Source organism: Aegilops tauschii, chromosome 6, assembly GCF_002575655.3.
Source record: "Aegilops tauschii subsp. strangulata cultivar AL8/78 chromosome 6, Aet v6.0, whole genome shotgun sequence".
Classification (NCBI taxonomy): Eukaryota; Viridiplantae; Streptophyta; class Magnoliopsida; order Poales; family Poaceae; genus Aegilops; species Aegilops tauschii.
In genome coordinates this window covers 195,319,485-195,391,573 of record NC_053040.3, presented here as the reverse complement: position 1 = coordinate 195,391,573, position 72,089 = coordinate 195,319,485, and positions in this window count along the sequence as shown.

Here is a 72,089-nt window from a genome sequence, read left to right as displayed (position 1 = left end):
GCGGGATGACTGGTTCTTCGGGAAGCTTAGCCGAACATTGAATCCGCCCCACTTTCTCTGTCCATACCTGAAAAATATAGTAAAGTTTGGACATCCTCCTTGAACAAGCAGGTAGAGGATGCGTCCCGAGACGTGAAGGACTTATCGCATTAGCGGGATGGGCAAGATCGTGCCCGCGGTCTGAATCTATGACCGGCGGCTTCTCATTGCCCTTAAAGAGCAACTTCCAGGCATCTTCGTGAGTAGTTCCGAAGAGCCTTTCCAAGGTTTGGTGCTTCTCCGGATCAAATTACCATAGAGGGAAGATTCGCTTTGGCAGGGGAGGATCCGGCGAACTAGCATCACCTAGATCACGTCGACGAGCTTGATGTTTTTTCTACCATGATTTGGATGCGCGTTTGCAGCACTATAAGCTCGTCTGATGAAGTCCAATTTGGGCCCTTCTCCATCCAGGAGGTAAGCCGCATTGGAGCTCCGGACTTGAATTCGGGAGCTGCGGCCCAGGTGGCGTCGTGGGCTCTGCTATATAGAACCACAGTTTCTGCCACTCCTTGACAGTCTCCACAAGAGTACCTTTGGGCCATGTGACGTTGGGCATCTTGCTCACCATGGCTCCTCCGCACTCCGCGTGTAGGCCGTCCACCACCTTCGGCTTCATGTTGAAGATCTTGAGCCACAGTCTGAAGTGGGGTTGGATGCGAAGGAAAGCCTCACACACGACAATGAATGCCGAGATGTTGAGGAAAGAGTTCGGAGCTAGATCATGGAAATCTAACCCGTAATAAAACACCAGGCCGTGGACGAAAGGGTGGAGTGGAAACCCTAAACCGCAGACGAAATGAGGGAGGAACACCACCCTCTCATTGGGCTTCGGTGTAGGGACGACTTGCCCCTTGGCCGGAAGTCGGTGGGCGATCTCTTTCGCCAGATACCCGGCCTCCCGAAGCTCGGCGATGTCCTTCTCCTTAACAGAGGAGGCCATCCACTTGCCTTGCCCTCTAGATCCGGACATGGTTGAGTGCTTGCTCGAGGTGGAAAATATGAGAACTTGGGCGCTGGAGCTCGAGAATGGAAGGGCAGAGGAAGAAAGAAGGCGTGTGTGAAGAAAGGGAATCCTTATCCCCTTATAAAGGCACTGAATATCGAATGCCTCCCCACTCGCCTTAAAACTCGCCTATTCCCAAGGGTTATGCAAACGACACGGTTGGATTACCCTTGCCCGTATTGATGAGAACCCCGCAATTAAGGAACACGATCTCTGCTTTGACAAGACGTGCCAATGGAAACCGCATCTCGAAACGTGGAACAACAAACAAAAATAGTTCGAAATAATGACCGGGCAGACATGATATCATCTAGCAAAAAGTTGTCAGCGGATGGGACTCGTGAAATATTATACTCTCTATGGCTGTGTGTGTGGTACTTTTGTTGCAGATCCGAACACGATCGTTGCGTCCGAAGACTATCTTGGAGTATTCGGAAAGGGGAACCCGCCTTGCAATGCCGAACACAATCTGCGCGCCGGACACCTCGTCACTGAAGCCTGGTTCAGGGCTACTGAGGAAATCCTGGACTAAGGGGTCCTCCGGCGTCCGGCCTGTTGGACATAGGCCGGACTAATGGGTTGTGAAGATACAAGCCCAAAGACTCTCTCCCGTGTCCAGATGGGACTCTCCTTGGCAAGGAAGGCAAGCTTGGCGACCAAATATGAAGATTCCTTTCTCTGTAACCGACTTTGTACAACCCTAGTCCCCTCTGGTGTATATATAAACTGGAGGGCTTAGTCCGGAAATATATACAGTCATACAGGCTAGGCTTCTAGGGTTTTAGCCATTACGATCTCGTGGTAGATCAACTCTTGTAATACTGATATTCATCAAGATCAATCAAGCAGGAAGTAGGATATTACCTCCATAGAGAGGGCCCGAACCTAGGTAAACATTGTGTCCCCTGTCTCCTGTTACCACTGACCTTAGACGCACAGTACGGGACCCCCTACCCGAGATCCGCCGGTTTTGACGCCGACAATGACCTCCGTCCTGCCGTCCTGCTGGTCTTGGTCTCGTTGCACCGACATGGAAACCTTTGCCTGATGCCTCGGGACTCCTCGCCTGCGCCTGCCTTCTTAGCACCAAAGAGGAAACTGGTACACTGCGCCCCCTGGCATCCCCCTGGCCTTGGTTGTCATGGCTCACGTCACGTGAACCTCGCGAGGTGCCCCTTGCATAGATATCTCCGCTCCTCGGGAGCGAGCCTAGTGAGGCTGCCCCTGAGGAGGTCTTGGTGTCGTCCGCCTCGCGAGGGTCTTGATTGGTTGCTGCTGAAGATGGGCCGTACCAGACCGTTGGTGGAGCCACGTCATGGGCCGCAGGCAGGCAAGTTTGGGTAATTCCATTCCCAGAACACCGACAGTAGCCCCCGAGCCCAAGGCACGCTCGGACTTGGCTTCGAGGCGAAGCCAAAGGGCAAGTGCAGACCGCCGCGGGCCCCAATCGCATGCGGCCTTGATTGACGTGTGGCGATTGACGGGACGTGGGCATCTCCGCTTCCCCACGCTGCCTCGGCAACTGTTTGACTTGGCGAGACCCTGTTGCATGCAGAAGAAAACCATCATTACCTGCGATCGTGGAGGCCGGCGGTTGGCCTCCGCCTGTCTATAAATGAGGAGAGGGGAGGAGCCCCCGTCGCTCATCTCTTTCTCCGCTCTGCCTGCTTCTTGGCGTTCTTCCCTTGCACCGTCAGCCCGACGCTGGCGGCGAAGAAGAAGAGGGAGGGAGCGGTCGCACCCCCTCTGGCATGAAAGGGGAACGACGGCGCCCGTGCCTCTCCGGCCCGGTCATCCTCGCGAGGTCTGGAGGACCGAACCCAGGAGAAAACGACCTCCGCAGCCAAGTCGGTTCCCAAGGCATCCGCCCCCAGCTCACCTGTTGAGGTTGCGAAGGCTTAGGAGCCCCCGGCTCCTCTTGCTGCCGTAGATCTGCAGAACCTAGTGCCGATGTCGTCTCTCCCCACTTCCGTCGCATCGTCGGGTCGCGATTCCTATGCTTCGCCTGACACCCTGAGGACGCCCTTCTTGTGCTGACCCAGCTTCGTAGTTACCTTCAAGGCGCCGACCGTCGCCTGGTGGTGGGGCGCCTGGAGCTGATCTCAGGGTGGCTGAGCTCCGACGCGTTGGTCAGGGCGGCACTGGGCCAGGCCGTGGCGGCTTCTGAGGAGGGTAAGCAGGCCGCCGATCTGGCCGCAGCCGCCCGTGAGGTGGCGTTGAGGGATGCTGAGGCTACCAATGAGCGCTGCCGGGCGGCGGAAGCCGAGCTAGAGACCATGCGTAAGGAGCGCACCGTCGAGGCTCGCCAGTACGAGGCCTTGGAGGAGAAGATGAAGGCTCGAGAAGACGCGGTCGCCGGTCGCGACGCCGAGCTGGAGCAGTCGGCGCGGGCGCAGGCCACGGAGCGCGGCCGCTTGGAGGAGCTGGAGAAGGCCCGGCTGGAAACCAAGGCAAAGGTTCTTGCCGAGGACTGCGTGGCCTTCAAGTCTCTTGAGGAGAGGTCCCGCGAGGCGCTGCAGGAACTTTACGAGAAGGGCTTGGAGAAGCCGTTTGTGACTGATGATTAGGGCCCCGCCCAGCTACTCCTCAGGTCATCACGGCGCTCGAGGACGTCGTCAACGGGATTGGCCCCATGGTGGAGGGGGAAGCGCGCGCGCTCTCCTCATCGGCCCTGACGCGCGTCCTCAGCCACCTTCATCTTCGCGATCCCAATGCCGACCTTGGTGTCCTGCTCGAGCCAGTGGATGAAGAGCGTTGTGCAGCTGCTGCCGAAGCCGTGAAGGGCCATGTGGAGGCCTTGTCGAAGATGTTCATTGCCATCGACCCTGCGCCTCCAGCCGATGGAGCCGCCGAACCCGCGACCAAGGCCGACAACAAGGGCGATGGGCGGCGCTGCCGACGGGAGGGCGCTCCCTGAAGACGGCGCCCAAGGCTGAAGAGGACGCTCGCTGGTGAACAATGGTGCTCCTTCCCGTTTTTACTTTCCTACGAACTTACTTGCGATATGCAACGTGCCTCGTGGAGGCATCAAAACTTCTGTTTGGTGTTTGAGGAACAATATGTCTTGTAATAATTAGGATTCTATGATTTCCTTTCCGTTGCTTGATGTCCTACGTCAATAGGGCCAGGTCCCGCGCGTGCCTCCGCCGCCGTTGGGTCGTCCGGATCGCCAAGACAAGACCAAGGGGTGTGGAGCTACGTGACCAATTAGGCTCCTGAGTCGTGATGCTCTAGAGTCCCCTTTGACGTCCAAACAGCCTTTGGAAAGGAAGCGTGGGAGTGGGCCTTGGTGTTCTACGTTGGCAGGGCCCAGCCCCGTGCGTACCTTAGCCGCCACCGGATCGTCCGGATCGCCAGGACGTGACCAAGGGATGAGGGGCTACGTGGCGAGTTAGGCTCCTGAGTCGTGATGCTCAGGAGTCCGCCTTGACGCGCAAACATACCTCCATACCTTTCCTTGCAGAGGTCCCGCTCAGGAGGGACGCGCGATGACCAGGTCCGAGGGACCTGGTAGGGTGGTGTGCGCTAGGCGTGACCTGAGCTCAGCCCCCGTGCCCAGCCCCCTCGCTCGAATCTCTCGAGGGGGGAGCCTTGCGATGAGGCCGGACACTGAGCCTAGAGGCCCCCTGAGGTTGGTACGGCCATGGGGCCGCCCTCAGTTGTTTATATCCAGTGTGGAGCATAACGCTTCCGCACTTGCACGGGCATAGCCGCTCCTCGACCGTGTCGACTGCCAGCACGGAGCATGGTGCTTCCACTAGTGCATGGGTGAGGGCTCCCTCTGAGTGGAGCCCCCAGGGCATGTACAGCCCCGCCCTGACACGTGGCTTGCACGACAAGGCTAGACGAGGTGTGTCTTGGGACTCGTGAGCCAGCACGGGACTCACAAGGCCCTACCTCAAGGCGGGTTGCGCCTGGTCTTGGTTCCTGATAGCTGTGGTGGCCCTGCGAGATGGTTAGGTAACCTGCATCTGGGGCGCCGGCAGTTGCCGCGCACTTGTGTTGTTCGGAGGAGCTGAAGGTGATGGCGCACTTGGACCAACTAAGCGGGCGCGTGGCCTCGAGCCTAGGAAAGGCCGCGTTCACCTCGCGAGCAAACTGCTTGAAGATGCACTGAGAGGCTGGGGCCTGAGCGCCACACAAGATGCAAGCAATGGCGTGAGGCTCCTGGAAGCCCCCAGCCCCCTAATCCTGATGATGGTCATCGTTCCTTCTTGGTGGTTGTCGGGTGGTAGGTGCGACATATGCCAACAGATGGCTTATCATAGTGGGAGCCAGTAAAACATCGCCGGTGCCTGGAAATGGGATGAGGTGAAGACATGCACGCCGGCGAATCTTACCCAGGTTCGGGGCTCTCCGTGGAGATAACACCCCTAGTCTTGCTCTGCGGGGTCTCCGCATGTTCACTAGATCAATACAAGTAGCTACAAGCGCTCTTGAGCTGTTTGGCTAGAGGAAGAAGAAGGGCAAGCCTAGCTCTCCTTTTCCCTCTATGTGGTGTGTGGAATTCTCTTAGATCAACCCTTTGCATGGGTGTCCCGGGGGGTTTATATAGGCCTACCCCCAGGGGTACAATGGTAATCCGGCTGGGTGCGGGTCCCAGCCGTCAGCGTCTATGCACGCCGGCTTCTCCGCCGGTCATTGGGGCCCGCCGACTGGTGGGTCCAGCCGGCCGCCGGCCACTTGGCCGATAGGCCGGCCCCACCGCTTGGGGGCTTTGTCGGCGGCTGGTTACTGTTGCCTCGCCTCTGATGACGAGAGCTTTGTTGAGGTAAGCGTGGGTACAGTGCCGCCTCCTTGCGGGCTCTCACTGTAGCCTTACCTCGTCGTGTCTCCTTAATGAGGCACATGTTTCGAGGGAGGGAGGTAGCCAGCTGTTAGGAGCCGGCCACACCCCTGGCCGAATAGAGGAGGCCAGTCCGCCTTCGGATGTCTCTCTGGCAAAAGGGGCCCGCCGCCTACGGGCCGTACTAGCGCCTGTCGTGGGTGACATCGAGGTCAATGCGGCTACAGTGCCACGTCGGACGGGGGATGGCTGGCCCGTACGGCGCCTTGTAGCCATGCCTGTTCCGGGATTCAGGGGAAGTGGGCTGTACTGCAGCCACGCCCCATCCTATCGCCGTTATGTGGGTACAGTCTTTAGTGGGTGCAGTCTTGGCCGCCTTCTGGGAGTCGGCTTCCCTCATGGCCGGCTTCTGGAAGTCGGCCCTGGGGATAGCCGGCCGGGGGAAGGCGGCCATATGCTTTGTATGCTTGAAGGCTTGAATGGCCCGATAATTTTTCAAAGAGCCAGGGGGAGTAGGTTAGGCTACCCGTGGCCATTTACTCCGAAAGTAGTCCCCGAAGCTGGTTGGGCTTCGAGGCTGAGAGGAGGTCGAGAAGGTCGGTCAGCTTCTTATCTTGACGAGCCATCAGCTGGGAGCCATCTTCGGTTGGGCGCGAAGTCGGAAGGCGGGAGTCTGTTGGCGCGTGCACCGGGCCATGGGCCGGTCACTCGCTGCCAGCGAACCACGTGGCGTCCCTTGGCTAAAAAGAGCCTGCTAACCCACGCACGTGACAAGACGTTGCCGCAGGCCGAGGGCCCACCACTCCAATGCCTGGGCCCAGGCGCGGATTCTTTGTGGCCCAAAGCTGTCCGCACGTCTTCCGGCGGCAGTTTCCGCACGCCGTTAGGGTGCAGTAATCGCGGGGCGTGGGGGAGTGGGCGCAGTTAATCCCACGTTCCTCCCCATGCCTCGCCTCCTCGGCTTCGCCGCATGAGGCCATAAGTAGGGGGAGGAGGGGAAGCGGCAGACGCTCGCACGCTCCTCTCCTCTCCGCCATCTTCTTCCTCCTGCTTTCTCTCGCAGCAGCGCCTCGCCGCCACGCCGTCCCATCAATCTTCACTCCACCCTGGAGCTTTGCTGCCGTAGGGCCGTGCTTTCTCCGCCGCCGCACTCTTCCTTGTTAGCTTCTCGCCACCATGCAGTACGGCGGGGACTGGGACGGCTCCAACGTCCATATGGACCACATCGAGTTCCTCCGCAAGACGAGGCGGTTGCCCGGCACGGACCAGGTGCGGGTCCGTCTCGCACCTGCGAAGGAGATCACACCGGCGCCGGAGGAAGGTGAGCGGGTAGTCTTCCGCTCGCACTTCCTTCGCGGCATCGGCTTGCCGGCGAGCGCTTCCTTCCACTCCTTCCTCGAATTCTATCAACTCCAGCCGCACCACCTCACTCTGAACACGGTGGTGCTGCTGTCCGCCTTCGTCACCTTGTGCGAAGGCTTTCTTGGCGTTCTCCCCACCCTCGAGCTCTGGGGGGAGTTCTTCCAATCGAAGCTGGGCACCCGCATGCAGGGCGTGCCGGCCCAGAGCGGCGCCTTCATACCGATGCGGAGGCCGGCGGCCGACAACCCCTTCCCCGTCATCACGTTAATCTAGTCGGTGAAGCTCTGGCAGAAGTCATATTTCTACGTGAAGAACGTCGCCCCACAAGGCGACTACGTCAACTTGCCGGCTTACATAGCTGGCCCGCCGGCTGGGAGACGGCCCCAGTGGTCCTATCGGGCCGTGACGCTGGAGCCGCGGCCATCGCCCGACTGCGGGTGATGATCCAGTCGGAGGGCCTGGTTGGATCCGACTTGCTGGCCGCCTTCGTCGCACGCCGGGTGCTTCCGCTTCAGAGCCGCCCTCACCTGATCTGTCAGATGAGCTGCCAACTCGATCCGAGTCGGATGTGCACCAAGGACATGCCGCATGAAGAGGTGGCCCATATGGTGAATTATGTTGCGAACTGCAAGCTCTCCGTAGAGTGGCGGTTTGGCAAGGAGCCATATTCCCGTGCACATCTGCCGCCCACGGTATGTTCTCTTTTTCCCTTTCTTCTCTTAGTTTTGTCGCCGAGTTCCTCTTCGCCGACTCTGACCAGTCGGCACGCCTTGGCAGAGCCCTCTCCTTCGACCGGCAACCGGATCGGAGACGGGGCGCCGATTCCTCCCCGACCGGGCGGAGCATGACCTGGAAGACCACGACTTGGGGGCGGCCGCCATGGATGAAAACACCGAGGTGGGTGGCGGCGAAGCTGGCGGCGAGGCAGGCGGCTCTGGGCTCGGAGCCAGCTTCGACAACTGGCCGGATGATGATGAGGCGGAAATCATCCCACGCCGCCAGCCGGCGCCCGGCCATGGCGCGGGATCCTCCGCCATGCCGCCTGCCCGGGGCGGCGGGCAAAAGCGCCGGGCCACATCGGGCTAGTTCGGTAGTCAGCCAAAGAAGCCCAAGGGTGGGGCGGCGGCGACCAGGCGGGATGAGGCGGCCGCGAAGGCGCCCCACTTCCGCGAGGTGGTGAAGCAGCCGCAGACGGTGTCGGCGTAAGTGTATGTTCCTTTGTACATTCTTTCTTCTTTTCTTGGTGATTTCTGAATCCTTGTCATTTCTCGAAAATCAGGGCTCCACTTTCGCTCGAGCGGGTTGCTGCCGCCTCCGTCGTTGGATCGCTGGGAGGATCCGGGAGCACCCGACGCGTGGACCCCCGCGCCGAGCTTCAGGCGGCGACGGAGCGAAACGCGCGGGAGGCGCGGGAGGCGGAGGAGTTGAGGGCGGCTGCCGCCAAGGCAGCACAGTAGGAGGAGGAGGCGGCGAAGGCGCGCGCCGACGCAGCGGCCAAGGCCCAAACAGAGGCTGCCGCCGCGGCAACAGCGGAGGGGGCCTTGCTCGTCACCCCTCTGCGTGTTGCGGCGCCCGAGGCCCCGGAGCCCCCGCCGGAGGAAGCCGGCCGCGACCAGCCGGGGTTGGAGAGGGAGGACGACGTCATCGTCCCAGAGAGGGAGGCGGCATCGGCCCCACCGACTGGGGCGGCTCAAGGCACCCAGCCTAACGTGCCGCCCGCGCAATCGGCCGGGGGCGAGCCGGCTGCAAGGACGGACCTGGTGGTCCAGTCGCCATCGCGCCAGCGCGCGGGGAAGGCCGCATCGAACCTGCAGAAAGCCGCGGGCTCCGGCTCGTCGGCCCGGGACGTGGAGGCAGCCAGCGCCAGCTCGGGCTGGACGCCGGGTGGAGGGATGGCCGTGGTGAACGTGGCGGCGCAGGACGTCCGGAACCGGCTTCAGTCCCAGGCTGCGGCGCTGAGGAAATACAACGATGAGTTCCTTGCGACGCAAGCGGCCATTCGGGTTAGTCTTCCTATTTTTGCTTTTTTGATCTTGGTTTCTTCCGTGGGGGCGCGTCAGCGCACCCACTGGGTGTAGTCCCCGAGCTCTGATACGGCTGCTGAGTAGGCGGCTTGGAACTTCTTAGCGGGCTTTGTTTTGCTATCTTGTTCTCATTCGCTCCTGTGCCTGACTTGCAGGACTACCACAAGCTCCGCGCGGCTGCCTTCAACTCCCAGGCTCGGGAGCTGACCCAGAAGAATGCTGACCTATCTGAGAGTCGGGGTAAGTGCTTCGTCCTTTATCTCATGTGGGGGCGCGTCAGCGCACCCACTTGGTGTAGTCCCCGAGATTCGGGCCGACTGCTGAGCAGTCGGGTCGGATCTTCCTTGACGACTTCTTCCTTATTGCTTCTTTCTTTTCTGCCATGCCTGCAGCGGCCAACACCAGACTGAGGGAGCAGCTGGGTGGGACCTGGCTCCTTGTCTTTCCTTGCGCGGGCGCCGCTCGCGGTCGGCGACCGGGATGTCGCGGCGTGCTCTCGGCGTGGGGGAGGACTCTCAGTGCGGGCGCCGGCTTCATGCCGTTCTGCGGCCGCGTCGATCAGCTGCTAGACGTGCCTTGTCATGTAGGGGAGCTCATCGGCCCCCAGCCCATTCAGCTCTTCCGCGGCCGCCTGAGCGGCTCGCAGATTCTCGAGAGGTGTGGCGTAGACGGGGCGGTATGCCCCCAGCATGCTGGCGATGGCCGCGCCGCGCTTCTTGACGAGACCGGCTCGGCTCGCCCCGCCATGCAGCGGCGTACCAAAGGCGTCACGGTCGACTTCGCGCTGGTGAGCCTCAGTGAGGCATCTCATGGAGGCTATCTTCTGGCCCTCCGCGATGAGGGCGAGGCGGCGTGCCTCCAGGGTCTCGGCATCGGCGTCAGCCGGGATGGGGACGGATAAGTCGTGCATCGCCGCTTGTAGGGCGTCGTGGGCGTTCTCGCCCGAGTCAGCGATGTGGCTGATGACCAGCACCTCAGTGACAGCGCTGCTGCCGCTGTCAGCTCGAGGGAGAGGGTCGTCGAAGAGTACCACATCGGAGGGGTAGGCATCGAGCGATGCCGTGTCGGAGTCGACAAGCATCGGGTCGGTGGAGCCGACCGACTCCAAGTCCACAGCAAGCTCGCTGGAGACATGAAGCTGGTCGAGGAGGTTGACAAGGCGGCTCTCGGGGCAGTCCGTGCCCACGTCGGACGCGGGCTCGTCGGAGATGCGAGTCTCGCCAAGAAGATCGGCGAGGCAGCTTGCTGCGCAAGCGTCGTCGACGCCTAGCAGCGCGTCGGGGCAAGCGCCATCGGGCGCAGCAGGCTGGCTGCGCTGGCGCGGGAGGAAAAGGGTTCCCGTCCAGAACAGGTCTCCGGACGACGGCGCACCTGGCCCCACGGTGGGCGCCAAATGTCGGGTGGTAGGTGCGACATATGCCAACGGATGGCTTATCATAGTGGGAGCCAGTAAAATGTCGCTGGTGCCTGGAAACGGGATGAGGCGAAGACATGCACGCCGGCGAATCTTACCTGGGTTCGGGGCTCTCTGTGGAGATAACACCCCTAGTCCTGCTCTGCGGGGTCTCCGCATGATCACTAGATCAATACAAGTAGCTACAAGCGCTCCTTGAGCTGTTTGGCTAGAGGAAGAAGAACGGCAAGGCTAGCTCTCCTTTTCCCTCTATGTGGTGTGTGGAATTCTCTTAGATCAACCCTTTGCATGGGTGTCCCGGGGGGGTTTATATAGGCCTACCCCCCAGGGGTACAATGGTAATCCGGCTGGGCGCGGGTCCCAACCATCAGCGTCTATCCACGCCGGCTTCTCCGCCGGTCATTGGGGCCCGCCGACTGGTGGGTCCCGCCGGCTACCGGCCTCATGGCCGACAGGCTGGCCCCACCGCTTGGGGGCTTTGTCGGTGGCTGGTTACTATTGCCTCGCCTCTGATGACGAGAGCTTTGTTGAGGTAAGCGTGGCTACAGTGCCGCCGCCTTGCGGGCCCTCACTGTAGCCTTACCTCGTCTTGTCTCCTTAATGAGGCACATGTTTCGAGGGAGGGAGGTAGCCGGCTGTTAGGAGCCGGCCACACCCCTGGCCGACTAGAGGAGGCCAGGCCGCCTTCGGATGTCTCTCTGGCAAAAGGGGCCCGCCGCCTACGGGCCGTACTAGCGCCTGTCATGGGTGACATCGAGGTCAACACGGCTACAGTGCCACGCCGGACGGGGGATGGCTGGCCCGTACGGCGCCCTGTAGCCATGCCTGTTCCGGGATTCAGGGGTAGTGGGCTGTACTGCGGCCACGCCCCATCTTATCGCCGTTATGTGGGTACAGTCTTTAGTGGGTGCAGTCTTGGGTGGCTTCTGGGAGTCGGCTTCCCTCATGGCCGCTTCTGGAAGTCGGCCCTGGGGATAGCCGGCCGGGGGAAGGCGGCCATATGCTTTGTATGCTTGAAGGCTTGAATGGCCCGATAATTTTTCAAAGAGTCAGGGGGAGTAGGTTAGGCTACCCGTGGCCATTTACTCCGACAGTGGTGGCGGTAGTGGAGGCAGGCCAGCGTTTCCCTGGGGGCGTCCCTCACGAGGCTGGTCTCTCCAGGCATCCTCGCGAGGCTGGTCCTGCCAGCAGTCCTCGCGAGGTTGGTCACGCCACGCCTGAGGGGCCGCGGTCGTCCGAGCGTCCTCAACTGCGGCCTCCCCCATGGCCGTAGCTTCGGTCGTTGCGCTTGGGGCGTCGACTGAAGCACCCATCACGGATAGCCCTGAGCTCCTGATAGTCGTTGGTGTTGTGGCTGTGAACGTTGTGGAAGGCGCAGAACAAGTGGTTGGCCTTGTTCGACTCAGGGTGGTCACGGCCGCGCTTCATCTCCGGCTCTACCGCGAGCATGGCAGCCCCCTTGTGCTTCACATCCTTGGCCTTGGCCTTCTTGTCTTCCTGGTCAGCAACTGGGAGCTCAAGGAGGGAAAGGCGTCCCTCCTCAGCCCTTGCGCACTTGGTCGCCACGTTGAACATCTCCAGAGCCGTGCACATGTCCTCATGTATAGTGAGCTCCTCCATCATGTTGACGTCGCGGACACCATCGGAGAATGCTGAGATGATGGCCTCGTCAGTCACCTTGGGGATCTTGAGGCAAACACTGTTGAAAGGTTGGATGTACTTCTACAGGGTCTCCCTGGTTGCTTCTTGATGTGCCGCAGGTCACCAGCGGCAGGCGGGCGGTCGCGAGTGCCTTGGAAGTTGGCGACGAAGCGCTCGCCCATCTCACCCCAGGAGGATATTGATCCCATGGGCAGGTTCAGGAGCCACGAGCGCGTGCCGTCCTTGAGGGCCATGGGAAACCAGTTTGCCATGACCTTCTCGTTGCCCTTGGCCGCCTCAATGCTCAGCTCGTAGAGCTGCAGGAACTCAGCAGGGTCGGGGGTGCCGTCGTAGCGTGCAGGCAGGTCCGGCTTGAACTTGCCGGGCCAGACGAAGTTGCGCATCTCGGGGGTGAAGGCGTGGCAGCCCGTCGTGGTCACTGGAGCCCGTTGTGGAGGCGGCACCCGGTCCTGGTACCCTCGCGCTGCCGCCGCAGGCGGCTCACGGTCTTGACGTGGTGGTGCTGCGAGCGCGGGAGCGTTTTCTTGCGGCCGAGGGATTTCTTGCCAGCTTCCTTCTTCGTGTGTGGGTGGCCTGCACAGTGGGTCGCGCAGCGGGGCCGCGCGTCTTGGGGCAAGGGCGGCGTCTTGATGCGGAGGTGGTGGAGGCGCTCTGTGGGCTACGTCGCCCGTAGCTGGAGGTGGTCGAGGCACCGAGACAGACGGTGCAGGAGAGCCCCCAGCGGCGCTGACGAGCTCGGCGATGCGGTCCAGCCAGTCTTCGTAGAGGTCGTCGACCGGGCGGTAACGCAGGAGCTCGCGTGCCAGGAGCAGCGGGGCCTACGCGTCCGTGGGTGCACGACGAGCGTGGGACGACGAGCCGGCCGGAGTCAGCGACCGGGTGGCAGTGCATCCACCCCGCCACACGGAGGGGTGCAACGATGAAGCTTGCTGCTCGTTTCCAGCCGGGCCGGTGGCGGCGTTGGCAGCGGGTGATTGAGAACGGCGCGGAGGTCCGCCAACGGGCACCGTTTGAGCGACGCTTGCGGCAAGGGCAGCTCGGCGCTCAGCATGGGCTTGGCGAGCGTCAGCCATGCATGCGGCAAAGTAGTGGTGCGTCGATCGTTGGAAGAAAGGCTCCAGCGCACCCCTACCTGGCGCGCCAAATGTCAGATTTCGGGTTCCGGCAAACCCTTGAGGTTCGAACTCTGGGTTGCGCACAAAGAACACTCTCTTCCTAGCTCGCCCGCACATCGATCTCACAGCCTAGCTCGACAAACCCAAAGAACACGAGACACAGAGGTTTATACTAGTTCGGGCCACTGTGGTGGTTTAATACCCTACTCCAGTGTGATGGTGGTGGATTGCCTCGTGGGCTGAGGATGAACAAGTACAATGGATGAACAACCTCCTGAGGAGAGGTGTTCTTGAGCTTGGTGAGTTGTGCGTGTGAGGGTGGTCTGAATGATCCGTCCTCCTTCCCCTCCAATGGCGGTGGCTAGTCCTATTTATAGAGGCCTGGGTCCTCTTCCCAAATGTAGGCGGGAAGGGATCCCACAACGGCCAATTTTGAAGAGGGACAACTAGTACAAGCTATCCTAACAAAAGGTGGTCTTCGCATGCCAAAGGCTTTGGTGGTGATGAAGCTGTGGGGTCCGCGATGACCTCCATCCTATTAGTCTTGGTCGCGTTGCACCGATATGGAAACCTTTGCCTGATGCCTCGGGACTCCTCGCCTGCACCTGCCTTTTTATCACCAAAGAGTAAAACTGGTACACTACGCCCCATGGCGTCCGTCTGGCCTTGGTCATCATGGCTCACGTCACATGAAACTCGCGAGGTGCCCCTTGCATAGATATCTCCGCTCCTTGGTAGCCAGCCTAGTGAGACTGCCCCTGAGGAGGTCTTGGTGTCGTCCACCGCGCGAGGGTCTTGAGTGGTTGCTGCTGAAGATGGTCCGTACCAGGCCATTGGTGGAGCCACGCCATGGGCCGCTGGCTGGCAGGTCTGGGTACCCCCATTCCTAGAATGCCGACAAAGGCGATCCCAAGCTGTAATGGTGGCGCCTACCGCACGTTGAAGCAGAGGAAATACGTTGCCAAAGACGAGTAAGTACCTCATCTGCGTGATTTTATGAGTGATCTATCCTTTTCTGACAACTGATCTTCAGGGTTCCCTCGGCTGGAATGGCGAAATCTCCCGAGGTGCGGCCCTTACCGGCCACCGGCTCGTCATTGTTCTTGAGCTCTGCTTGCCGGACCACCATGCAGGGCCCGGGGCCCGCTTCGGAGGCGGACGTGTCAACCCGGGGCCTTGATACGTCTTTCCTAGCATCACTTCTTCGTGCTCCGGCCTGGGGCGCAGCCAGCGTGCCAAGGACTCCTTCGTTGGTCATCGCCGGTAGCTGGGCGTCCCAAGCATCGGCCTCTTCTTTAGGTGGGAGGTAGCGTCACCTAGCACCTTTGCTGGGGCCTGTGAGGCGGCGGAGAAAGCGCCGGCCTCGAGCTCCCTGCCGGGGTCAAGCAGGCCAGCTCGAACTTCCCCAACAACCCTTGACGCGGAGGACGGACTCGGCCGTGCCCTGGAGCTTGCGCATGGACGCGGTGTCATACGCCACGAGCTCTTGCAGGAGGCGATGGTTTCTCTGAGTAGCCTTGGAGGGGAGCTCGCAGCGGTTGACGCTCGCCTCGAGACGGAGGACCTCCGCCTGGCTTGTGAGTGGCACCAGTTGAAGGTCGCCATCAAACTTGGGCAGCTTCAGCATGAGCATGAAAAGGCAAAGGCCGCAATGGAACTTGCGGCCTCCCGCGAAGCTAGCGCTCGGGGCCCAGAGGAGGAGAAGGAGGCCGACCTCCGTCGTGAGGGTGCTGAGAAGCGGGAACACGCGCTCCTAGCCTTGAACATTGCCCTGGAGCAGCAGATCGAGGCACGCCGAACCATCTTGGCGTCGATGAGGGGAGTGCCCTCTGAAGAGAAGGAGATCCTAAAGCGTGAGGAGGCACTGGCGCTGGAGGCCTTGGTGCGTGGCCTGGAGCACGAGCGGCTGGAGATGAGGGAGCGCCATGTGGCCATGGCCGAAAATGTCGTATCCGCCCGTGAAGCCAGAATCCAGGAGAAGGTCGACTGTAGGGTGGCGAAGGCTCGCGCGGATCTCGCCAGGGAGCACGGCCTGGAGCTGAAGCTCTCGGAGGCCGAAGCTGAGGGCAGGGTTTCCGCCCTCAGGTCCAGGCTAGATAAGGCGGAGCAGCACGAGAGAATCGCTGTGGCAGCCCAGACTTCCGCCCAGGCCGACCTGGCCAAGGGTCGTGCTGATCTGCTTCCACTCCAGCAGCGGATTGATGGCGCCGCATCCCTTGCGCAGCAGAACAGGCAGGAGGCGTGCCGTCGGTAGATGTTGTAGTGCGAGCACGCCCCCATGCTCCAGTCCCTCAGGGTGAGGGCCAACCAGGCGTTGGGGAGCCATCTATGAAGAGCACGCCCCCCATCCCCACACAGAAGACTATGCCAGACATCTCCGCTTCTTTACCGACGTCGTGACGCGCCTGGAGGACCAGGCTGCGAGGGCTCGCGATCTTGTTGAACAAAAGAGCCGAGGCCTCCTCGGGCGCGCGGTCTCCCGCGTCTTCAGTCATCTCGATAACATCGATCCCCACTGCGACTTCGATGCCGCCATCGCCCAAGTGCCCGGGGCCATTCGGGACAACCTAGCACGCTGGGTGGACAATAACGTGGACACTTTGGTCAGGGCCTTCGCCACCGAGGACAATGCGGTGGTGGTCGTGGCGGACGAAGGCGGCACGGTTGATGACGGTGAAGACGACGCCAGCGACAGCGCCAGCAGCGTGTACGAGAGCGATTCGGACGATGCTGCGGGCGATATGTCCGATTGAGCCCACACTCCTTCGCTTTGAACCTGCACGCAAAGGCTTGGGCATGGCCCCTCAAGGTGTAAGAGCATTTTTGGGAGGGGGGGCCCCTCGTGTAAGCAGACTGATGTTCTATTTTTTAGGCCAGACTTGAAACGTGCTTCTGCGAGCTCACGAGCTCCTCCGTAGACTTGCTATTGTAACTTACCTTGGTACAAGCGGGCCTTGAGCTGGTTTTGTAGTTGCCGATGTGCTTTTCTCTTGAGGGGAGTCCTCTGTGGGCTCGCGTGGTTCTGGGCTTCCGAGGAGCATGCTAGTCCGCCCGAGAGGGCCTCGCGAGGAGTGAGTGCCAGACCATGGCAGGGTGTGCTTGCAGTGGTCCTGCGGGATTTGCCACCGCCCGGTCTGCCCGAGTGTGGTCGACGCACGCATACCACGCCCAGCCCCCGCTCGCGAGGTGCTCGCAAGGGGAGGGGTAGCAGGCGCGAGCCTCGAAACAAGGCACGGAACCAAAAAACACAAGAAATCAACACGAACGAGAAAAGACTCCCCCCACACTTGTCAACAAAAGTATGACTTCAAGTTTAGCTCAAAAAGGGCGGTGAATCTAGTTATAGGAAGCAGGGATAAAAGCAAATGGCTGTGTCCAGCACCTAGAGAGTCTTCGTGTCTTCCCACCAGCGCGGAGCTAAGTGCTTTCACTGGATGTGAGCATAGTCATTGGGGGACAGTGTCGACGGCCAGCGCGGAGCATGGTGCTTCCACTAGGACATGGGCGGGAGCCCCCGAGGCCTAAGGGCGGCACTCGGGAGACTCCGGGGTGTGTACAACCCCACTCATTATTACGTGAGAGTGTCATGAGCGGAGACCGTCACAGGCGCGAGCCTTGCTTCATATCGCCAGACGAGGGCCCCGCCCTACGCCTCCCCCGACCACCATTGGGGCGTCTGGAAACCAGGACGAGACCAAGGGGCAAGGATGCTAGCGGCGCCCTCGGCAACCACGGGCCCTCTTCCGGGGGGAAAGGCTCGTCAGCACCTTCCATGACAAAGGACATACCTCCGTGTAGCGCCTTGCTCCGTGCGGCGCGGAGGGGGCACTGGCTCCGGGCCTCTCCTGCGCAGCCCCCAGTTCACCGCTCTGGTCGGGGGTGGGGCCACCGCCATGGGGTCTCAGGCCGCTGCTGCGGTTTAGTTCACCTGCAGCCCATGGTTAGCGTAAACTTGCTCCTGAGACATAGGTCATACCCCGCCGTCATCGTCGCTGAAGGGGTCGGCGAGGCTCCCTGGTGACTAGTGGAAGGCCCCGGTCTCGAGTGCTCCGCCTTCCCATCCTGGCTCATGGAACGAATTGGAGCCTTCCCCCGGCGTGTACCCCAAATTCACCATGCGGAGACATAGGCGTCCTCAGCCACCTCGCCGGAGCCGTCGCATGGGTGCTCCATGCCTTGAGCCAGGACCCGGGGTGCCTGTGTCACAACCCTAGTTTAGCCTTTGCTTGTCCTTGGATCATCATCATGTCTAAATTAGGAAATTTGAATTGAGGGAATTTTCAAAGCCTCAGAATCCATTTAAAAATGGTCAACATTAAAATTTTCTCAAATAAGTCCAAACAAATGTTCCTGTTATTCTGTGAAAATATTGGAAAGAGGTAAAATTCAAACCAGTATTTTGGGAATCTCGGAAATATTTATTTTTGGAGTTTGAGTTAATCCAATAATTATTTGCATTGGACCTATATTTATTATATACTAAATATTGGTCCAATAATTGTGAAAGTTGGTATTTGGCTCTGGACTAGTTCCCTAAGTCCACATATTGAATTTCAGAAGTTTATAAAGTGATTTGGTAGTTAAACCAAATCAAACAAACTGAATAAATAAAAGACGGAAAGCACAGAGAGAGAGAGAGAGAGAGAGAGAGAGAGAACCTACCTGGCCCAGCTTACTGCACCTGTTGCAGCCCACCTGGTGGCCCAGCTGGACAGCCCAGTCCACCAGTGCCTCCCTGTCGCCTCCCTCCTCGTGCCAGTAGGCGAGGGCGTGTGCTCGTCGCGCGCTGGCCACGCGCCGGGCCACCTCCTGCTTCCCGCCGCTGCCTCGACGCCCAGGACAATGCCATGCAGCACCGTGGACCCCCTCGACCGCTCCCCTCTCTCCCTGCCTCGCCTCTCTCGCTCTCTCTCCCGAAGCCAAGCGGAGCCGTCGCCGACGTTCACTGCCACCACGGCCATCGGCCAGCCCAAGCCCCATGGACTTGTCCCCGAGCTCCGTTTCTAACCTCTACGTCCTCCACACCGAGCCACGCATCACGGGAGGCCCTAGAACATTGCCATCGTCGTCATCATCAACCTCTGCCCTGACGATCGCCGCCTTTAGATTCATCGCCGTCCGGCCTCCCCCGAGCCCGCCGAGCATCTCTTCGTGAATGTGGTGAGCTCCCGGTCATTTCTCCCCTAACCCCGCTTCTGTTTGGTCGCAGTAGCCGTCGCCCCTTGCTTACCGTAGCCGCCGCATGGGCTCGTCGCCGTCGAAGCCCCAGTGACCTTTTGGTTCTGTGCGTGTGTCCGTTGCACTCGCAACGTCCCGTAGAGCAAAACTAGCGCAACAACCGGCTCGTTTCAAGCAACAGCGCTAACCCCGCACCCACCCGAACTCCGGCCGCCGCCTCACTCGCCGCCGTTGCTGTTTCTGACCGCCCCGGCACCGCCCACGGCCACCACCCGATGTGCCTCATCGCGCCGCAGCCGTAGAGCCCAACCCCACCTCCTCCCGTCGTCGGAGTCGCTGGAATGAGCGACGCCGCCGCGGTCTGTGGTCGCCGGCGGCCTAACCCCGGCCATGCTGACGTGGCGTCGTCATTAGGGGCTAATGACGCCACTAACTAACCCCCATGCTCACTGACACACGGGCCCCACGCCCTTAATTAACCTGGATTAGTTTCTGTTTAGGATTAGATTAAGTCCAGTGGGCCCCGGCTGTCAGGTTTGACCTGCCCAGTCAGCATTCACCTGGCCCCACTGGTCAGCCTCTGTTCCTGCCTTGTCACACTGACATGTGGGACCCACGCATCAGGTTTGACCTGGACCAGGTCTGTTGACCTACTGAGGTCAGCATGACGTAATGCTGTCGCAGTAAACTTTTTCTGCGATTTTAAATAAATCAGAAATGATTTATGAATTCCAGAAAATGCTATAAACTTATAAAAATCATAGAAAATCAACCGTAACTCCAAATGAAATAATTTATATATGAAAAATTATCAGAAAAATCCAAAGAATCTGTTTATGGAATTTTCATGCATGTTAGAAAAATTTATGACTACTTTTTAGGGCAAACCAAATAAATGACATTTGAATATCCACATGTGGAGTTTGGATTTGAACCATGGGTTCAATCCAACTTCATTTAATCTGGTTTCTAGTTGCATTAGCTCAAACACAAGCATATTGCCATGTCATGATCATGCATCATATTGTTGCATTGCATTGATTGTGTTCTTTCTCTGTTGCCGGTGTTTGTCCCCTCTCAGTAGACGTGGTACCGACGATGAGTTCGATGACACCGATGAAGAGCTATCCTATCTTCGGAAGTGTCAGGCAAGCAAAACACCCTTGTTCATTCTGATACAATCCCACTCTCTTGCTCCTGCTCTCTTTTACTGCTCTAGGACAACAACGACTCAACTGTTACATGCTACGGTAGTTGAACCCCTTTTCCTCTGCATGACCTGTCATTGCCACAGTAAATAGATGAAACCCACTAGCATGAGTAGGAGTTGTTTGAGCCCTGATGTGCCTACTCATTCATTCTTGTTTGTCATGCCTGCTACTTCTTAGAATTGAGTCAGGTCTGATTCATTGGGGATGAATTGGAATGGTGATGAACGTGTCCTACTGTGTGTGAGCTAAGTGTGTGAACACGATTTGGTAAAGGTAGCGGTGAGAGGCCATGTAGGAGTACATAGTGGGTTGTCTCATTGCAGCTGTCCTCAGGAACTGAGTTCTGTGTTTGTGATCCATGAACAGCCACTACCACGCATTGGAATGCTTAAGTGCCCCTCTCGACTTATTTATCGCCTTGATCTCTCTCCAGCAGTTGCAAGGTTTCTGGTGTTTGTAGGATATGTGTTGGGGGTCGTGCGTAGCACTGACCCTAGGGGTGGGCTATGATACGGTAGAGACACGAGGCACGGTGTACCGGTACCCCCGTTTGGTGCCTCGGGAACCCTGCTCTCATCGTTTGGGGCCGTGAGCAACACCCCGGCCGGATCTCCTTGCGGATGGAACCCGAATAGGCGATAAACCTGGACAAGAGACATGTGTGGTTAGTCAGGTCGTGGCCGACCCCCTTGCCAGGCTTCCGCTTGAAGGTTGCCGAGATACACGACGTGTACATGGTGGTAAGTGGTGAGAGCGTGTGTGAAGAAGTACACCCCTGCAGGGTTAACATCACCTATTCGAATAGCCGTGTCCGCGGAAAAGGACTTCTGGGTTGACTGTACAGTTCATAGACAACTGAAAGTGGATACTCTAAAATGCGCAAGATAAGCGTGAGTGCTATGGATGGCCTTCTCGTAGGGAGACGGGAGTAGATCCATAGTGGTGTATTGATATGGTGAATATGTGGACTCATGTGCGCCACCTCAAAAGAGTTACTTGCAGTCATAGTTTAGGATAGCCACTGAGTCGAAGCTGGCTTGCTGCAGTCAAACTCCACCGCCCCCTTTGTTGATATTGATGCATATGTAGCTAGTTCTGATGTAAGTCTTGTTGGGTACATTTGTAATCACGTTTGCTTATTTGATGTTTTGCAGAGGGACTTCAGTCTCGCTAGTAGTTCCGCGTGGACTTCAACGTTTAGCTTGCTACCTCAGCTACGATCTTGTACCCTTGGTAGGGTCTTGTAGATAGTCAGGCTCTCAGCCTTTTTCATTTGTAGTTGTCTGTACTCAGGCATGTTTATGCTTCCGCTTGATGCTTGTATGCTCTGGATGTTGGGTCATGAGACCCATGTTTGTAATACTTGGCTCCTCGGAGCCTAATGAATAAATACTCTGAGTCGTAGAGTCTTGTCGTGATGCCATGTTGTATTTGCACGTATCGAGCATATTGTGTGTATGATTGAAATGCTTGATATGTGTGGGATCCAACAATCTAGTTGTTTATGCTTGGTAGCCTCTCTTATGGGGAAATGTAGTCTGGTGCTTCCACTGAGCCTTGGTAGTCCACTACAGCCCGGTGTGCCGGAGTCCTGTTAGCCCAGCACTACTGCTCCGAAACACTTAGACTGGTCGGCATGTGATTCACTTCATTCCTGTGTCTGTCCCTTTGGGGAAATGTCACACGGTGACATCCGGTGTCCTGCTAGCCTGCTACAGCCCGGGTACCCGGAGTCCCGTTAGCCCAGTTGCTACAGCCCGGATTCACACGCTGCTGACCGACATGCTTGATGTTGATTCATGTATGCCTGTCCCCATAAGTTAGCGCCACTTTGGGTTCACGACTAGTCATGTCGGCCCGGGTTCTCTATCGTATGGATGCTAGCGATGCTATCATATACGTGAGCCAAAAGGCGCAAACGGTCCCGGGCCAGGTAAGGTGGCACCCGTGGGAATACCGTGCGTGAGGTCGCAAAGTGATATGATGTGTTACATGCTAGATTGGTGTGACTTAGGATCAGGGTCTTGACAGCTTTGGTATCAGAGCATGACTGCGTGTAGGATTACCAAGCCAACTGGTCGAAGTTGAGTCTAGAAATTCTTTAGTTATATGTAAGGGAATTGATTGTGGGAAGGGACGTATGGCTCTTTTTACTCCTTTACCTTATGTCCTTCTGATCTGAGTCACCCTCTTCTCTTCTACGGGGATTAAGAACTAGGATTCTCATCTCTCTTTCAGGTTCACGTGTTACTAATCCGTAGAATCTTAGGATTGTTGGTTCCAGGCCTCAGTTCAGTTTCTACTACTTTAGTATGTTGTCAGTTGAACCAGAACCTTGATATGATGTTGTTGAGTGACTATGCAAATCCTTGTGAATGTCTCAAATCTTTTTCTGAGCATTTACATCCGTTATGCTATCCGAGTCATCCCAGGTTTCTAAATAGTCTGATGCATTTGCAAATCCTTTCTTTCCGTTCCCGATGGCCCTTTGGGCCAATTCAACCACAATAATCGGTGAGTTGAGGTACTCTGTTGCCTCGACATATATGTTGGAGCTATTATTATGACCCTAGGTGTCTTAGAGAACCACTCAGTAATCTAGCAATGCTTTGTATCCTCCGTGTGATGATTCTGGCCATTATTCTCGAAGCATCTCGTGGTGCCATTTAGTTAGTAGGTATTCTATTCCTGGGTTTTGAACCCAAGATTCACTCCACTCACCTCCTGTTGATAGTGTTTGCTATTTCCTTTATGATATTAGTAACCTTTGCGATAGTCCTCGAGGTTCGTGGTATTTCCTTCTTCCAAATACCATGAAATACTTATGGCAGAAGTTCCTCGTTGAACCAAAAGATCACAACAAGAGTGCTTGTGGTGAGTGCTCCATTCCATAATTGTGACTCTGCCAGTTCTACCTTTCTGCATAGGTTATCCGGAAGAAATATGTTGAGCTTTGTTCGACATACTAATCTTATGCATCCACAACTCAGAAAGTGATATGTTCCTTTGAGTTGTCCCTTCTTAGTTGTATTCTGACCCTCTTGTGTCAGTTGATAGTCAGGAGTAGTTGTGCATTCGTGTTATCGATGCCTATTATTCTTGTGGTCTGTCAAGCCGTTCTATTTTAGAATGACTAGGAAAAACAAACTCCAGTACCTCATCCATTTCTAGGATTGGGTCAAAGTAGTTGTATCCCGCAGATCAAAATGTCAATCCATCTTTTGTTCTGTTCTACCTCGGAGTATCACCCTCTTTCATAACAAGAGTATCGTGAGAATTGCACACACCCTCAAATGAATTCCTGATGTAGTGATACTTCTTGCCATCATCTTTCATTCCTCGGTTCCGTGTTGTCGCAACCGGAATGCCGACAAGTGAACCATGATGTGTGAAATCAATACTCCTAGCAACCGTGTTGCTTGGTAGTTAATGGACACTAATATCATTCTTAGCGTGTTGGTTATCGAATCACTATTCTAGGATTGATCGTGCTACCTTGTCCTTATTTCTGGTGCACTCTTCGATCTTTGAGTTAGGATTGTATCAATCCCTCTCTTATTTTGGTCATATCATCCTGCTTCGAAAGCAAAAATGTACTTGAGCTTAATAACATATCGGTGGTTCGTGATATTCCGAATATCTTCTCAAAGGTATTACCGGTTTGTTCCTTGACCGCTATGTTGAGTTCGTGATCAAGTTGTTTTCTTGTAACCAACCCTTCTCCAAGAATCTGTGTTGCATACCCCTGAGCTAGTTGGCTAATCTAAACAACAACTTCGAGAGTTGGAAGATAAAAGCTTGTCTGACCTAGCTCATCACTAAGGGATATCTTGTATCTGTGTTGAAGAAGGATGGTATTCTTCATCCATTGGTCCTCGTGATCAGTTATTGGACCTATCACCTTATCCAATCTTTGATTTGACTATGGGTTATCGTCAAATCAAATCAGAACCGGCGATATTCATAATGTTGTCTTACTCGTGGTTGTTTCCACGGGCATACACCATTATATCCTTTGGGTCTGACCAATGCTATCATCTTGTTCACATAATTGTGGAATTCCACTTATATGGAAGCCTGGATGGATTGTTGTTGAGCCCATTGACAACATTTACATCTTCTCCATGATTCGTGTCGAACATCTAGTTAGTGTTGGAAACTTTTATAAGCATTATCTTCATGTCCCGCTCATGAAGCATATGTTTGGATGAAAGTAGTGACTTCCTCTAAGATCACGTGCATTCGATGCAAGTTGCCACCATGAATTCGAGAAAGTTTATTTTTGCCTCCTCTGGAATCATCCCAGGTTAGTCAAGCATATGTGCGAAGTATTCTGTGGTTTGGAGACATGCAACCTTCATCCCATATGTATTCCCTAGCACCCCAAGCCACTGACTGATTTGCTCGCAGAAAAGGAGTTGAAGTGCGAATAATAGTCATGCACAAGATTCCAATATCCTCGATGATGGTTCCCGACCAGAACTCGGTAGTGTTTTGTTGTAAGACTTCCATGTGGTCATGCTTGTCTTGGACAACGTGTTCACATGTGTGTAGCAGAGCCAGGTCATATTTTGGAGCTTGCTATCGTAGTTCATTTCCCGATAATCTCGCAACATTTTCTCGTCAATTTGTGTTGCAACCCTTCTTTTGAGACATGTTGAGTCTGATGTATCCTGTTTCTAGCCAGATCTGAATCTCAGGCAGATATGATGGTTGGAACATTCCCAACATATGCACTTTGTTCCCAGCTTGCACCCCATTGTCCCAATTTCATGGGCTGCCCTCCTTGGTAATTGCAGTCTAGAGTCATCTTGAATAGTGGACTCACCATGGGACCCATCCATTTCGGGAGATAAGCAAAAATCATCCATTGCGTTGTCTTCGACAAGGTAGTCCACATCATCCATTCTAGTATGAGTATGCCATCCTTTCGAACTCTTTCAACAAATCAATTGTGATTTGCCTTAGGCTATAGAGAGTTTCAATGATCTCTGTATCAAAAGTAACTCTTTTGCCACTTAAGGGAATATTTCTATGAGTCACCTCCCCCAAGGTGTCCCGTTATGGAGTCATGGCAATCATCTCCTCGCTACTTTGAAACCTATCAACCATCTTGTTCAAGCGTGGAATTATTGCCTAACAAATTGAACCTTTGTCATCAGCTCCTTACAATCCCCCCCTGAGGAGTGTTTTGCCTCTCAGCTCCAAAGATGTTCCATGTCTCATTCCATGAATTGATCTTGTGATCTTTGAGATGATCCTAAGTTGCTCGAATCTCAAGAAGATCGATTCTTCTATAATTCTGCCTTTCTTCTCGTTGTCGTGTTGGATGAAGATCTCAAAAGCAAAGACATCAAGATCATTTTGAAGCAATGAATCAACATCTTCAAGAAGGGCAATTGGATCATGAAGATCGTGTCGGCTTTGTGTCCCCTCTGTCTTCTTACCTCACGTCTTGAATCTTGGGATGAGATTCTTGTTTAGTGGGGGTGAGTTGTCACAACCCTAGTTTAGCCTTTGCTTGTCCTTGCATGATCATCATGTCTAAATTCTGAAATTTGAATTGAGGGAATTTTCAAAGCCTCAGAAACCTTTTAAAAATGGTCAACATTAAAATCTTCTCAAATAAGTCCAAAAAAGTGTTCCTGTTATTCTGTGAAAATATTGGAAAGAGGTAAAATTCAAACCAGTATTTTTGGAATCTCAGAAATATTTATTTTTGGAGTTTGAGTTAATCCAATAATTATTTGCATTGGACCTCTATTTATTATATACTAAATATTGGTCCAATAATTGTGAAAGTTGGTATGTGGCTCTGGACTAGTTCCCTAAGTCCACATATTGAATTTCAGAAGTTTATAAAGTGATTTGGTAGTTAAACCAAATCAAACAAACTGAATAAATAAAAGACAGAAAGCAGAGAGAGAGAGAGAGAGAGAGAAAACCTACCGGGCCCAGCTTACTGCACCTGTTGCAGCCCACCTAGCGGCCCAGTTGGATAGCACAGTCCACCAGCGCCTCCCTGTCGCCTTCCTCCTCGCGTCAGTAGGCGAGGGCACGTGCTCGTCACGGGCTGGCCACACGCCGGGCCACCTCCTGCTTCCCGCCGCTGCCTCGACGCCCAGGACAACGCCACGCACCACACTGGACCCCCTCGACCGCTCCCCTCTCTCCCTGCCTCACCTCTCTCGCTGTCTCTCCCGATGCTGAGTGGATCCGTCACAGCTGTTCACTGCCACCACGGCCACTGGCCAGCCCTAGCCCCATGGACGTGTCCCCGAGCTCCGTTTCGGACCTCTACATCCTCCACACCGAGCCACGCATCACGGGAGGCCCTAGAACATCGCCATCACCGTCATCATCAACCTCTGCCCCAACGATCGCCGCCGTCAGATTCGTCACCGTCTGGCCTCCCCCGAGCTCGCCGAGCATCTCTTCGTGACCGTGGTGAGCCCCGGTCATTTCTCCCCTAACCCCGCTTCTGTTTGGTTGCCATAGCCGTCGCCCCCGTGCTTACCGTAGCCGCCGCCGCACGGGCTCGTCGCCGGCAAAGCCCCGGTGACCTTTTGGTTCCACGCGTGCGTCTGTTGCACTCGCAACGTCCCATAGAGCAAAACTAGCACGACGGCCGGCTCATTTGCAAGCCGCAGCGCTAACCCCGCACCCACCCGAATTCCGGCCGCCGCCTCGCTCGCCGCCGTTGCTATTTCTGACCGCCCCGGCACCGCCCACGGCCACCACCCGATGCGCCTCATCGCGCCACAGCCGTAGAGCTCAACCCCACCTCCTCCCGTTGTAGGAGCCGCCGGAACGAGCGACGCCGCCGCAGAGTGTGGTCGCCGGCGGCCTAACCCCGGCCATGCCGACATGGCGTCGTCATTAGCGGCTAATGACGCCACTAACTAACCCCCATGCTCACTGACACACGGGCCCCACGCCCTTGATTAACCTGGATTAGTTTCTGTTTAGGATTAGATTAAGTCCAGTGGGCCCCGTATGTCAGGTTTGACCTGCCCAGTCAGCATTGACCTGGCCCCACTGGTCAGCCTCTGTTCCTGCCTTGTCACACTGACATGCGGGACCCACGCGTCAGGTTTGACCTGGACTGGGTGTGTTGACCTGCTGAGGTCAGCATGACGTAATGCTGACGCAGTAAACTTTTTCTGCGATTTTAGATAAACCAGAAATGATTTATGAATTCCAGAAAATGCTATAACCTTCTAAAAATCATAGAAAATCAACCGTAACTCCAAATGAAATAATTTATATATGAAAAATTATCAGAAAAATCCAAAGAATCTGTTTATGGAATTTCATGCATGTTAGAACAATTTATGACTACTGTTTAGGGCAAAAAAATAAATGACATTTTAATATCCACATGTCGAGTTTGGATTTGAACCTTGGGTTCAAACCAACTTCATTTAATCTGCTTTCTAGTTGCATTAGCTCAAACACAAGCATATTGCCATGTCATGATCATGCATCATATTGTTACATTGCATTGATTGTGTTCTTTCTCTGTTGCCGGTGTTTGTCCCCTCTCAGTAGACGTAGTATCGACGATGAGTTCGATGACACCGATGAAGAGCTATCCTATCTTCGGAAGTGTCAGGCAAGCAAAACCCCCTTGTTCATTCCGATAAAATCCCACTCTCTCGCTCCTGCTCTCTTTTACTACACTAGGACAACAACGGCTCAACTGTTACAAGTTGTGGTAGTTGAACCCCTTTTCCTCTGCATGACCTGTCATTGCCACAATAAATAGATGAAACCCACTAGCATGAGTAGGAGTTGTTTGAGCCCTGATGTGCCTACTCATTCATTCTTGTTTGTCATGCCTACTACTGCTTAGATTTGAGTTAGGTCTGATTCATCGGGGATGAATTGGAATGGTGATGAACATGTCCTACTGTGTGTGAGCTAAGTGTGTGAACTCGATTTGGTAAAGGTAGCGGTGAGAGGCCATGTAGGAGTACATGGTGGGTTGTCTTATTGCAGCTGTCCTCAGGAACTGAGTTCTGTGTTTGTGATCCATGAACAACTACTACCACGCATTGGAATGCTTAAGTGCCCCTCTCGACTTATTAATCGCCTTGATCTCTGTCCAGGATTTGCAACTAGTTTCTGGTGTTTGTAGGATATGTGTTGGGGGCCGTGCGTAGTGCTGACCCTAGGGGTGGGCTATGATGCGGTAGAGACACGGGGCACGGTGTACCGGGACGCCCGTTTGGTGCCTCGGGAACCCTGCTCTCATCGTTTGGGGCCGTGAGCGACACCCCGGCCGGATCACCTTGCTGATGGATACCGAATAGGCGATAAACCTGGACTAGAGACTTGTGTGGTTAGTCAGGTCGTGGCCGACTCCCTCGCCAGGCTTCCGCTTGAAGGTTGCCGAGATACACGATGTGTACATGGTGGTAAGTGGCGAGAGCGTGTGTGAAGAAGTACACCCCTGCAGGGTTAACATCATCTATTCGAATAGCCGTGTCCGCGGAAAAGGACTTCTGGGTTGCCTGTACAGTTCATAGACAAGTGAAAGTGGATACTCTAAAATGCGATAGATAAGCGTGAGTGCTATGGATGGCCTTCTTGTAGGGAGCGGGAGCGGATCCGTAGTGGTGTATTGATATGGTGAATATGTGGACTCGTGTGCACCACCTCAAAAGAGTTACTTGCATTTATAGTTTAGGATGGCCACTGAGTCAAAGCTGGCTTGCTGCAGTCAAAGTCCACCACCCCCTTTGTTGATACTGATGCATATGTAGCTAGTTCTGATGTAAGTCTTGCTAGGTACATTTGTACTCACGTTTGCTTATTTTATGTTTTGCATAGGGACTTCAGTCTCGCTAGTAGCTCCGCGTGGACTTCGATGTTTAGCTTGTTACCTCAGCTACGATCTTGTACCCTTGGGAGGGTCTTGTAGATAGTCAGGCTTGTCAGCCTTTTTCATTTGTAGTTGTCTATACTCAGACATGTTTATGCTTCCGCTTGATGCTTGTATGCTCTGGATGTTGGGTCATGAGACCCATGTTTGTAATACTTGGCTCCTCGGAGCCTAATGAATAAATACTCTGTGTCATAGAGTCTTGTTGTGATGCCATGTTGTATTTGCACATACCGAGCATATTGTGTGTATGATTGAAATGCTTGATATGTGTGGGATCCGACAATCTAGTTGTTTATCCTTGGTAGCATGTCTTATGGGGAAATGTAGTCTGGTGCTTCCACTAAGCCTTGGTAGTCCGCTACAGCCCAGTTTACCGGAGTCCTGTTAGCCCAGCACTACTGCTCCGGAACACTTAGACTGGCTGGCATGTGATTCACTTCGTTCCTGTGTCTGTCCCTTTAGGGAAATGTCACGTGGTGACATCCGGAGTCCTGCTAGCCTGCTACAGCCTGGGTTCCCGGAGTCCTGTTAGCCCAGTTGCTACAGCCGGGATTCACACGCTGCTGACTGACATGCTCGATGTTGATTCATGTATGCTTGTCCCCGTAAGTTAGCGCCAGTTTGGGTTCACCACCGGGGTCCTGACAGCCTGATCCTGGTGGCCGCTGGGTGGCACCCCTACGCGTCCCCGCGGCGGCCAGCCAGCACTTGTCCTTCCTGGTGATGGCGCTGTCGAGGCAGGACGGCCCACGCCAAGGCCTACGTTCGTGTCGTCGGGTCCCCCTGACGCCCCAGGGGGCGCGCGAGCTCGCCGGGGCCTCGCGCGTGCTTCTGCCACAACCTGAGGCATGGTCAAAGAGCAGAAGGGCGGCGTACCTCTGCAGGCAGCGTCCAACAGCTCGGCGAGGCACTCCAGCAGGGCATCACGGCCGCTCTCCACCAACCTGCATCGCAGCAGTTCCTGCGCCACGATGAGTGCGGCTCGCATGTTTGACTGCTCCCGTCGGGTGTGTGGTGCCGTTGCCGCAGCGTAGCCTGTAGATGGTGCGGTACCGCGCGTGCGCCGCAGCGCGAGGGCGGTGGGTGCTGGCCTGCGGGCCGCCTGGAGTGCGGAGTTGAGGTCTTCTTGGGCGGTCGGCAGCGCCTGGGCGGGCCATGTGACCGAGTGGTCGGCGTGGGTCCTCGGATTGTCAGACATTGGATCCACGGGGCGATGGAAGGTCAACCGGTGGGGGAGAAAGCTTTGGCGCACCCCTACCTGGCGCACCAAATGTCGGATTGTGGGTTCCGGCAAACCCTTGAGGTTCGAACTCTGGGGTGCACACGAAGAACTCTCTCCCCCTGGTTCGCCCACTCAACGATCTCACGGCCTAGCTCGACCAACTCAAAGAACGCGGGACACAGAGGTTTATACTAGTTCGGGCCACCGTTGTGGTGTAATACCCTACTCCAGTGTGGTGGTGGTGGACTGCCTCGAACGCTGAGGATGAACAAGTACAATGGATGAACAACCTCCTGAGGAGAGGTGTTCTTGAGCTTGGTGAGCTGTGCATGTGAGGGTGGTCTGAATGATCCGTCCCCTTCATATGGTGGTGGTTAGTCCTATTTATAGAGGCCTTGGTCCTCTTCCCAAATGTAGGCGTTAAGGGATCCCACAACGGCCAATTTCGAAGGGAGACAACTAGTACAAGCTATCCTGACAAAAGTTGGTCTTCGCCTGCCAAAGGCTCTGGTGGTGATGCAGCTCTGGGCTCTGCGATGACCTCCGTCCTGCCATCCTGCGGGTCTTGGCACCGATATGGAAACCTTTGCCTGATGCCTTGGGACTCCTCGCCTGCGCCTGCCTCTTTAGCACCGAAGAGGAAACTGGTACACTACACCCACTGGCGCCCACCTGGCCTTGGTCGTCATGGCTCACGTCACGTGAACCTCGCGAGGTGCCCCTTGCATAGATATCTCTGCTCCTCGGGAGCCAGCCTGGTGATTGGTACTCAATGTAACTATGTGATCATGCAATTGATGATGGCCATTGTGATCATTATGTATGAATATGCCATCAAGAAAGATCACAACAAATTTGCTAAGGAAATGCACAAGCTCATGCATCATGGATGACATAAAGATACAAGATGCAACAAGGCAATCATAATGTGAGTCAATCCATGCATAAGATGCAAATTTGTTATGGGTGGTGTTGTGATGCAGCTTGAAGCTACGTTGGTATTTCCCCAAAGAGGAAGGGATGATGCAGCACAGCGGCTGTAGGTGTTTCCCTCAGATGTGAAACCAAGGTTATCAAACCAGTAGGAGAACCAAGCAACACAACATCAACAGCACCTGCACACAAATAACAACTTCTCGCAACCCGACGTGTAAAAGGGGTTGTCAATCCCTTTCGGGTAGCGGCGCCTCAAGATAGGCAAACAGACGTAAGATACAATTGTAGTAGATTGATAGATTGAACGCAAAATAAAATAAATAAGAATAATTTGCAGCAAGGTATTTTTGTATTTTTGGTTTAGTACATCTGAAAATAAAAGGAAAGGAAAATAGATCGCAAAGGCAAATAATATGAGAAAGAGACCCGGGGGCCGTAGGTTTCACTAGTGGATTCTCTCGAGAAAAATAGCAAACGGTGGGTAAACAAATTACTGTTGGGCAATTGATAGAACTTCAAGTAATCATGAAGATATCCAGGAAATGTTCATTACATAGGCATGACGTCCAAGATTACTAGACCGACTCCTGCCTGCATCTACTACTATTACTCCACACATCGACCACTATCCAGCATGCATCTAGTGTATTAAGTTCATGGAGAAACGGAGTAATGCAATAAGAACGATGACATGATGTAGACAAGATCTATCTATGTAGAGATAGACCCCATCGTTTTATCCTTAGTAGAAACGATACATATGTGTCGGTTCCCCTTCTGTCACTAGGATCAAGCACCGTAAGATCGAACCCACTACAAAGCACCTCTTCCCATTGCAAGATAAATAGATCAAATTGGCCAAACAAAACCCAAATATTGGAGAAGAAATACGAGGCTATAGGCAATCATGCATAAAAGAGATCGAAGAAAATCAAATACTTTCATGGATATAAAAAGATAGATCTGATAATAAACTCAAAGTTCATCCGATCCCAACAAACACACCGCAAAAAGAGTTACATCATATGGATCTCCAAGAGACCATTGTATTAGGAATTCAGTGAGAGAGAGGAAGCCATCTAGCTAGTAACTACGGACCCAAAGGTCTACAAAGAACTACTCACGCATCGTCGGAGAGGCACCAATCGAGGTGGTGAACCCCATCCGAGATGGTGTCTAGATTGGATCTGGTGGTTCTGGACTCTGCGGCGGCTGGAATTTATTTTCGTCAACTCCCCTAGGGTTTCGGGAATATTGGGGTATTTATAGAGCAAATATGCGGTCCGAGGGGCACCCGAGGTGGGCACAACCCACCAGGCATGCCCTGGTGGGTTGTGCTCTCCTCGGAGCACCCCCAGGTGCAGCCTTGGCCCATTAGGTGTCTTCTGGTCCAAAAAAATCTCCGTAAAGTTTCTTTGCATTTGGATTCCGTTTGATATTGATTTCCTGCAATGTAAAAAACATGCAGAAAACAGCAACTCGCACTTGCCATTATGTTAATAGGTTAGTACCAAAAAATGATATAAAATGGCTATAAAATGATTATAAAACATCCAATATTGATAATATAACAGCATGGAACAATAAAAAATTATAGATATGTTGGAGACGTATCATGTTGTACCATGGCTCAACTTGAATGTCCATCGGCTCCATCTCCAATGTCGGTCCTCCATCCAATAGATGTATCATGTAGACAAGAAGAAGGAAACAACAATGAAAGAGTGACCCATCCAATATGTGTATGTGAGGATGGCTCAAAGGGAAGGAGGTCACCTTTAGGAGTTTCTCAAGGATGTTGGAGTTGCGCATCTTGTATGCCTTCACATAACCAATATGTCTCGTGATGGTACCGCCTTGTGAATCCTTCAAAATGCAAGAACATGACAAACACTCGCAAAAACAAATGAGGTTAGTGCAAATGCGACACCTATCACTCGTGTCGTGAAATACCCAACAAGTGTTTTCATCATTCTTATCATTAGAAAGGACAAGGTGTGGTATCGTATGAAAGCATATTGCAACTACAACCAAAGACATTAGGCTCAAGTAAACAAGCAAGCTTCACGAGTAATATGTCCAAGTCTCCAAGATCGATAAGCATAGCATGGTTGCACTCACTACAAGTGATGAGAGATGCAACTATTGGAGGCAAGCTACGATGATCAAGATATATCACGTGAGAGGCATGAACATATATGTCATCAACCCAACAAAGCGAGTTAGGATGGAACATGGGTGATGCGACAAAGCAAGCAATCATAGTGATCAAGTCAAGCAAGCTAGTTGTGCGAAGATGCAACGTACTAGAAGGAATCATGGCAAGCATGTCATGTGTGTACATAGTGGACATACATAATGCACATGACATAGCTCAAGCATGAAAGCAAGATATGCGTAACGTATCATCATTGTCTTGGCGAGAGTCCATACATAAATAGCAATGGGACATCATGACTCTCCCAACACAACAAGCATCAATAGCATGTGGCACAAAGAAATCATGGCAAGAGCTACTACCATCTCCACCAAGCATGCAAATACACATAGAAGTAGTATAATGGTGAATCACATGTAAGTGCAAGCAAGGGTCACAATTGCATGGCAAAGGCATATAAAGAGGCATAACATGCAAAGTGAACACGGTAAATTGCACATAAGGTGACAAGTGGTACATAGCCCATGGCCGTGTCAGAGCCAAGTAAAAGAGATGCGCGAAGTCCTTGTGCGAATGGAATAGTGGGAAGTGTAATCCACAGGATCCCAAATCATGATTGCTCTCAACAGCTCGTTTTGTCAACTCATGGGATTGTGAAGTTCACAAGTATTCATGACTTCCTACACAAAACAAAGACAAAGGAAAAATTGTGTGCGCGTGGTATATGTACACATCATCCATTATGATGCGGACGTGCAAGTGTTGGTTAGCACAAAATAGCCAATTCTCAAATAAATGAGATGTGTGATATAGAAACATGTCATTCATCATGATGGGTTTGTTGTTATGTATAGCATAATGGAGACTCAAATTATGTAATGCATCACGAGAAATATGTAGAGCATTGTTATTCATGGAATGCATATAGTGCACACAATCATGGGAATCATGCAAAGTATGGAATGCATCAAAATGTCCTAATATGTATGAGGAAACTATGGGGGTCTCCTCATGATCATTAGTGGAAACACCACATGGAGAATATCAACAACATCCAAAACAATGCATAACCTAAGCAATGTGTTCATGGCATGGCATAGTAATGAATTGTGCAAATCATATAAAGGAAGCATGGCAATATCATCACATGAAAAACAAAAGCCAATGACCATCATCTCGTCATCTTTGCCATAAGTGCAAATAGGATTTATCTTAATGGGGCATGCATAGTTACTATGTTGAGATTGTAATGATGCAATATGGGAGATCTCACTTGTGAGGACCCCGATCCTAGGTCACACCGATCTAGCATGTAACACATCATATCACTTTGCGGCCTCACGCACGGTATTCCCACGGGTGCCACCTTACCTGGCCCGGGACCGTTTGCGCCTTTTGGCTCACGTATATGATAGTGTCGCTAGCATCCATATGACAGAGAATCCAGGCCGACATGACTAGTCGTAAACCCAAAGTGGCACTAACTTACAGGGACAGACATACATGACCCAGCAACGAATGTGTCGGTCATGAGCGAGTGAATCCGGACTGTAGCAACTGGGCTAATAGGACTCTAGAGAATCCGGGCTCAGGCTGACAGGACTCCGGTAGACACCGCGTGACATCTCCCCGAAGGGAAAGACACAGGAACGAAGAAGGACACATGCCGGCCAGCCTAAGTGTTCCGGAGCAGTAGCAAGCTACCATGGCTCAGTGGAAGCACTAGGAGACATTTCCCGGTAAGAGAGGCTAACAAGGATAAACAACTAGGTTGTCGGATCCCACAGATACCAAGCATTTCAAATCATACACACAATATGCTCGATATGTGCAAATACAACATGGCATGTGTAACACCCACGATGCGGCTATATCTCCCACGTGTCGAGGCACGACTTAGAGGCATAACCGCATTGTGGGCGTTACAGTTGGTAATCAGAGCCATTCCCGACTTAGGAGCCCCCGGCTTGATCGAATCGCTGGCGTTGTTGAGTCTAGAACAAAAATGTTTTGAGTCTTAGGATTATATATATCGGAGAGTAGGATTATTTTTACTCCTCAGTCCCTTCGTCTCTCTGGTGAGGCCTCCTGACGTAGAAGTTTTGACTCTTCTCTCCTAAAATTTCACTAAATTTTTTTTTAGGATCACGCGGGTATCTTGGAATCGTTCCGATGGTTTTGTGACGAGAACATTGTTCTTGGTGCCTCCTGACATTTAGGGGTTGTGGCAGTGTCCTGGGGAGTTGAGCTCCGAGGTGTTGTCGTCACAATTTTATCGTTGCAGTTTTGGAATACCTGAGTTTCGCCGACATCGAAATCTCTTTTATGCAGTCGTTGGTGAGATCACCTCGACGCCACCCAGTACTGGGCGGGAGTTCGGGAGTATTCCCATAACTCGTATAATAGATGCTTTTCGAAGGTTGAGGTACACGATTTCCGAAGGTTTCTTGGTTATGTGTTGACGGATGGATACAGCTGGATCTAGGGATTGCTAGTTTGGGTGATATATTTTGTGTCCCCTGTATCCCCAACACCAGATTGCATAACCAGAAAGTTTCGGGAGTTTATAAGTGGGAATTCAAGTAGCTCCTAGGATATCTTTCCGACAGACGCAGGATATGAGATTGGGTTTCGAAGTCTAGTGGTCCTCCTTTCCATGGTTGGTTTTACAGTGGTCTCGTAGTGTCTTAAAGAGTGCTTGGCTATGGCGACTCGGGGATGCTTCGTATGTCATGTGCACTGCCTTGTACATGATGGTGCTGTACGATCGAGCCTGTGTGCGCCCCACCACGAAAACTTCGGACGAAATCTCTATCATATGTTTGTTCCGTCTTATTCTGCAAGCCAATACTTTGTTTTGTTTTGAATTGTGGTATTCAAGTTGCTTCGAAGTCAAATGTTGATTCCATACCTTTTTTTAAGTGGCTTCTCAACTTAATGGAAGTGTGATGATTTACTATGGAATTCATTCGTTCATCCTCGTTCGAATGTTTGTTGTGAAGACTATATGTTGCAATTTCTATCCGTTGATTCAATTTGCCTATCTGTCTATCAAGATGCTAACGGATGTCACCCTCTTCAAGATGGCTCCGCCAATGCGTCAAAATTCGGAACGCAATGAAGGGAGTCAGGCGAACCCTCCGCCACCACCTCCGCCTCCAGAGGCATGGCAAGCTATCATGGCAGCCACCAACGCCAATGCTCAGATGATTCTGCAACTCTTGCAAGAACGCACCCAAGGCAAGGCAATCAAGGAAATCAAGGCCAAGGCAACAATCAACCTCACTTTGCTACCCTCAACCAGTTTCTCGGAAATCAGCCCAAGTCTTTCAGCTACTGTGCCGAGGCCACAGATGCCGATGATTGGCTCGTGGACATCAACAAGCATTTTGAATGTAGCAATGTCAGGCCTGAGGACTATGTCAAGTTCGTTTCTTTTCAGCTCAAGGACCAAGCTGCTGATTGGTATCAACAATACAAAGATTCTAGAGGAGGTCGTGTGATCACTTGGAGTGACTTCTGTCGGGACTTCAAAGCTCACCGCATTCCACAAAGTGTTGTTGAGAGTAAGCATGAGGAGTTCCGCAATCTCAAGCAAGGCAACATGTCTGTGTATCAATTCAACATCCAGTTTCAGAAGCTTGCTCGCTTCGCTAAACAAGATGTTCCTAATGAAAAGAGCATGATCTATCACTTCAGAGGTGGCCTTAGAGAGGATCTGCAGTTAGCTCTCGTTCTTGTTGAGCCTACTCAGTTTGATCAATTCTATAATATGGCACTGAAGCAAGAGGCTGCTCAGCTCAAGTGTGAGGCTTCTAAGAAGAGAGTCAGGGACGCTGTTCAGTCTTCTTCTTCCTCACTAGTGGCTGCTAAGCAACAGAAGTTCTGGTTTCCTCCTCCTCCGTTTCGTCAGCCTTACCGGCAGAAGAACAAAGGTGGCCATGGATCTTCCCACTCTTCCAACTCTGGCTATCAGAACAAGTCTCAGAATCAAGCTCCAAAGTCGAATGCTCCTTATCATCGTCCACTCTCAGAGGTGACTTGCAACAAGTGTCAGCAGAAAGGTCACTATGCTAACAAGTGCTTCAACCAAAGGCGTCTTCCGCCTCCTCCTCCTGTGAGATCTTCCTGCAATGCAGTGGTCAAGCATAATCCCAAGTCTGCTAAGGTGAACATGATGAATGCAGCTCAAGCGGAGGAATCTACTGATGTGATAATGGGTAATCTCTCAGTTAATGATATTCCTACAAAAGTCTTATCTGATACTGGTGCATCTCTTTCTTTCATTTCAAGACCTTTTGTTGCCAAGCATGAGTTTGTGACAGAAAAGATTCCTATCCCGTTGAAGATTGTGTCCCCGGGTAAGCAAATGACATCTAATAATTGTGTCCCGGATGTTTCCACCAAGATGGGGAACTATAAATTTCTGGCCAAACTTGGTGACTCGGATATTGATCTTATTCTCGGTATTTACTGGCTTTCTAAGCACAAGGCTCAACTTGATTGTGCTGCCATGGAAATTCAATTGACACACTCTTCTGAGGATGTGATTATTTATGCCGCTCGTGATGAAACCATTCGGTTGTTTTCTCTCAATGAGAAGGGCGAATTGAATGCCATCTCTCAAATTCCAGTCGTTTGTGCGTACCAAGATGTCTTTCCAGAAGAGCTTCCGGGTATGCCTCCTCACCGGCCAGTTGAGTTCGTTATCGATCTTGAGCCGGGCACGGAACCCATTTGCAAGCATCCATACAAGCTTGGACCCAAGGAGCTGAAGGAATTGAAGAAACAGCTCGATGAACAAGAGTGTCTGGGTTTGATCAGGTCGAGTTCATCTCCGTGGGGTTGTGGTGTTCTTTTTGTCCAGAAGAAGGATGGCACGGACCAGCTTTGTGTCGACTACCGTCCATTGAACAAGAAGACAATCAAGAACAAGTATCCACTTCCCAACATCAATGAGTTATTCAAGCAACTCAAAGGTGCTAAAGTATTCTCCAAGCTTGACCTTCGTATGGGTTATCATCAGATTCGCATTCGTGAAGAAGATATTCCCAAGACAGCATTCAGAACAAGCTCTGGTTCTTATGAATATACTGTCATGTCTTTCCGCCTTGTCAATGCTCCTCCAACATTCTCTCGGATGATGAATTTCATCTTCAACCCTATACCAATGAATTCGTCCTGGTGTATCTCGATGATATCTTTGTCTTCCCCAAGAATAAGAAGGATCATGCCAAACATTTGCGATTGGTGCTCGACAAGCTCAGAGAGTATCAATTCTATGCGAAGTTTTAAAAATGTGAGTTTTGGCTTGATGAAGTTCTTTACCTTGGTCACATCATCTCTGCCAAGGGCATCGCTGTTAATCCCGAGAAGGTGTCCGCAATTGTGAATTGGGAACCTCCACAGAATGTCAAGCAGCTCCGCAGTTTTCTTGGTCTTGCAAGCTATTGCCGAAGATTCGTTGAGAATTTCTCTAAGATTGCAAAGCCTCTTTCCAACCTCCTCCAGAAGCATGTGAAGTATGTCTGGTATCCTGAGTGTGACGTTGCTTTCAACACTCTCAAAGAGAAACTCGTCACAACTCCTGTCTTAACTCCTCCTGACGAATCCAAGTCATTCGAAGTTTTCTGTGATGCTTCTCTCCATGGTCTCGGTGCTGTGTTAATGCAAGAGAAGAAAGTTGTGGCCTACACCTCTCGTCAGTTGAAGCCCAACGAAAAGAACTACCCCACTTACGATCTTGAGTTGGCGGCAGTTGTCCATGCATTAATAACATGGAGACATCTCTTGGTGGGAAGAAAAGTGGACATATTCACCGATCACAAGAGTCTCAAGTACATCTTCACTCAGCCCAACCTCAACCTCAGGCAGACTTGATGGGTCGCAATGATTCAAGAGTACAATCCGAGTATTGAATATACTCCAGGAAAAGCCAATGTCATTGCAGATGCTTTAAGCAGGAAGGCTTATTGCAACAGCTTAATTCTCAAGCCATTCCAACCGGATCTTTATGAAGCTTTCCGCAAGCTGAATCTCCAAGTTGTTCCTCAAGGCTTTCTTGCCAACCTCGTAGTCTCTCCTACTTTGGAAGATCAAATTCGTGAGGCACAACTCCTGGATACCACGGTGAAGAAGGTGAAACGTGGTATCGACAAGGGTCTTTCCAAATACAAGTGCTACCGCATTGATGACAGAGACACTTTAGTCTTCGAGGACCGGATTGTGGTTCCTAAAGGTGATCTAAGGAAAGTCATTATGAACGAGGCGCACAATTCTCTTCTTTCCATTCATCCTGGAAGTACGAAGATGTACCATGACCTCAAGCAGTCGTATTGGTGGACTCGAATGAAGCGAGAAATCGCTCAATTCGTGAACGAACGTGATGTCTGTCGAAGGGTGAAAGCAGAACACCAACGACCAGCTGGTCTCCTCCAACCTCTTGCTATCCCAGAATGGAAGTTTGATCATATCGAAATAGACTTCGTGACTGGTTTTCCTAAGTCCAAGCGTGGAAATGATGCTATCTTCGTTGTCATTGACAAGCTTACTAAAGTGGCTCATTTCCTTCCAATCAAAGAATCTATCACTGCGGCTCAGTGGGCAGAGCTATACACCTCTAGGATTGTCTCTTTGCACGGCATTCCACAATTGATTTCTTCAGATCGTGGAAGCATCTTCACTTCTAAGTTCTGGGACTCCTTCGAGAAGGCCATGGGCACTAACATTCACTTCAGCACAGCTTTCCATCCTCAAACTAGTGGCCAAGTCGAGCGAGTCAATCAAATCCTTGAAGATATGCTCAGGGCTTGTGTCATTTCCTTTGGCATGAAATGGGAGATTGTCTTCCATATGCCGAGTTCTCCTACAACAACAGCTTCCAAGCGAGTTCGGGCAAGGCCCCATTCGAAATTCTCTATGGCAGAAAGTGCCGTACTCCTCTCAATTGGTCAGAGACTGGTGAACGCCAACTTCTTGGCAATGACTTAATCACAGAGGCTGAAGAAATGTGTAAAGTCATCCATGAAAATCTCAAAGCCGCGCAATCGCGTCAGAAGAGTTATTATGATAGTAAGCACCGTGATGTGGCTTTCGAGATCGGAGACCATGTCTACCTCCGCGGCTCTCCAATGAAAGGCACTCGTCGCTTCGGTATCAAAAGGAAGCTTGCCCCTAGATACGTGGGTCCTTTCAAGATCATTGGTAAAAGAGGCGACCTCGCCTATCAACTTGAGCTTCCTCGCAACTTCGCGACCGTGCACGATGTGTTCCACGTGTCACAGCTTCGCAAGTGCTTCAAGACTCCTGAGCGCACCATCAACTTCGAAGAGATTGACCTCCAAGAAGATCTGTCTTATCATGAGCACCCCGTTGCTATTCTTGAAGAAACTGAGTGCAAGACTCGCAACAAGTCAATCAAATTCCTGAAAGTGAAGTGGTCGCACCATTCCGACCGAGAAGCCACCTGGGAGCGCAAGGACCACCTCCGTTCCGAATATCCGGAGTTCTTTCAGTCTTAGATCTCAGGACGAGATCCTCTCGTAGTGGTGGAGTGTTGTAACACCCCGGATGTAACTTTCCATATTTGTAACTCCGACTCATGCCATTTTCGGCTATGTGTTATGATATTCCCTTCGTGGTCGGGTTTTGTTTTTTGTTTTGCATTTTGTTCATGTCATTCATCCCCTATCATGTCATCATGTGCATTGCATTTCCATACGAGTTCGTCTCATGCATCCGAGCATTTTCCCCGTTGTCCGTTTTGCAATCTGGCACTCCCACGCGCACCGGCGCATCCCTCTTGTTTATTTTCGTGAGCGGGTGTTAAACGTTCTCGGAATGGACCGAGGCTTGCCATGGCCTTGGTATACCACCGGTAGACCACCTGTCAAGTTTCGTTCCATTTGGAGGTCGTTTGGTGCTCCAATGGTTAACCGGGTAACCGCAAAGTCCTTTTGTGTGTTGCAGCAAAACCCCCTTCAAACAGCCCAAAACCCCTCTAAGTCTCTTGCATGCTCTAGGTCGTTCGATCGCGATCGTGTGGGCGAAAACCGCACTCCATTTGAAGTCTCCTAGCTCCCTCTACCTATAAAAATACCTCCCCCCTCCAAAATCTCGGGCAAAAACCACCCTAACCCTAGTCCCCTTCACCTCTCCGCGGCTGGACGCGTCCGCCGCCGCCGGACGAACCAGCACCGCCGCCCCGCGCCAATCTCAGCGTGCCACGTGGCCGAGCCCGCCGCCCGTACGCCGCCGGCCCGCGAGCCCGCGTCGGGCCCGCCGAGCCCGCGCCTCGCCCGTGTCTCGCCCGCGCGCCCGCGCCTCCGCCCTCGGTTCCCCGCGCCGCCGCCGGATCCCGTCGCCCCGCCGCCTCGCCGCCGTCCTCCGTCGCGCCTCATCACCGGCCGCCGCCGCCGCGAGGTCCGGCGCGCCCCGTCGCCTCCGCCGCCCTCGTCGCCGGTCGCCGCCGCCTCCCTGGCTGCGCGTCCCTCCGGCCACTCCTCCTCGCCCTCTTCCTCCTCTTCCCCGAGCTCCGGCCGCTCCGCCCCGAGCTCCGGCGAGCAGCACTCCGGCGAGCCTCGGGCCCGATCCGATCCAAACGCAGGGTTGACTTTCTTCTCCTCTTCCCCGATTTTTCTCTTAAGTCATGAAGTTTTTACTTTATATGCCCCTGTTCATTGCATCATAACTCTCTGCATATAGCTCTGTTTCGTGCGTGTAATATATCGAAACGTTTGCCTCGTGATGCTCTTCATTTTATTCCATTGTGCCATGTTCATTTGAGTCCATCTTGATGCCCAAATCTCTGGTGCAAGAGTGCTAGTTGCTGTTAACTGCTGTTACTTATCAGAACATGAGGATTTGTTATTTTTGTTGCTATTGATGTGTGCATCTTATGGGCATGAACTCCGCATGTGTTTTGATGTAAGCCATGCCATCTTTACAGAGATTTATGCCATGTATTTTTGTGGTCTCTGTGGTGACTCGCACAAGCATGCAAACTAGGCTTCGTGATGTTTCTGATTTCAGGGACTTAGTAATTTTGCCAAGTCTGTGACTGCTGTTATTTTGTTGCTATGTATCCATGTGGCTACAGAGAGATCCATACTCCTTTTTGTTATGTTCAGTAAGGATATTTTGTAGTTATAGTTGTGATCTATCCATCCATGCCCTTGTTTGCAATTATGGAGTGCCCTAGCACGAATCAGTCTTGATCTACTTTTGCTATAAAATATTTCTGGCAGATTGTTAACATGATATTCAATTTTTCCAAGCTCGTTGTAGTTGTTCGTTTCATGCTATGTATTTTCTCTTGCCATGGATTGTTTCATAAACATGCCATCTTGCTGTAGGTATTCTTTTTTTGTCATGCATTGCTTTGTGATGAGTGCATCAAGCTCACAAAGATGCCCTCATAATGTCTGTTTCTGCCATGCTCTGTTTTCTGCTAAGTCTGTAACCTGTTAACGAAACTTGCTATGTTTACATGGTTTCCATCATATCTTCTGGTCCTTTTTGGCTTATGGTCAGTAAGGCACTTTTGTCACATGCATTTATTAGATTCATGCCATGTCTTGTTTTGCCATGTTAAGTTCCTGTAGCATGCGTTTAGCTTGCTCTGAACATTGATACCTGATGCTGTTTCAGCCATGTCCAGTAATTTCACCAACTCTGTGAACCTGATATCTTTTGCACTTTTGCCATGCTTGTTTGAACCTGCTCTGTTGTGATCTAGCTGTAGCTTAGTGTTCATCTTTTGTCAAGCATCTCCTGTAGATTACTGTCATATGCTTTGTTGCTATGTTGGGGTGCTGTAGCATTGTTACTTGATGTATTCTATGTACTATCATGCTGTTAATCGCAGATTCGTGTCATTCTTGTTTTGCTTGCCATTTGCAAACCGTGCATCCGTTTTCGTTGATCTTTGTATCGATTTCGACCGAAATCATCTCACCTTTACAGTGGCATACTTGGTTTTCCAAGTTACTGCCTTGTTCATCATTTTTCTTCCGGAGCACGCATATCATATCTTGCATATCGTTCATGTATTGCATCATGTTGCTTGAGCATTTCCCGTGATTGATTGTGGTTCCGTTTTCTTGTGTTCTTGTTTTGGGTAGAGCCGGGAGATGAGTTCGTGAACGAGGAACTTGTTGAGTACACTTACGAGGATCAAGCTTTCGACAACTCTGAGAACCTTGCAGGCAAGATGACCATACCCTCGAAATCACTTCTATCTTTGCTTTGCTAGTTGTTCGTTCTATTGCCATGCAGCGCTACCTACCACTTGCTATATCATGCCTCCCATATTGCCATGACAGCCTCTAACCATCCTTTTCCTAGCAAACCGTTGTTTGGCTAAGTTACCGCTTTTGCTCAGCCCTTCTTATAGCGTTGCTAGTTGCAGGTGAAGATGAAGTTTGTTCCATGTTGGAACATGGATATTTTTGGAATATCACAATATCTCTTATTTAATTAATGCATCTTTATATTTGGTAAAGGGTGGAAGGCTCGGCCTTATGCCTGGTGTTTTGTTCCACTCTTGCCGCCCAAGTTTCCGTCACACCGGTATTATGTTCCTTGAGTTTACGTTCCTTACACGGTTGGGTGATTTATGGGACCCCCTTGACAGTTCGCCTTGAATAAAACTCCTCCAGCAAGGCCCAACCTTGGTTTTACCATTTGCCACCTAAGCCTTTTCCCTTGGGTTTTCGCGAGCCCGAGGGTCATCTTTATTTAAACCCCCGGGCCAGTGTTGCTCTGAGTGCTGGTCCAAACTAGAGCCACTTGTAGCGCCACCTTGGGGAAACTCGAGGATTGGTTTTAGTTGTACGTAGTGTTCATCCAGTGTGCCCTGAGAACGAGATATGTGCAGCTCCTATCGGGATTTGTCGGCACATTCGGGCGGCTTTGCTGGTCTTGTTTTACCATTGTCGAAATGTCTTGTAAACCGGGATTCCGAGACTGATCGGGTCTTCCTGGGAGAAGGTTTATCCTTCGTTGACCATGAGAGCTTATAATGGGCTAAGTTGGGACACCCCTGCAGGGTATTATCTTTCGAAAGCCGTGCCCGCGGTTATGAGGCAGATGGGAATTTGTTAATGTCCGGTTGTAGAGAACTTTTCACTTGACTTAATTAAAATACATCAACTGCGTGTGTAGCTGTGATGGTCTCTTCTCGGCGGATTCCGGGAAGTGAACACGGTTTGAGTTATGCATGAACGTAAGTCGTATCAGGATCACTTCTTGATCATTTCTAGCTTCGCGACCGCTGCATTGCTTCTCATCTCGCTCTCACTTCCGTATGTTAGCCACCATATATGCCTAGTGCCTGCTGCAGCTCCACCTCATTACACCATTTTTTTCCTATAAGCTTAAATAGTCTTGATCTCGCGGGTGTGAGATTGCTGAGTCCTCGTGACTCACAGATTCTACCAAAACAGTTGTAGGTGCCGACCATGCCAGTGCAAATGATGCAACCGAGCTCAAGTGGGAGTTCGACGAGGAACGTGGTCGTTACTATGTGTCCTTTCCTGATGACCAGTAGTGGAGCCCAGTTGGGACGATCAGGGATCTAGCATTTGGGGTTATCTTATTTTCATTTGGTTTTGACCGTAGTTGGTCTATGTGTGGATTTTGGATGATGTATGAATTATATTTATGTATTGTGTGAAGTGGCGATTGTAAGCCAACTCTCGTTATCCCATTCTTGTTCATTACATGGGATTGTGTGAAGATGACCCTTCTTGCGACAAAACCACAATGCGGTTATGCCTCTAAGTCGTGCCTCGACACGTGGGAGATATAGCCGCATCGTGGGCGTTACAGCATGACAACAAAACTCTACAACTCAAAGTATTTATTCATTAGGCTCCGAAGAGCCAGATATTACAAACATGGGTCTGAGGACCCAGCATTCAAGTCATACAGGCAACAAGCACAAGCGGAAGCTTAACTTGTCTGAGTATAGACAACTACAAATGAAAAGGCTGAGAAGCCTGACTATCTACAAGACCCTGCCGAGGGCACAAGACCATAGCTAAGGTAACAAGCTAAACGTCGAAGTCCAGGCGGAACTACTAGCGAGACTGAAGTCTCTCTCTGCAAAAACATAAACTAACCAAACGTGAGTACAAATGTACCTAGCAAGACTTACATCAGAACTAACTACATATGCATCAGTATAAACAAAGGGGGTGGTGGAGTTTAACTGCAGCAAGCTAGCTTTGACTCGGTGGCTATCCTAAACTACAACTGCAAGTAACTCTTTTGAGAAGGCATATTCACCATATCAATACACCACTATGGATCTGCTCCCGTCTCCCCATGAGAACGCTATCCATAGCACACACGCTTATCTTGCGTATTTTAGAGTATCCACTTTCACTTGTCTATGAACTGTATAGGCAACCTAGAGGTCCTTTACCGCGAACGCGGCTATTCAAATAGATCATTTATAACCTTGTAGGGGTGTACTTCTTCACACACGCTCTCGCCACTTACCGCCATGTACACGTCATGTATCTCGGCAACCTTCAAGCGGAAGCCTGGCGAGGGTGTCGGCCATGACCTGACTAACCACACAAGTCCCTCAGGTTCCATCCGCAGGGAGTCCGGCCGAGGTTTCCACATACGGCCCCGAACGATGTGTGCAGGGTTCCTGAGGCACTAAACGGGCGACTCGGTACATCGAGCCACGTGCCTACCGGATCACAGCCCACCCCTCGGGTCAGCGCTGCGCATGGCCTCCAGCATATTACAAACACCAGAAACTACTTGCAACTCCCAGACAGAGGACTGGGGCGGTTAATAAGTCGAGAGGGTCCATTGGTTTCGGGCCCAACGCGTGGTAGTAGCTGTTCATGGATCACAAACACGGAATTCGATTCCTGAGGACGGTTTCAATGACACAACCGACCATGTACTCCTACATGGCCTCTCACCGCTACCTTTACCAAATCGTGTTCACACACTTAACTCACACACAGTAGGACATGTCCATCACCATTCCAATTCATCCCCAATGAATCAGACCTAACTCAACTCTAAGCAGTAGCCGGCATGACAACAAGCATGAATGAGTAGAGACATCAGGGCACAAACAACTCCTACTCATGCTAGTGGGTTTCATCTATTTACCGTGGCAATGACAGGTCATGCAAAGGAAAGGGGTTCAACTACCGCAGCATGTAACAGTTGAATCATTGTTGTCCTAATGCAGTAAAAAAGAGCAGGAGCGTGAGAGTGGGATAGTATCAGAATGAACAAGGGGGTTTTGCTTGCCTGGCACTTCTGAAGATAGTATAGTTCTTCATCGGTGTCATCAATCTCATCGTCGGAACCACGTCTACTGAGAGGGGACAAATACCGGCAACAAAGAAGAAACACAATCAATGTGATGCAACAATATGGTGCATGAATGTGACATGGCAATATGCTGTGATTTGAGCTAATGCAACTAGCAACGAGTTAAATGAAGTTGGTTTGAACTCAAGGTTCAAAATCAAACTCCATAAGTGGTTAGTTAAATGCCATTTATTTGTTTGGTCCAATCCAGCAACTTTAAGTTGCTCCAAGATGCATGAAAATGGTACAGATGGAAAGACTGAATTGTTTTAATCATTTTTCATATATAACTTATTTCATTTGGAGTTACGGTTGAATTTCTATGATTTTTCAAAGTTTGCAACATTCTCTGAAATTTCCTGAATTATTTTAAATCCAGAAAATCCTTTACTGCGTCAGCATGACGTCTGAGTGATGCCAGCAGGTCAACGGGTCGGTCCAGGTCAAACCTGACCAGTGGGACCCATATGTCAGTGTCTAACTAACTAACTAACCTAAGTTAATTAGCACTAATCTAATTCTAATCTAGATCAGTTAAGGCCGTGGGCCCACATGTCAGTATTAGCAGGGCTAATTAAGTTTAATTAATAGTTAACCCAAATTAGTAGGGGCCTTGACCCACTTATCAGCGACCCAGGGGAAACGGACCTCCTACAGTCGAAACGGGGATGGTTGAACAGTAGCCGGTGGAGGAGCGCGCGGTGGAGGCTGGATGAACAGGAGCCGGTGGATGAACAGTCGCAGGTGGAGGCTGGAGGAGGTCGACGGTGGATGAACAGGAGCCCATGGAGGCTGGAGGAGGTCGACGGTGGAGATGAACAATATCCCGTGGAGTCCCGTTTTGCGGTACGCCACACCCCTCCCGATGAACAAGACCCCTGTTTCGACCATAGCAGTCCAACACAAGTCCGTTTCCTTCGTTTTGCGGTATGCCACACCCCTCCCGATCAACAGGACCTCCGTTTCGACCGTAGGAGGTCCGTTTCCTCTGTTTTGCGGTATGCCAGACCCCTCCCGATGAACAGGATCTCGTTTCGATCGTGGCCGGTCGAACACAAGGCTGTTTCCTCCGTTTTGCGGTACACCAGGCCTCGTTTCCATCGGTTGTTCCGTCCAAGCCGGTTGGCTCCCGATGAACAGCACGCATTCCGTTGCCTCCCGATGAACACGACGCATTCCGTTGCCTCCCCATGAACACGACGCATTCCGTTGCCTCCCCATGAACATGACTCATTCCGTTGCCTCCCCATGAACACGACGACGACGCAGTTTCTCCGTTCTGACCCAGCCACAGCCATGTACACGAGCCCTGGCCGTACGTATGCGCGAGTAGGCGTTCGAGACCCCGCCCGTATGTATGTACGTGCCCGTATTTACTTTCTTGCACCCTGGCCGCTGTATGTACGTGTACATGCTACGTGCGCGCCTCTACTACCACACGTGCATGCCTCTACTACCACACGTGCCCTTCCTTACACGACCACAGTTCATCGCTGCAGCCTGCAGACAGACCGATCGACCAGTATGTACGTGCACGTTCGCGACCACAATGACAATGCTACGTACGCTTCGATCAGGTGGGTCCCGACTGTGAGGCACTTCCTTGCGTGCGAATATGTAGCTGGTGGGTCCCACCAGTCAGGGGGCGAATCGTTTTTTTTGGCCTGTAATATGGACGCACTTCCTTCCATGCGAAGATGTAGCTGGTGGGTCCCAGCAGTCAGGGGGTGAATCATTTTTTTTGCCCATAATATGAACGCACTTCCTTGCATGCGAAGATGTAGCTGGTGGGTCCCAGCAGTCAGGGGGAAACGTTTTTTCATGGAATATGGTGGCCCGTCCAGTGGGTCTCTGCTGTCAGGTGGAGGAATAATTATTTTCCGCGTAATAAGGAGGCACTTCCTTGCTGTGGCTATGGACCCAGCTGCTAGCCTCTCCCCGTACAGTACTCTTCGGATGGAAGTCGGTCGTTGACCACACTGACCACGCCGCACCGAGAGCACCAAGGCAGTGGACGATGGCGAGGCCTAGGAAGGGGACGACGCGGAGCCGGGGAAGATGCGGCAGTGGATGCCCACGCGGAGAGGAGTACGAGCGTTCACTGGTTCGGCTGCTGTGTGAGGATGCCATCGCCGCAGGGCCTGGCTAGCGGTGGGAGTGATAGGGGGAGGTGAGGCCTCCGCGGCAGCACAGCCAGCCACGGGAGGCAGGAGCAGGCGGCACGACCGGTGCTGCTTTGGGCGGCTGGAGCAAGGAGAACAGAGGTTGAAGAATCACAACGGCCGTTGGGTGGACATCGTATGGTCACTGCAGCTAGAATCGTTTATATTGACTAAGTTGACAAAGCCCTTGGTACGCGTCAACTTAGTAGGCCCACAGGTCATCCTCCGAAACGGTGCGCCCCAGATGTCAGGGGAGGAATCATTTTTGGCGGCTGAAGCTAGAATATCCGAGATTGAAGAAGAAGCACGACATCCATTGGATGGACATCCAACGGACACTGCTGTTAGAACCGTGTGTTGACTATAAGTTGACAAAGCCTTGCATACGCGTCAACTTAGTAGGCCCACAAGTGTGTGGCAGAGAACTTATAGCCCATTTGCGACTTGTAAGAATGCACAACCCATTTTTGAATTCTAGCGGAATTTACTACAGCCCATTTATAGTTTGTTAAAATCACAACCCATTTTCTAGCTAGGACAACGATTAATAATTTCAACCAACCGTTCAAAACAGAATTCAATAAAATTTCGCACATTTTGATAGGATCCGAAATATTTTTGTCCTGAAATTTCTAATCAGATTAAATACAATTTCAATATAAATTATATAAATTTGTATTATGTAAAAATCCAACGAAACATTGCGTGCGCAACAATTAGTGAAATTAAAATTCTCAAAATCCAAAAGTAATGTTTTATAACTAATTACGTGTTTGGTGCATTTTTTTTATAGTTACTACCCAGTTTTTATAATTACATCCTATTTATTATTTCTTGAAGCCCATTTTCTTGTTAAGCCTAATGCATTCCTCCTAGGAAAGATTTGTAGCCCACTGGGGCGGAGAATAACAAGTTTACCCGGATTATATACAACCGTCGGCCCAGTTGCATTGCTGATGTTGAAAAAAAAGGCCTGTGTAATACAGTACAACCATACATGGCTACTCAGCCCACATTCAGCGACGCTCGAAAGGCCCAAACAAGGCTTCTGTATAGCTTTTTGAAGTCACTGAGCTCAATTAATAACTTAAGAAAAAGTTAGAGTATAGTGGAACCTAATTAAAAGCTGTCACGAGCGAAGAAATAATTCAACGGGTCCCACTTGTGTGTGTGTGTGTGAGACCCATCGGTCGATGCTCGTAAATACATCTTTCAGCCATATGCATTGATGATGCTCAGTAAAAACTTATATAGTTGACACAATCATATAGAACATCATAGCACACTAAACTTGCATACAAAAACTTCACGCAGGCGGTAAAATCAGGGTGGAAGCAGTGGATCGCTACAGGTAGGGCTATGTTGAAAGCAACGAACTCGTCATAACGGTTCATTGTCTTTATCAATGATGGGGAAATATCTTGAATGTTGTGCAAAGAGAACAGACAAACAACACAATATATAAGTTCTGCTAGAACATTAAGTTGACGTATAGCCCTTTCTATAAAAAGTTCAGGTAAAAAAATAGAACAGGTCATCTGACAAGATTCAGTTGTTACCTCAAATCAGAGCACATCCAGGCAGCCAGCCCTGCCTCTTCTCCCAAATAAGCAGTGGCCTCCGCCGTGCGATGGAGTAGGCCCTGTGCCATCCATCGTTCTGAGGAACACGAGGAAAGTCTGACGTTGACTCCTGTAATGGACGTCGTCGATGGACCCGGGCACCAGCGGCGGCGGCAGGACTTCGATTTATGGATTGATCACTTCTTCGACATGCACGAACACTCAATACAGGTACATCCCTAACGTGGTCCTCGGCGGCCTTGGTGGCGACGAATAGGACAACCCCGGTTCCTGCACCGGTATCTCAACACCAATCACCTACGGTATGGTGGACGACTTCTTCATCCATGCCATAACCGTCAGAGCCCAGCTGTCTGGAGGAACAAACATACTTACGAGCTCACCTCCAAGGTGGTTGATAAGCTCATTCATGGACTCGCTGTTCCAAGCACTTCGAGGCATGCCGTGGAAGGTAAGCTTTGTTAAAAACTCAAACTCAGAGGGCACCGAGCCCCATCCTGGGTGCCATCGCTCAAAGCTCACCAGCGCGCCATCGCAGAACAAACGCCGGGAAGATTCGAACACACGACTGCATTTGAAAGTTGTCCGGAACCTGACGAAGAAATCAGCCGGTGGCGGACAGACTTCGATGAGCAAGTCACTTATTTGGATGCCGTGCGCAATGCCAAGAGTTTTGACAAGGTCGTCTGGCGAGACGGGAGGCCGGTCGCCGTTGATGGTTACCATCAGCACTTTGCTGACAAACTAGTTGTCAAGCGTCGCCATGCCACTGTTGAGCGACAACACGCAGCGCCAGAAGGCAGGACGGACCTCAGGATCTCCGCCTCGGAGATCCCCGTTGACCGGCGACATGATAGTGCGTTTGAGTACAGGGAGTACAGGAGGGGGATTAGGGGGAACTGGAGTAGGAATCGAGATTCCAGAGATGGGGGAGGGGCGGTTGATTGGGGATGAAAAGGTAGCATGAATTTCGAACACGCGCCAATATGCTCTCGGCGCACAAGCGCACAAAAACACAGGTGGCGCCCACATGTCGGCCTAAGAGTCCCTATTCTTTCTTTTTTTGAGAGCCCGACCTTTTTTTAGGATCTTTTGAGAGCCCGGCCTGAGAGTCATAATTGACCTATTTGGCATTGTGTTACTACTCGGTCCATATTCAACGACACCTCACTGGCCCAAACAAGTGTACATCATCAAAAAGACACTGAGCTCAAATTATAACTTGAAAAAAGGAGATATACTCTGAACACTTGAGAATGGTGATGCCCTTATTTAGCCCACCAGTAGTTCGAGACAATAAATTGTTCGAAACAATGGTATATACAACATTCAAACAGTGACTAGTGACTACTACTCACATAAACAGCAAGACATGATGGTTCATAAGAAGTCTTGCTACACCACCAAAACGCACCCATCTGCAGCGCTCAGACTCTCGTGATCCAGATGAGAATGACATTCTAAATAGAGGCAACTATTACATAATAAGAGTGACATAGACGAGGATGACCAAATGAGAAGGAATATGCATAACAAAAGAGAGAACTACCCATCCACAACAAGCAGCAAAGACAACAGGTCATTTGAAGAGGGATGATCCAACACCATCATAATTTGCAGCCCCGGTTCAGCCACCAGTGATCCGTAGAAACCAGTACTCCACCCTTTCGACGCAACTTGAATCACATCACTGCCTGTCGGACTGGACACATCCAAGGATCAAAGTTAATCCAGATGCCTTCGTCATTCTCACCTTCTTTTGGCTGCAGGCTATATCGTTGACAATCAGGGGAGTTTGCTCCCGAACTCCTAGGGCTCGCCGTGTAGACACAGTTTTCCATAGCAAACAGAGCCTCTCTGCCATCAAGGTCCTTGCCAATGGTGATCTCTTGGTTAATCGGATAATTGAGTCCAAGAAACTGAGAGTATGAACCAAGGCTGTTTACCCGCCTCCAACTCAAAAATCTTGCAGGCCCCAACAAGCTGGTATCCTGCTCATAGATGTAACAGCCACTGTCCGGAAACTAACGTATTTCACGGTGTTTGCATACAGTGTTGTTTTTGCAATATAACTTTTCCGGCTCATGTGTTCGAATGATCATCAGTCTTTTGTCGTCCTCTGATCGAGCGAGGAACCAGTTGTGCTTCCCTGTTTTTGGCCGTGGTGTGCTTACAAAGGGCAGTAACTGTAGGGCCACTGCATCATATTAAAAAGGACAGGCATTGTTAATGTAAGATCAGCATTGTTCAGAGTATGAGTAGGATAATGCAAGAAACAACATTGATATGTCCCTGTTGGAACTGGGAGGAAAATACAGGGAAATGTATACTAGGTTCGAAAATATAGAAGTGCCATGCATGGTTATACTCATGTTATCTCACAGTCGATTCTTCACAGGAAACTACCATGTCATGCATGTTATGTAATCATGTTCTGTCCTCACAAACAAATTCTTCAAGGAAACTAACAGACCATGCATTGTTATATACTCATGTTCTGTGGGCAAAATTTTTGTGAGCATATTATTCTAGCTATTGATTGCTGAAGGGCGAACATAGGTATGTACACATGGTAAGCATTACAGGATTTCACTACTTCAAAATATAGAGTTCTCCATATGCACATTTACTTCCCTAATGTATGGTTAGATGAAATCAATAGTGTGATGCATGTTTCTACATCATGAAAATGAGGAAACTAACATGGCCATTAATACACACTCATATTTAGTAGTATATAGATTACTATAAAATAAGGACAATGTCAATATCTTCCTAACAGTTTGATTATTCAGGGGTACAAATTGGCTGTAATGACATGGTCACAATCGCATGAATTAACTCATTCGAAATATAGCTGATTTACGGCGTCTCTAATACATTGCCATAGTTCTACTCAAAATATGCTAAAACAGGGATATGTCAATCATCACAAAAAGTTCAAACAGTGTCATGGCGTCATCATTAACATCAGACGGAAACAACTTACACGCGCCGTCCCAGCAATACGTGGTGCCATCTGCTTTGTCGATCGCATAGATGATGCCATTGTGTTCAATAGCATCATAGAAGTGTGTATCAGCTTTGACGACGATCTACAGCGAGCTGAGCTCTCTCCAGCTAAAGAAGGCACCGTCGGAAAGATAGGCGAGTCCCTTGTCGAACAACGCAATTAGCTTGAAGTCTGCGTAATCCGCATGTCGTGTGGGCACTCGGCAGATTACAATCTTCTGCACAACAAGGTGTGTCCAACTGACGACGCAATCTAGGTGACTTCGACTGCGAAGGTAAAACTCTATATTATCCAACGGAGGAAGGATAATCTCATGGGAGGTCTGGAAGTTCACGAGCACCAACTTTTCCCCGTCTTCTCTGACGGCAGCCATCCAGTGGGAGTTCATGCCGACCCAGTACATACCTGCAAGAAGTTTCGGACGATTGTGATCGGATCGAAGTCAAGGGAAATGATGTACGACGACCCACTACATACCTGCAAAGAAGTTTCGGCTAATGCAGGTCGGATTGAAGTCGAGGGGCATCATGTACGCCTCCATATCATGGTGAGAAAATCTCGCAAGACCAGATAGCAGCAAGCAGGGTGTCTTGAAAAGCTTAGGCCTCGCTTCGACGATGGCCATGGGCATGCCCCTCGAGCATGCAGCCAGCCGCAGGGCGCTCAACATATCCATACACGAACAACTGAGGTCGAGGACGTCACTGGGAGATTGCTCCAATCGCGGCTCATATGGATGCTGCGCGGTTCGCGTTCGGCCATGGTGGAGTTTGGAAGGTGGGGTTTTGTGGGGCTTGATTTGCCGGCCATAGTGGTAATGGGGGAGGCGAGCGAGGCGAGGGTACGCGGGGGCCCAGTGAGATGATGAAGAGTGACCTCAGGATCTCCGGGGAGACGGAGATGGAGATGGAGTGGTGCTAGGGGAGAGGGAGACGAGGCGAGGTATGCTATACAACGGCGGTAACAGTGACTGCACAGTGCACAAGGTGAGGCTGACTTTGGTAACCTGGACACGCCGCCTAGACTGGTGTCACCTCGGGCGCAGGGTCTTGTCACTTCACTATGAGGACCGTATGAATAATAGTATTTTAACCATCAAGTGTACCACAGTTGTACTACTACTAGTAGTAGGAGTAGTAGGAACATGAGTAGTACTCCCATGCTAGCATGCCTCTCGGTTCACTTCATCCTCCAGGTATCATCCATATTGCGAGCAGAACCAAATTCTGGTGCATGCGGAAGCGCGAAGAAGAACTTTTCTTTTTTGAGGATAACCACATATTCCTTAACTAGAGAATGTTGTGTCTCCCATGCACGCGCCAATATCCATCCGAACCAGCTACAACACATTTTTTATTCGTTTGCATAGGTCCCACCTGTCAGGAGGGGTGCAGAAATAAAAAGGAATCATAGAATGTCTCGCCACGGTGATTCGAAAGAGTGAACTCAACTAGCCAGTGGCACGTGTTGCACTAGAAGGATGGGCACGTACAGGGACAGGCCCCACTCCTCAGTCTACACGCCTAGCCTTTTCGTTTAGTCTACCTAGCCGTCTAATCAACTACCTGCAGGCCACTTCTCCCATTTACTTCTCCATCGGGAACCGATTTTCCTCGGCTTCTTCACTACTCCTTGATCTTCATTTGCATCCAAACCACACTGCATTCACATTGTTTTAACCTCTTCACATCCTCCCGGAGTAATTCCGAAGCCCCTATAAATAATCATCTTCTTCAGTTAGACTAGCCATCTAATCCTAATTCTCCAAACCATAGCCCTCCGGTCCAGCGGTTCCAAATGGAGAAAGAGATCGAGATGCAGGATTTTAGCGGCCAACATGTCCTCGTCGAAGGCTCGTTGAGCATAGTTGCCACAGTCACCGACCACCCAAGGATTGTTCGGAAATGGATCAACAATGTATCCAACTCCCTCCAAAAGGTGGAGACGAATGTCATCGGTCTCGACGGAGAGTACATGGAGCATGGCACTGGGAAGATCCAACGCGCTACCGTCCTTAAGATGTGCCTCGAAGATGATGTTTTGGTGTACCACATCATACACGCGCCCTCCATGCCAGGTGAGCTTCACGATTTCTTGTCTCAAGAGGACATATACTTCTGTGGGGCAGCCATCGCAGGGGACAAACAGAAGTTGCAGCCGTACAACCTTGATTTGAAAAGCATCACTGACCTACAAACCAAAATAAAAATTGTTGTAGAAGATTGTGATAAACCGACACCATCCCTATTCGACGTAGCAGATTTTGTGCTCGGAACAAATCTTCAGAAGGGTGACAAGACGCTAGCATTAAGGTCGCCTATATGGGAGAATTATCCCTTGACGTACATGCGGATAAAATATGCTGCCCTCGATGCCCGTGTGATTTTCGAGATAGCTGCAAGGTCCAGAGAGCTTGATGTCAAGCCGTCTCCCACAGAAAATGAGAACAAGAAGACGAAGAAGAAGAAGAAGAAGAAGATGCTGCACCAGCAGTAGGGCATTATGGATGGATGAACTATTTCCTCTCTTGTAAAAAAACATTCCCTCTCTATGTATATTGATATAGATAGACTATTTCGATGGTGTGCATGTCTTTGGAATAACTAGTAGCATGGGTCCGCTTGACTATAAGGAACTATTTATCCGCCTAGATTTCTCTACTACTCCTTCCAGTGATCGGTATGCAATGCATGTGTCTCTAGACATGACAACTTGTCCATGGAAGTTCAACTACGGCGACCATCACATTTCATCCAATGCCACTCGCGATTCCCACGATGTCGCTCCAACCCACGGCACCACGTCCCCCGACATGCACCTCACCCCTCTCGGCCGCACCGCCCCTCTACATTTGTGTGCATGACATGTCGGCCAACTAAAATGCGGCGAGCATCAAGTTTCTACCACAGCCACACGCGATTCCCACGACGCCGCTCGAACCCATGACACCACACGTCCCCGACCTGTGGCTCACCCCTCTCGGCCCCACTGTCCCTCTGCCTTCGGGAGCATTACATGTGGACCAGCCACCTATCGGGTCCACATGTTATTGACTCAAAGACAGGTGTCGTAAGGCGCTGAAGCTCAGACCCGAGGGCCCCGAGAGGTAAATGTAACTCCTGCGCCAGGCCTTGTGGTGCTACTGCTGCACGAACTCGTGGCAAACTCGAGATTTGTTTCTTTACTATACGTGCACGTAACGATTTAATGTACATCGTAATCTCAACATGTGATGGGGAGCTCTAAATTTGAATTTGAAACTTATAAAATGAAAAAATTGAAAACAAATAAACTAGGAGAGAGGGAGTATACCGTTGGATGTGTCCCATGCGAAAAAAGTCCCCTGGTTTGCACAGCGTCTTCGTACTCGTACGGCAACAAATCGGCCACAGACAACATCGTCCACCTGTGACTGCCATGTGCAAGGTTCGTGCTATCTTCTTCAATCTCACCATGGTTCCATCGTACCAATTCAGGCGGTGGCCCATTGCATGGCTGATCCCAATGTTGAATAAAGGTTCTACGGGAACGGTGTCATCGTTGTAAATGTTGTGCAAATTGATGTTGGTACCCTCCCGTACATATGCAAGCTAATCTCCACTCGCACCAAGCCTAACCTGTGAAGCAGTGGGTAGTGGGAGAATTAGGAAATGGACATGGAAGTAGTCTTTACAATGCATTTACTACGTGATCAAACTCATCTTACCTGCTCATCGGACAAAATCCGAGTGCCCCTCAACGTCGGCATCTCAAGGGGCCTCAACTTGCAACTATGGCCATGCTGCGCTGGAGAGACCCCCAAGGAAACATCCTCGTCCGTTGCACAGAACATCAAGATGCATTTGTATGAGTAGTTTATCTTGTGAGAGAAAAGGATAAACGAGGGAAGGCCTTATTTGCAAATGTGGAGAGGGATGTATGTTTCTTTTTGCAAAACTGCCACAGTTTTCTTCCTATCCATCAGATATAAATCGGACGGCCTATAAAAATGCAGAGTTGGTGATGATGGTGTGCCTGCCATCCTGCAATATGGGTCGTCCGATCTATATCTAACAGATAGGAAGGAAACGATGAGAATTTACCCGCACTCCTCTCCACATTTGCAAATAAGGCCTTCCTTCGTTCATCCTTTTCTCCCACAAGATTGTCAGTGTGGAACGACACCTATGGGATCACAAGAATCCCTACTACGGTTGCCAAGGCGCGTGGTTGCGAGAAGAGCAGCGCTAGTAGACAGCACAAGGATCGTTTACCCAGGTTCGGGCCGCGAGGATGCGTAAAACCCTAGTCCTGCTTTGGTGGGTGTATTTCAGAGAGTTCTTGAGCTCTCGAACTAGCTGTGGCCAGTGCGTGGTTCGAAAGAGCCAAATCCTTCTCCAGTATGCCATGGGCCTCCTTTTATAGTCGGAAGGGGCTGCCACAGTGGCACGCAGGAGGTGGAAAGGCGTACAGTGCCCTGAGCTTATCGCTCGTATTAAAGGACAAGACGCATTTAGTGCGTAGCTTAGGTGTCCCCTTGCTTTATTGGGGATGGGGGCGAGGCCCGTCTCGTCCGTCGGTGCTCCTCCTCGCCTTCACACGCGCCCTGGCCAATGAGGTGCGTGGTGCCATGTAGGCAGGCAGGCAGCTTAGGTGGCGTAGTGGCGGAGCCTTCATGAAGATCTGCATGCCGCCACGCAGGCGCTTGATGAGTTGGCCTAGGAGCTGCATGTTGCCACGCAGGTGCCCGCCCAGCTGGTTGGGCTGGCAGCTGCATGTGAACAGTGGTGGAAGCTTGGTTGGTGCGGGCCTGGCGGTGGCCCCGTTGGCGTCCTTGGCGAGGGCCTTGCCGGGTGGCCCGGCAAGGGTCTTGCCGTGGCGCGCTGTCGTCCCCGGCAAGGGCCTTGCCGGTGGTCTGGTGGCCTTCATCGGCAACGATCTTGCCGTGAATCGTCGTCTTCTAATCCTCATCTGATCTTGAATATGTCTTCACAAAGATCTGCATGGCACCACGGAGGTGCCTCCTGAGCCCTGGCCCAACATGATGTTGGAGACCGTGGGCTCAAGGGTGGCCCGCTCTGTTGGTGTGGGGCAAGCTATCCCGGCAAGGATCTTGCCGGGGCTGCTGAGGTTGCCCCGACAAGGGTCTTGCCGGGGGAACCTACTCCGTCCCTCTGCTCTTTGTGGTCTTGGCCTTGGCGTTGCTCTGATTATCTTGGGCTTCGGTCTTACCTTGGCTCACCTCCCCTGCTCTGCTTGGTGTGACCATGGGCGCGGCTCCGACTACCCGTGCACAGGTAAAGGGGTACAAAAGCGTGCCCCTCTTTTTGTACACCGACAAAGATCTTGATGTTCCGTGCAACGCACGGGCATCTTGCTAGTATAAGAGGGGTGTGGGTATTTTTTGCAAAATTGCCATAGTTTCCTTCCTAGCCGTCAGATATAAATTGGACGGCCTATACTGCAGGATGGCAGGCACACCATCATCAACAACTTTGTTTTTTTATAAGAGTAGAGTAGAGCTAGATATAGAGACTACTACTACCAATGTGTTGGCCCGTGCGTTGCAATGGATCCAAAGTAGCAGAATAATACTTGTTCATGGGCTTGAAATATAAACACTCTAGTTTTGATATACATATATCAGTAAAAGTAAATCATGCTTCACACAAAATATATTCCTTTTCTCACACAACATAAACTACTCATACAAATGCATCTTGATTTTCCGTGCAATGCATGGGCATCTTGCTAGTTATGAATAAATAACACTCTATCAAGGATCCCCATCAGACACCAAATTTCTTGGCTTCCGTGCTACAGCTAGATCTTCCCCTCGTTTCTGTTTTCCAACTCGGCGGCGGGCAGGGTGCGGTTTGCCAATGGTTGGTTTGCTCAACGGTGGTCCCACATGAAAGTGAAAATGCTAGGCAACACGCCTTCCCTAGCTATGTGGTGTGCCGGACGGGCCGTGGAGTACTCCCGATTCCCGGGCGTGTGGGGGTGTGACGCGAACGCGGCAAGCCTTTTCCTTTTACTGGCAACGTGCCCGTGCATTGCGACGGATCCAAAGTAGTAGAATAGTAGTACTTGTTCACAAACTTGAAAGAACTCACTCTTGTTTTGATATACTCCTAATATATTACTTTTCACTCAAAATATATTTCTCAGGCTGCTTTGATGAGGTGAGGGAGGGATGTGGTTGCTTTCAATATTATAAGGGGTTTCTGCAAATTGGAGCAGAGAAGTGGGCTATTGTTGCAAAAATGCCACAAACTTACCTCACAGCCGTTAGATGCAGATCTAATGGTCAGAAACGACGGATGGCAGACACACCACCATCACCAACTGAGTCTTTTATAGGAGTAGGAGTAGAGAAAAATGTTTAAATTGTAACATTTGGTTCTGCTCCTTGGCATGATCGGTAGATAGAAATAACAATTGGAAACGCTAGGGCGGGGCTATTTCCGCCAGATAAGCAGGGTACGTAGTAGCTAGGTTGATGCATCATCAGTTTGGTCACATGCGGTCCGTCATGTTCTAGTGTTTCTAGCAAGATGCCCGTCCGTTGCACGAAGTTGATGGAAAAGGTAAGCACAACTTATTAATTGACGGATGGAGTACTAGTTACAGTGATGCATACAATTAAGAAAAGGGATCGCACATGTCGGTATTGACTGGAACAAGAATGCAATAGCACAATAAGAATTAAGGCCACAATGATGCGATCGCAGTGGTGGTTATAGGAGGCAAGAAGAAAGATGCATCCATCAACGTACGACCTCCTCCTCCTAAACTTAGTGCGCCGGTACACCGACCGGCGGCTAAGGAGCGGCGGCTTTTGTGGCGTGGTCAAGGTGCTTCTCAGCAAAGGCATCTAAGGCTTCCAGCCGGTTGAGGAAGGCCAACATCGTAGAATCCTCAATGGCCTTGTAGATACCTATGTACACGATTTGCTCGTACATGTGGATGTGTAGGTCGACGAATTCTTGCAGCGCGAGGTGCCTCACAGCGAGCGTGACCTCCAGGTGCAGATTCTTCGTGGCGTCGGCGGGCAGTCGCAGAGCCACCGGTGCTTGAAAGAGGTTCCGGCCATGGAGGCCGATTAGGGTGCAGGTAATGAGGAGCCCGGGGGCGCGCGCTGGAGGAGTACAGCGATGTCGTCCCCGAGCTTCTTGAGGACGGTGAACTTGTTGGTGGTGGCAACGATCATCTAGTCCAACCGAGAGTCATAGTTGGCGTCGATGGCGGCCATCCACTAGCCGGTCCCGAATACCGTCTGGCCATCCACTAGCCGGTCCCGAATACCGTCTGGAGACGATCCTCGGCGCCATACCGCAGGCCGGCGTCATGGACCATCTGGCACAGCCGCTTGTCGTTCACGCGCATCGCTGCCATGGGTCTGTAGTGAGCACTTTTGCGCTTAGTGTAGGTGCTTAGGCAAATTCTTAGGTGCGTACGATGTGGTAGATGCATTGGAATGGAGGGGCCCATTTATATGAGTGCAAACTGCATTGCGTTCACATCATGCAGCCTCTTTTCCCGATCCTCCTCCCATTACATCCCTCATGCATGCATGATGCTAATTGAAGGAGGATGCATCATTGGCCGTTGAACATTTCGGGAACCGCTACCCCTCCCTCGTCTGCATTAAAGCCGTATCGGGAACTGCACCGCTCGCTGTCAAATCGAATAGTACTATGGCGCCTGCTGCACGCCCGGCTGGACACGCCTCCTCGCCTCCATCAAACCCCTCCATTAAACCTGCATGCAAACCGAGAAACCTACTCCGGCCACATGTCCGTTCATGAGCGTGCCGGAATTAAACGCAACACCGGCCGAGCTCCTCCCGTCGGCCCTTAGTTTAAACTAGGCCAGACGCCGGCCAAGCTCCTACCATCCGCCCTCTATTTAAACGAGGCCAGACATACAGCAGGCAAGAATCGCACCCCTCCGCCGCTCCCCCATCTCCTCCACCATTTTCTCCACTCTTCCGATGGCTTCCCAGGAGCTATTCTTAGGCACACTACCCGACTGGGTGGCCCGCCGAGCCCTCCGGATACGGGTGAGGCCGCTCGGTGCTTCATCAACCTCGCTTCGCCCGACGGAGCCAGTTGCCGCCCCAATCTGGCGCGTGGTTCAGCAAATCGCCGCGCTAGTTCAGCTCGATGAGGAGTGGCGAGTTGCTCCACGCCAGCACGGCGGCGAGCACGCCGGTACGGCATCGTCGCTGCTGCATCATACCGCGCCACCAGTGTTTGTAGTGGCCGTGCCTCCCGTGTCTGTTGGCGTGCCTCCCGTGCCTGCGCCAACGCCATACAGGCAGAGGCAGAAGCCGGGTGTGTGGAGAGCGATGAGTCGGTGGCCAGCTTCTCCGTGTCCGCCGCCATCATCGAGGAGAAGTAGAACACGGGAGGCCGCCGCCACTTGGGTTCCATGAAGGCCACCGCCGAGGCGACGACTGCGCATTCATGTGGTTTCTTTGCTGCTTCATCTCTTCCGAGGACCTTCGTCCACCCCGCAAGTGTCTGCCGGACATGAGGAAGACAATGGGATCCGCGGGCGGCCATTTAGATTATGTACTCCCTCTCCTACTGGCGGGAAATATTTGTTCTAAGAATGGATAAACTGGATGTGTCGATAACTAAAATAAGTCTAGATACATCCATTTCTAGGAAAAGTATTTCCGGACGAAGGGTGTATTAATTATACCAAGAGAGCCGGATTAGCACCGCTTAGTTCATGTAAATGTAATGAAATCCATCATGTTTATATGAAGATCCGGTTTATTTATACGAAATCCTGCATGCTTATATGAAAACAGTCCATGTTTGCACGAATTTCATCTGGTTGGTTAGAGTTGTGAAAATGTATGCCGCTGGCGATTGATGTCGTCCTCCGCGGAAGGAAGCGGGAGGAAATTTGCCGGCTGCCATTGGAGATGCTCTTATGCTGGAAATAATAGAGTCACATCCAATCCATTTGAGTTAATTGCGTGTATGATTCTCCCTCTATAAAAAGTTAATTACATGTACAGTGTACATGTGACTTGCAGGGTGGCTACAGCTTCGTACAGAAAGTTATAAAGAAACAAGTCCATCCTTAATCTTGTAATCTAAGTACTTTGTGGGTTCCACCGTCAGTACAGTAGCGAAAGAAGTATATATTAAATAAGTAATATATAATATAAAAATCTAAAGTTAAAGACAGAATTCAAACTCAGGTCGTCGCGTTGCGAGCATCCGGCGCTAACCAGTCCAGCATATTTTTTTGTAGACCATGCTGGAGATATATCTCCATGTCTACTCTTATACTCCATCTGTTCCTAAATATTTGTCTTTTTCATATTTCAAATGGAGTAACACATACGGATGTGTATGTAGACATATTTTAGAGGGTAGATTCACTCATTTTGCATCGTATGTAGTCACTTGTTAAAATCTCTAAAAAGACAAATATTTAGGAATGGGGGGAGTAGAAAACAGAGTTGGTGATGATGGTGTGCATGCCATCCTGCAATATAGGCCATCGGATTTATATCTAACGGATAGGAAGGAAACTATCACAAATTTGCAAAAAGATACCCACACCCCTCTCCACGTTTGCAAACAAGGCCTTCCCTCATTGATCCTTTTCTCTAATCTTACTAGCAATGTGCCCGTGCGTTGCCACGGATCCAAAATAGAATAATACATGTTCACAAACTTGAAAGAAAAACACTCTAGTTTGGTGTATATATCAGTAAAAATATACTCGTATTAGGTTTCACTCAAAATATATTACTTGTGGCTGTTTTGACAAGGTGGGGAGGGATGTGGTTGGTTTCAAGATACTAAGGGGTTTCTGCAAATTGGAGCAGAGAAGTGGGGTTTTGTTGCAGAAATGCCACGACTTACATCATAATCGTTAGATGCAGATCTGATGGTCAGAAATAATGGATGGCAGACACACCATCATCACCAACTGAGTCTTTTATAGGAGTTAGAGAAAAGAACAGAGTTGGTGATGATGGTGTGCTTGCCATCCTGCAATATAGGCCGTCCGATTTATATCTGACGGATAGGAAGGAACTATGGCAATTTTGCAAAAAGATACCCACACCCCTCTCCACATTTGCAAATAAGGCCTTCCCTCGTTCATCCTTTTCTCTCACAAGATAAACTACTCATATAAATGCATCTTGATGTTCCGTGCAACGCATGGGCATCTTGCTAGTCTCTCACAAGATAAACTACTCATACAAATGCATCTTGAGGTTCCGTGCAACGGACGGGCATCTAGCTAGTTTCTTTTAAAATAGTTACTGCGATAATTGGGTTGAAGTGATATATTATATGTCTGCCCCGAATGATTTTAGATTCACTAGTAGTAACAAAGAAAAGGTTGTCTTGTTAATTAACAGAAAACAGGGTGAAAACTATCACATGAGGCCGGTGAAAACAAGGCACACTGGGTTTAGCGTCATTGTCACTACAGCTGTGCGCGCGTGAGAAGTCTACATATGGAGGGGGGTATGGAGGAAAAGACGTATCTCATGTGTTTGAGCGAGGCACAAAGACACAATGTTTGAGAGAGAAACCGATTGACAGATTAAGATCAGATCGAGTTGTCACCCTTCTTCTGTCATTGCTGGGGTTGGGGTGGGGAAGGGGAGGGAGAGAAAGACGTATCGAGAGTGTGTGCGGTAGGCCCAGAGGCACAACTAGCGAGTGTGTGTGTGTATCTGTGTGTGTTTGAAAGAGGAGTAGATAGATTACTATCAAGATCGAGGTGCCACCCTACTCCTTCGGTGTCGGGGTGTGTGTGTGTGTGTGTTTGAGAGAGAAGCCAGTCGATAGATTAGTATCAAGATTGTGGTGTCACCCTACTCCTTCGGTCTCGGGAAGTGTGTGTGGGGGGGTGGGTGGGGGGGGGCAGTGACACTTACATATCTCTACTCTTATAAAAACATAGTTGGTGATGATGGTGTTCCTGCCATCCTGCAATATCGGCCATCCGATTTATATCTGACGGATAGGAAGGAAACTATGGCAATTTTGCAAAAAGATACCCACACCCCTCTCCACATTTGCAAATAAGTCATTCCCTCTGTAGCGATCTGACCTCAAACGGTCAAATCTCTGTGCATAAGTGTCATCCCTGGATCGGTAATGCTGACACACACAGTACTTGAAGGATTTATAACAGAGTGCAATCACACACTTATTACATCGAATGTCTCACAAGACAACTTATTACAATAATATGGCTTAAGGCCATCTAAATAAGATAACTGCAGAAGCATCGAAGGTAAATGAGTCCATCAACTCCATCGGCATAGCTGAGTGCACGACAACGACCTAGCGCACCTTACTCTTCATCTGAAAAGTCTGCAACATAATACGTTGCAGCCCGAAACGGGTCAGCACATGGAATATGCTGGCAAAATAACACTGTAGGGCAATGAACACGATACAAGCTAACACTACATGCATATATGGCAGGTGGAGGTTCTATGGTTATCATGTTTTTGCGAAAAGCCAATTTTTTCCTACAACAAAGGAATATATTTTATTTAACTACAAAGTTTGTTGATAAACATTGAGAAGGTCCCTCCAACTCAATCTCAATTAAACAGTATTAATAACCCAACAAATTAATTAAAAGAGGGATGAGATCAAATCAATAATTTAAGTACCAGATACTCAAGATGTCCATAACCGGGGACACGGCTGCACACGGAAGTTTCTAGCATGAATAATCTTATGATCCCTTTGAGCCTGGGTGGCGAACCATAGGATGATCACACGGGTACTTTGGGATATCCCAGGACAGCGCTGCATTACTCCAAGTGCCCAGACAACCACTGGGTGCTCCAGGGTGCCTCAACCAATCCACCGAGATGTGTATTAAAGTAGCCACCTTAAGTTAACCATTAATTAACAACTCTCACATCTGTTATGGATACACTCAACCAATCCACGTCTACGAGCATAGCATAGCAGTATAAGCATAACGTAGAAGTAACTCCCAGGGTTTTGATATAAAAGGCAATAGGTTCTACCTCATCATCTATATTCCCAAAAGCCACATGTTAACAACTCCTACTCATGCAATGTTTGAGGATTGGACTAATGCATAAAAACTGGGTAATAAAGGGGTATGATCAAAGTGTTACTTGCCTTGCTGACGATTTGCAAACCCTACAGACTCGTAGTAGCACGCTTCGCACTCCGCAAATTCTATCGCAAACAAACAATAGCATACATAAGCACTCAAGCATAGATTCAAGGGTAAAACTCATATGAGAAAGTCCAAACTGAGAGTTCAACTAAAGAGCTTCGATTTGCAAAAAGAATCAATCAAATCGGAGCTACGAAACGCAAACTACGATCAAAAGAAATTCGAAATCAAAACTACTTGAAACCAAATTTTAAATTGTCAAAATCACGTTCAAGTTGATTAACTAGAAAGAGGAAGATTTTGGCGTTGGTTTCACTAGATTTCTAGGATCAAAACTAAAATGCAAATAAAAAAATTGATATGCATATGATGACCTATGTATAACATCCAAATTGAAAATTTGGGATGTTACACCCTCGTTCATCTTTTTCTCCCACAAGATAAATTAAACATACAAATGCATCTTGATGTTCCGTGCAATGCATGGGAATCTTGCTAGTAGGGAGAATGAGTTTGTGTGACCCATATCTATATTAAGGGATAGGTAGATAGGATGTGTGCGAGGCATACTTAAAGCATCACGGAGATAAACAAACGGTGTGCATGCAAGTGCCGGAAAAAATGAAGCGATAAACAATGTCTACACATGTGTGTGTGAGAGAGAGAGAGATAGAGAGAGAGAGAGAGAACGAGATCTCAAAACAAAGGTGCTCTGCTGGAATCCCATTGTATGTATTCATATGGTTCCGAAACTCGAGTTAACCTTAGGCATATGTGTGAGAGACATAATTATCCTTTGAGACATTAGTGGCTGTGGGTGGGCGGAATTAAAGGGGTGGGCATGTTCGACAGAGAGAGCATGTGTGTTTCTATGTGAGAGAGTTGTAGGACGGGGTAGAAAGACGAATTCTAACCTTGACGAAGGGAGAGAAATACACGAAGTGCGCATGTGTGATTCCGATGCCCACGGGGAAATGAGATATGTATGCATGTGAGAGAGATTGCACAATTCATTCACGTATCACTATCTAGCGATCGTTGATGTGCATCGCTTGAACATAAATCGTATCTACTTCATCTCGTGGCCAAAGGTACAATATCGATTCAACGCTATAAATATTGGACACTCACATATCACATTTTTTCATCTAAATAAACCTTTTCAATTGTGCATGCCAAAGTTACAGTGATGTTTCTTCAAACAACCAATCTAGCTATCATGTACATGCACCATTGTTACTCTTGCATTCAAATTCATTAGTCTTGGATGATTCAAGGTTCTATTATGAAGTAATATATGTAATATTCATATATGAATTCAACGGGTACGCAATTTATGAAATGGAGGCTATGTAATCATATGAGGTAACACTTTTAAGTAGCGGACTACAATATCCATTCCTTTTGTGGGACTACAATATCCATTTCTTTTTGTGCACCTCTACACTAACACGTCAATGCATTATGTTTAAAGTAAATAAGCAATGACACTAAATTATCTATTTACACGAGAAATACATAGGCTGAGCGTTTGATCCCTTTTCTATGAACGCGCCTCTACAACCATGCGATTGGCCACGCCCATGTGAACGTCCAAGTTATCGGCGCATCATCCCAAGTTATTGTCTTTTTTCTGGGGTGGACTTCACACCAGTTATTAACTGCTGACGCGTGCCCCGTGTACAGAGTCTCGCATGACCTTCCCGCTAGCACGGTCCAAAATTAGTTAAAACGGGATACGAACGATCCCGCGGGCGGCAAAATCTCCCGCCTCCTTCTAAAATTTCTGCCACCTATTCTATATCTTGTGAAATTCCCCTTGTGTCCTTGGTGCACGGAGAGCAACAATAACAATACCGCCCTCATCTACATAATAGGTCGGGGCTGCTTTGGTAACTTCCGGTTCCCCCCACAACACGGCACTTCCCCATTTCCTCTCACCCTCCCGCAAAAACGACTAACTCCACAGCACCAGAGCATCTTACATCACGTCGTCCGTACTTCATCGGACTTTCTATTCCTCGCCTCTCAAAACCCTAGACTGCTCATCCACCGGCGTACCAGAGCTCATTCACTGCCAGCGGCGTCCACCTCGCCGGATCTGCTTCTGCGGCCGCATCTACCCCTCCCACCTCCACTAGAAACAAGTAGACTGCTCATCCACCACTGTACCACAGCCCATTCAGTCCCGGCCTTGTCCACGGCGCAGGATCTGCTTCGCCGGTACTCTCGTCAACCGCAGTGCATCTTTCAGCGGCTCATTCATACTCCCCACCGGAGACGCTTCATACACACCCACCCCGGAGCCGCCCCATCGACAGCCTCTGATCCTCTTCGCCGACACCTTCCTCAACCCTACCGGAGCTGCTTCGCCTATACCATTCTCAACCCTTCCGGGGCCGCTTTGCCAACTCACAAGTCCACGGCCACAGATCCGCTTCGTCGCACCCTCATCCAACCTACCGGAGCAGCTTCTGACGCCCCATCCATGGCCGCAGATCCGCATTGTCGACACCATCCTTAACTCCACCACCAGAGCAGCTTCACCGATGCCCTCGTCCACGGCCACAGATCCGCTTCGCCCACACCGTAGTCCACCCTACCCGAGCCGCTCCACAAACACCCTACTCGACGGTTCTAGATCTCCTTACCGGACCCCGACAGCCAGCGCAGCGTCATCACCCTTGACGTTTCTAACCTGATTCCCACCGTCTGGCAAGATGCCAACCACGCGCCACGGCCTAGGTACTTGTCACCTTTAAACCCATCCAGCATCACCTGCCTGATGTACTTCAAATATACTAACAGGTTGCTGTTACCATTATGCAGCTGGCAAAAACTACAAGGACGATGTTTCTTCTGGATCTAACAGCTTGGCCAACCAAGATCCTGGACTGAGGCATTGCTATGATCTTGTAAGTGCGTCTCTCTCTCTTGTATTGTTGTGTGCTTGCCAGCATGCTTTGCTAGGATTTTTGACCAGTAATCCCTTTGTGCAGACAATGATTTCTACTATTGGCTGCTAAATTAGATATGTAGATATCATACATGATACTACCTCGTACCTCCGTTCCTAAATATAAGTCTTTCTAGAGATTCCACTATAGGCTACATACCGAGCAAAATGAGTGAATCTACACTCGAAAATGCATCTATATACATCTGTATGTGGTACATACTGGAATCTCTACAAAGACATATACTTGGGAACAGAGGCAATACATTACACAAAATCGTAGGTGGCCTGTAGGAATTCCAGTGCACTACATTACGCACCCTTAGACTGCCTTCTAGTCCAGCACAGAGAGTCATGGCTAGTTTATGCTACGCACACAATCATTAATAGGTGGTTTAAATATGCGCAAGGGATATGCAATGTATTATCATGTAGAGATGTCTGAAATTAGCCGTGTCAACTTGCAGATAGGGTTACACAATGAAGAATTACAAGATGTATGTGGCAATTTCATGGAACATCGTAAAAAAACGAGAGGCAGCGGTGAGCCTATACAGTGTGCTATGGTAGGTCACTCCTCCATTGCAATCATCGTGACATGTTATTTGTATGTCAGTTCTATTGGCCAAGTTTCTTAGGGACAGTTATTACGAGTTATCCTAAGAAAATAAGCACCTGTGAATAGAGCTCCAGGTAATAAGCCAACCAGTTCTTTTCATTGCCTTCCTTTTCAACTTATCTTTGGTACGATCAGTGAAAAGTCTAGATTGCATTATATTTTTTTCATTTTGCTGCCCATATGAAAATTAATTTGACTTGCAAGCATCACAAATTGAACCCAGTGTAGTAATTAATATGATAGGAAAACAGACCATCACTATTTGTTCAAAATGCAAATACAAGGATACCATCTACTTGGCAGAATCTACTTTGGTCAATGTATTCCATAGAGATCCCATTGCCTAATTTAAACGAAGAACGCATGACCCACATTTAAATGGAGAACATTTATTTATTGAAATTCGATGGTACAAGTGGCTGGTTATTATCATATAGCAGCACCACCTGAAAGCATCATGTAGCAGCAGCAACAGCTCATAGCAACTCATCATACAGCAGCAGCAGCAATGTGCAATTCATCGTATACCAGCAGCAGCTCATAGCAATTCATCATATAGCAGCAGCAGGAGCAGCTCATAGCAATTCATCATATAGCAGCAGCAGGAGTAGCTCATAGCAATTCATCATACAACAGCAGCAGCAGCAACTTATAGCAACTCATCATATAGCAGCAGCAGCTCATAGCAATTCATCATATAGCAGCAGCAGCTCATAGCAATTCACCATATAGCAGCAGCATGAGCAGCTCATAGCAATGCATCATATAGCAGCAGCAGAAGCAGCTCATAGCAATTCATCGTATAGTGGATCAGAATGAAAATTTGGCAAAAAATCAGAGGAGATCCTCACCTTGTTGGATGAGCTCATCCTTCAACAGCACCTCAAGGCCATGGCCTGGGAGGAGGGGTGGGGGAATAAGGTGCCTTCTGCTGTAGTGTGGCATTAGCCATAGTTGTGCGGCGCCCGCCGGAGTAGTGCGTTGGATGGACCACAGTGGAGCAGCTGCTGGAGACCATGAGAATGAGGGGCAGTGCCAGAGGGAGGAGCAGCTAGGGAGATTTGCCCCTACCTGCCGGCCATGTAGCCTAGCTGGACAGAGCATCATCGAGGACCAGGCCAGATGGGACCAGAGGCGACGGCTCATTGGAGGAACCCTAGGGCTGCAGACAGGGGATCGAGGTAGAGGGAAAGGGGAGAGGAGATGCAAGCGGGCATGGAAATGAACGGTTGCGTGTTTGTTTTTACTTGAGGGTCAGGTGTGACGCGGGCGTGAGCAGTTGCATTTTGAATGTAATATGGGCAGACAACAGAGTCACTTCACTATTCTTCTTCCCTTCAATTTTTAGTGACCTTCTACCAGAAATACCCTCCTCCAAAGCGAAATAAGTTAAGCCCAAGCCCATAACTCAAAAATGACTTCTTTACATCTTTTATGCCTTATTTTGACAATAAGCCCTGAAAAGGCCGAATCAAACTGGCCCTTAACCTGCAATCCAATTGTGCATGCAATGATGAATCACTCCTGCCTGCTATAGTGTACATTTAGGCATCATCATACATGGCATAACCTAATACATGTCCATTCCATTGTAGAATCTGGAATATGCAATGCTTATGTTAGTTCATACGTTGCACATGATGTTTAAATGCCCCTTAAATTTGGTCAGTCAAGTGATGGTCTTTAAGCCTCCTTATTTGCTTCTTTTCTTGATATGTAAGATTTGCTCACACATCTGTTCAATTGTTATTTGCATCAGCCAGCCATACTAGGACTGTTTGCTTTGATTACTTGTTGTTCTTGACCCAACACTCTAACAGAGCTTGTCAATGATTTAAACACTAAGGGCTGCTGTAGTGGGGCCTTGTCTAACTCATAGGTGACATAAAGGTTTGGCTGTACACTAAAGTAGGCTCTCCAAGAGTACCTGGAGATCCAGTTCGAAGGTATGCCTAGTTTTTACATAGTGCAGACATAGTAATGATCATTTCATTGTGTGCAAGTGCAAGAGATGTGGCATGTTTCATTATGTGGTATTGTTTTGTTATAATCTCATCCTTTTGTGTTGTTCACAGACAGGAAAGTATGCATATTTATCTTCCAAGGAAATGAGTAACTAGTTTGTGTCACCTTGCAGAGGTGGTGCAATGAAGATAAGATTGAGGATTTCCAAGTACAAGATGTTAGGAAGGTGCCTTGCAAGAGAAGTAGGAGCTACACTGAGCCTGTTCAACCAGTTAAGGTAAGTCACTGTATCCAACTCAACAGTTCAATTCCTTGTTTGTTCAGGCATAGTTAATTTGCTCTTTTCAATTGCTTTATTTGTCCTCAGTTAATGAGATGCCCAAATAATGATGCCTGATGTTGGGTACTTGTATAACTATTAGTTGACATAATTAAAGGCCTTACCATTTAATTACTCTGGCGAAGTGTGCCTGAAGCTTTGAAATCTATTAACCAACTATTATTGCATGAGGCTCACAATCTAGTTTATACTAGGCTAATGATTGCATAGTTTTGCTTGTCGTAGTAGGTTTGTATGAATCCCACTGCTGTTCATTATGCTCCCTAAGACTTTAATTGAGCTACAGAATGGCCAACTGCTTGCTTACTTATATGCAATGTGTTGTCTAAATTTGCAACTTGTCTGTGTTTTGGATTGGGCCCCAACATCATGCTCCTCTGGTGAGCTAAGAGAGATTTCTGTATGCAGGCTGCATAGACGACCTTCTTATAATTTTTAAAATATCACCTGAGCTTCATGATGTGTAACATTATTGTTAGTCCTATTTTGCCATGTACAAAATAGTCTGTCTTCCTCGCTTCACTGTTGTAACTATATTTTTGCCCTAGTCATGTGTACTTACAGAAACATTTCAGGATGAAGTGACATCAACACAAAGATCTGCGAGCAGTGCGGCATGGCCGTTACCGAATGATTATGGATTGGAATTGGAATGTGCTTATGTTCTCGAGCATCAACTAGAGGTGGCAAGACAACGTGTACATGACTTTCAACGTACAATCAACAAGTTGATACTGGACATGCAGGTATTAGATGCAGGAGTCAAAAAAATGAAACAAGACACTGAGGTAACCACGAAGGAATTGGAGATTTTGCAGACTGAAATTTGTGCCATCTGAATCCGGGCAATCCTTTTTTCTGAAGAGATTATACTTCAAATGGTACGTTCTGTTGATGTGTGTCCATGATGTATGAGCTTTATTTGCCCAGTTTATGTAATTTGTTGTTTGTGTACGCTTT